Source organism: Marmota flaviventris, chromosome 2 (genome assembly GCF_047511675.1).
Source record: "Marmota flaviventris isolate mMarFla1 chromosome 2, mMarFla1.hap1, whole genome shotgun sequence".
In the NCBI taxonomy this organism is placed as follows: Eukaryota; Metazoa; Chordata; class Mammalia; order Rodentia; family Sciuridae; genus Marmota; species Marmota flaviventris.
This window is the reverse complement of record NC_092499.1, coordinates 187,902,638-187,968,440: the sequence shown is the minus strand read 5'-3', so window position 1 is coordinate 187,968,440 and position 65,803 is coordinate 187,902,638. Positions and strand designations below refer to the sequence as shown.

Sequence of the window (65,803 nt, the reverse complement as noted above, 5' to 3'; positions counted from 1 at the left end):
GGCATATGTGACTAGGCCCAGGAAATGCTAGGTGGTGGCCAAAATGTGGGAAACAGGTGGGCTGAAGGGGGAAGGGCAGGATGGAGCAGCCCAGGACACATTAATTAACAACTTTTACAACTCAATGTAGGGAAGGGCAATTCCTGGGACAGGTTACCTTAGCAACAGGTAGGACCCGGGGCAAGTTATCTTGGTTGGGTGGAGGAAGGGCTCTGAAGACATTTCAATGCCTCAGGGGGCAGTCTCCAACTTTCAGGGGCTCACTCAAATTGGCCTCCTTGATCCGACCTGATTTGATTTACCTATCTATACTGCCTGCCTGTCTAATTATGGCTTCAATAACAACAGGCACCCAAGAACAACAGTTCTAAACGGGGTACACATTATTATTATTTAACAAGTACAAATTTCATCGCTGTCATCTTTACCCCCCAATCTTGCCACAGAGATCATTTTTATGGACTTATTACAAATTAAGAACTCTTAGCTCTTTTATGAATTTTTTGCCTTTTCTGACAGGCGGATTCTGGGTGCAGCTTCTGGTCCCATTCCAGCTGTTTTCAGGAAGGGAGGATTCCTGGGGGTGGCAGCCTGGGGTGGGAGAGCCGGAACTGGAGCAGAATGAATTCAGAATGAGATGGTGGGGTGTCAGCCTGGGTCTGGAGTGGTTCACTCTGTGATCAAGAAGACAAGCTCAAATCTCCTCCCCAGGACCTTTCTTGAGCGCTCTAGCCCTTGCTAATCTCTAACTCTATAAACCCCTCAGCCTCCATCTCTGAAAAAAATGTGGATCATCCCAGCTCCCAGGGAAGTCAGGGAAGGTCAGTGGAGATGATATGAGGAACTTCCACTGTGGGTCTTGGTTTGGAGTCATTGGGAAGCTGGCCCTGAAAGAAGACTCAAAGGCAAGAGATTTATTTGAGAGATGATCCCAGGAATTACTAGCAGGAGACAATATGGGAACCGGGAAAGGAAGAAAGTGCCACCCTAAGAAAAAACTCAACTCCAGAATACAAGAGTGTATTTGGGAAAGGCAGGGCATTGCAACGTGGGCTACAAGTGCTCCAGCTGACCCTGGGCGCTCCTGAGATGAGTGGGGCAAGGAGAAGCTTTTGAAGGCAAAGAGAAGCTCACGCATGCTGTTTGGTTACCAGTTCTTGTTGTAGGGGTTGGTGTTAGCTACTGGTAGACGCAGCCATGTGCCCAGGGTGAATGTCCTGTGCAAGTGTCTTGTGTGGAATACTGCAGGTGTTTTTTTTTTTGTTGTTGTTCCTTTTTTTGCAATACTAGGGATTGAACCCTTGGCCTTGCACATGGTAGGTAAGCACTCTGAAAAACCAGCCTCTACCTCAGAGCAAAGCCTGTCCTTGGAAAGACCCACAGAGCACTCCTAGGCACATTCCCACCCTGCTAAGTGGTTCATCTACAAATAACAGGAGAGATCTGCTGCGCCAGGTGTCCCTGATTCAGTCAGGCTAGGTGGGGATCCATAGCAACCCCCTAGCAGCCACCAATCAGCATGAGACAGGGAAATACCTGGGATGCCAGATGACCCTCCCAGTAGTTTATGGTGTTGGGAAACCATGTAGTTCAGCACGTACACCCTCTTGGCTTAAACCAATCAGTTCAAATGAATACCCGTTTTGTACTGACCAATCACCCCTACCCAACTTGTTCCCGCCAGTGAATGTGCTAATCATGTTTTAGAGTTGTTATTTGATTTTCCCGCGGTGTGTGATGATTTGCTAAGAGATGCTATGATGAATGTGGGGGTCCCTGCCTTCTCCAAAGAAATGTATAAAACTGGGCTGGGGATGTGGCCCAAGCGGTAGCGCGCTCGACTGGCATGGTATGTGGTTCAATCCTCAGCCCCGCATACAAACAAAGATGTTGTGTCCGCCGAAAACTAAAAAATAAATATTAAAAAAAATTCTCTCTCTCTCTCTCTGTCTGTCTGTCTCTCACTCTCTCTTTAAAAAAAAAATATTAAAAAAAAAAGAAATGTATAAAACTGCTGCAAACCCTGGGCTCAGGACCTCTCAGCGTCATCTGTTGCTGTGTGTGTGCGCGCAGAGGACCGAGCTAGCTCGCAATAAACGCCTCTTTGCTGCTTACATCGATCTTGGGTCTCTGGTGGTCTTTTGGGGGTCCCGAATTCCAGCATAACAACTCCACCACTAAACTAACCCTCTGTCCTGGGATGTGTGCTTTTGAGAAGCTCCTTGCATTATTTTCATCATTGGCATGTGTACATGAATTTATTTACTTGCTACAGGGTGGGCATGAAGTCTTCTTCATGGCCTCCTGGTTCCGTTTTGCTAGGGATTGACTTAAGTGACTCCATTTTGGTGTTGATATCTTCCACAGAAGTCAGTAAGTGCATTATTGGTATGATAATGTTACCGCTGTTGACTGGTGACGAGTCCTTGCTTCCCCAATGTTGAAGAATAACACCAGAGAAGCACGCCAAGGCAAGGTCAGAGTGGAAAATTAGAAGTTTATTAAAGGACAGCAGAAAAGACTTCTTCTTGGGAAGAAGGGGACCCAAGAGATGGAATCTGTTGAAGGGCGAATGTGTTCCCCTTTTTATAGTTTTTGGTGATGGAATGTAGGTGGGAAGGCCCCCCCCCCCCCAAGGGTTGGGACACAGGTGGGCCAAAAAAGTAATCTGGGCACTTCCGAGTCAAGTTTGCTGTTCATTAACATTTCTTTGGGATGGACTATCTTCAAATTGTTGGGGGCTGTTTCCTGGACTTCATTAACATTTCGAGAGTTGCTCAACTTTTCTGGAAATTCATTCTCAACATGGCCTCCATTTTAGATTTCACTCGATATTAGACCCGATTTACCTAACTACACTGACTACTAATTTTAAATCTGGCTTCAATAACAACCTTGGGTAAGTGGAGCTTAATGTCCCTGGGAACTCTGGGAGATGGTGCAGAACACAGCTCAGATGCAAGAAGAGAATGGTCTTTTCCCAATCAAGAGAGAGGAAGCCTGGGTCTTTACACATCTCCTTCCCAGCTATCAGGGGTGGAAGGCTGCTTCCAGGAGCATTGCCTCCGACACTTGCAGCCTGCTGGAGAGGCAGAATGTTCTCCCACAGCCAGAACTCTAACCCCTGGGCAGAGAGGCAGGTGTTCCCAGCAGGCTGACTCTGGCTGGTGGCGGTTGAATGCTGGGAGGACAGAATGGCACCGACAGCATCTGCCACAAGCAGGTCAGCTTGATTCCCCTTGCAATTTCATTTTCATGGCATTTGCCATCCCCCCCCCCATATATTAATGTAGCTTCTTGTGAATTGGCCTGGGCCACTTTTGTCGTGCAACACACTCCAGCTGGTCCCCTCTGTCATTTTCCCTGCCTCTGCCAGATCTTCCTTGGCATGCCAGCTTGCATGGCTGTCAAAGTGCCCTTCTCACAGAGGTTTAATAACAAAACCAATAAAGACAAGTACAGCAGCCTCGGGTTGTGGAGAACACGTGGATGCCTGTCTACCCCGGGAAGGGTCTGAAGATGCCTTTGGGAGAAGGTCACCCAGGCAGGGTGGGACCAGACCAGGTTCTGCTCTGAGACCAACTAGGCAGAGGTCAGGTGGCAGGAGAGTGAGCACTCGGGGATAGCCCAGTGCCCCACTTCTGTTCAGGGGTGGGGAGTGTCCAGTTGGATTGTTCAGTGGTCTACTTCTGATGGGGTCCAAGGGCCCAAGGGGATGGCCGCCTGTCCAGCTTTCTGTGCTTTGGTTATGATATGCGTGTTTCCCCAAAATTCATCCTGATTAAAGAACTGGTTCCCAGGGGGCGCTGTTGGGAGGCGGTGGAAACTTTGGGAGGCGGGACAAGTGGGATGGCCTGTGGAGCAGTGGGGTAGTTTGCATGTGACCCCTTGAGTTCTCCAGGGAGGACTATTATAATAGAAGTAAGTTTGGCCCTACCAAGCATGGGGCCTGGTGCATAGTAGGTGGTCCGGAAGTATTTACTGAAAGGAAAAAAAACCAACCCCAAACCCAGCATAGGACACAGGCAAGAGAATGACCTTTGGAATCCAATTCATTTATTCTGTATGTGGCCTAAGTTCAGACCTTTCCCCCCCTGAGCCTCTTTATCTATAATGTGAGCATAATAAGAACCCCACTTATACACATTTGTTGTGAGTATGGAAAAGTTCATGAACAGGAAAGCATGAATGCCAAAAAATATGTTCTAGGGCTGGGGTTGTGGCTCAGTGGTGGGGTGCTTGCCTAGCATGCATGGGGCACTGGGTTCGATTCTCAGCACCACATACAAATAAATAAATAAATAAATAAATAAATAAATAAATAAATAAAGGTCCATTGACAACTAAAAATATTTTAAACAAATATGTTCTAAATGAAAAGCATGGGGCTGGGGTTGTGGCTCAAGGGGCAGAGCGCTTGCCTTGCATGTGTGAGGCACTGATTTCGATCCTCAGCACCACATAAAAATGAATCAATGAAATAAAGATGTTTTGTCCATTTACAACTAAAAAAAATTTTTTTAAAAATGAAGAAGAAGAAAAGCATGAATGCATGCAGCTTCTACCTCCCACATTTTTAACCTCTGGCCCTTAACCCTTATTCTTCTGGACTGAGGACCATTTCTTGTTTGCTCCAGTCTGCCTTCATCTGCCTTCTCTTCAATAGCCTTCTCTGGTCCCTCTCAGGCTCTGGGAGGAGGTAGGGGGAAGGCACCAGAAGAGGAGTCCTTAAAGAGGGTCGGGGGAAGAGAGCTCCCTGTTGTGAATTCAGGGCCAGGCTGGCAGTAACAGCAGACAATCAGTTTTTGCCCCAAGGGCTCAGAATTGGCTATAAAGAATTAATGGCCAGGAAAGGTGTCTGCCAATTATTTTTCCACTCAAGGTGCAGAGATTACAGAAACACAGCCCATTTCAGATCCAGGCCTCCCGGCGCTGGCTGCAATCACACCTACAGACTTCCTTCCCGGGAGAGGGCTGGGAGTTGGGGGGTCTCCTCTTTGAGGGTATGCCCAGATTTCCAAGCGTATGCAGAACATTTTGTGTTTCCACAGGGAAAAGGAATAGGAAAGGAAGGACACACGTGTGTGTGTGTGTGTGTGTGTGTGTGTGTGTGTGTGTGTGTCTTGGTTTGGGTTGTCCTACAAGTCAATCTTGAGGCAAGTATGTGCAGTAGATTTAGGAGACTCCCCAAGAAGCATCACGTGAGATGGGGAAGGGACCCAGCATACGGGTACCTTGCCAGTTATACTGTGGGCAACTGAAGCTTAATCTCACCTGGGGACTTTGGGAAATGAGTCTTGAAATTACATCTCACAATTGTCCCATCCTAGGAATGAGAGAGTTGAGGGTTGCTCCAGGCTGTTCATTACCCAGCACTTCTCATCTATCTCATTTGGTAGCCAAGAAAGTCCTCAGGCAGGAAATGCAGCTATTGACAGTGGGGGGTGCCTTGAAATGGGAAGGCCTAGGGGATGAATCAGGTACCCGAAGAGTCTGCTACAACAGGGACCAGAGGTCTACTCTGGCTCAAGAACTTAACACATATGTTCTCATTTAATCCTCATGTGTATCCAAGACTCAATTTTGGTTGACTTCCTTTCCTCAGACCTCCTCCTTCTGGGATTAGGTGAGGTGAGTGAAGCCCTCATCTCAGGTACAAAATTTAAGGGGTCATCAAAACCTCAGTGATTAAATGTTGACTTAGTGCAATATTAAAAAGAAAATAAATAAATGCAAAAAAATCCATGATGAACAAAATATCAAAAGTTTTAATCAACACAGGATCAGTAACTTAGCTGAGCCAACCATGTTGAAGCCCGAGGCAAAAGGAAAAATCATAGTACTGATCTTTTTCATCATGGATTTTTTTTTGCATTCATTTTGATTTGAAAAAATTATTGCATTAAAATGAACAGCTGGGATTACAGGCGTGCACCAAGGCACCTCACTGAACCATTCTTGATTTTTCAGATCTGCCACCTGAAAGGAAATTGAGAAAGCAAGAGATGGGAGAGCAAGAACGGAGACCAGGCAGAGAGCCACACGAAACTTTATTTGTCAAAGCTGACAAATAAAGGCCCTCTCTCTATAGACAGGAGAGAGAGGCCCCCAGATGTTTGGGTGTTCAGCTTTTGTGGGATAGGGGTTTGGAGTTGTAGCTGTGGCGCTGTGGGATAGGCTCAGGGGTGCTTGCATCAGAGCTAGGCAGGTGTCCTTCTGGGATTGGTTTAGGATTATGGTACCCTGGGGTAGGTCACTAATGGGGTGGGGGAAGTTTGGGTAAGAGGAAGTAGAGGAAAGTGAAACTTATTGAAGGACTTCAAGGCCCCAGGCCCAACATTAGGAAATCTAACCCCTGGGCCCTGAAGCTGCAAGATGCTCCCTTATACAACCCCCATGTCAAGACCCCTCCAGCAGCACGTAGCATTTCAAGTCCTGCACAATGCTACCACAAGATGTTCCATATAGATAACCCTAACGGTCAAACTTGAGGATGCAGGTTTAAAAACAGGAACTAAAAGGATAGGATGCAGGTTTAAAATAGGAATTAAAAAGACAGGATGCCATTCTATGGTTTTCCCAAGAACAATAAGTTGAAAAACAAGTTTACCCCCTAGGTGACCCACTGACTGGATTCAGAAGGTCCAACAGGAAGACTGTCGCTGTGCTATGCTAAGAACTAACCCACTTATTCCCTATAAAAGATCTGTGCCCCAAAGCCCGGTGTGCCAGTTCACCGAAGCTCCGGCTGAGGTTTCACTGAGCACCCGCAGGCGCCTGTGTATCAATAAATCGCCTCTTGCTTTTGCAGCCAGTGCCTCGTGCGTCTTTCTTGGACAGGGAATCGGCGGGTCTTTCATTTGGCGAGCCAGCCAGGAGAACTCCTGTAACCCCATCCGGATCCCTGCCCGAGGAACTCCCGACATCACTGGGAGGTAAGCTGGCCAGCTCAAACTTTCTGTCTTGTTGTCCTGTTGGCTATCTGTTCTTTGTTCCGCGCAGCGTCTGTAAGACTATATGATCCTAGGCATAGTCATTTAGTATTCTGAGGCAGTTCTGTAGTCGATTTGTATTCTGAGGCAGTTTGAGAAGGAGTTGACGAACTCGGACTTCTCCCCTGCCACCCTGGGAGACGTCCCAGGGATCAGAGGGGTCCATTTCTTTGGGGCCCCCGGTGTTTCCGAGGATTACACCATCTTTGTAGGCGACGGAGAAGTACAAACTTCTCCCAGGCCATCTGATTTTTTCGGTTTCCACCGAAGCCGCGCAGCGATCTCACTGTTTGGTTTCGTTTTTGTGTCGTTGTGTCTGTCTCTCTATTTCCTCTCTGAGAATAACATGGGACAATCACTAACAACCCCTTTGAGCCTCACTCTAGATCATTGGCAAGACATTCAAGAGCGGGCAAACAACTTGTCCGTGGCAGTTAAGAAGAAAAAAATTGGTAACACTCTGTACCACGGAGTGGCCAATATTGGCCCACCCTCGGAGTTGAATGGCCCCCAGGAGAGTCCCTCCATCTCTCTCTCTAATCTGCAAAGTCAGAGATTGTCTTTCAGCCGGGGCCGCATGGCCATCCAGATCATGGCTTTTAACCTTTCAGGACCTCTGCGAATCTCCTCCTGCATGGGTGGGGTCCGCGCAGTCTGCCGGGAGGATTCCACCCGGCGGTATGGCGGATCTGTCCCGTCCCTGTTCCTCCCGGCCCCTCCACCCCAGGAAGCGAACGGGTCTTCCTGGAGTCAGGCTGCTTGGAAATGCAGCCCAAGGCGGATGATAAATTCCATCTAAGGCTGAATACTGAGACTAGGGAAGCAATGTTTTCTTCCCCCCCCCATAACCGGCTTGAGTGCAAATAGAGATGCCTGCTGGGGATTTAACAACTTTGACATCTCGCTTTGACTTTTCTCAAAGCCCTGTCCTCATTATTAAATTAGTGTTAATTGGCTTTAGAAATGGGAACCAAATTTTCAGTCACAAATTTTGACACTCTCAAGGGGACTTTTAAGGAGTTCCCACTCTGCTTTCTTGGGGAAGCCTAGCACTCGAAACAACTGCAAGCAGAGGATGGACTTTTTGGGAGCTGGCTACTAAAAAGTTAGGAAAAAAAAAAAATGTCTAATGCCTAAGGTCAAACCAAACTGGAGGAACTGATCCTATGGGTGAAAGATAAGATTAAGGGACTCCCAGCAGCTGCCAGAGCCATTTAGCTCTGGGGAGTTCCCTGGGTCCTTATCTACATCTTAAGGATTACGCCACCTCTGTTTACTTAAAAAGAAGGGACACTGAATGCAGTAAAGCCAGTCACGCTGAGACCCTTGATTTTACACCTACAGTTGCCCCTACGTGAAAACATCTGGTCCACTCATGGGAAAGTCTATGGTGCCACTGATAGGAGTCATAATTAAATGAAAGTTCAAAACCTGGAGAGATATTTTCTTATCTGGTTGTCTGATTGTTTCTTAAAGATAATCTAGGTTAAATGTGTGTCTAAAAAAAAAAAAAAAAATAATAATAATAATAATAATTTTTTATTGTAACAATCTGGTATCTGAATGGGTTTCTAAAGCATTGCACTATCTTGCAGTTAAAAGTTGGGTTTAAGCAATTGTTTAGTTTGATTTCAGATAGTTCATGCTAGAAAACTTAAATACTTGGGATAAAAAAAAAATTAATTAAAAATTTCAATTTTGAACTGGGTAGCCTGAAGAGCAATTAAAACGTTGGCCTGGCTCATAAAAATGACATTAGATAATTAAATAGCAATAGTCTTAGAAATTTTCAAAGCTTAATTTCAGATATATATGGTAGTGTGTGGGCAAATTTAATGTAACTCAATGCTACTTTAGAAACTTCAGAACAAGCAAAGTGGTTTAGAGGTACCAAAGAAATTTCTTCTGATGGTAGAGATCCTATTTCCAGTTTTATGTGAACAAGTTTTTCTAATGTAAAAAGATATAAAATTTTAAAAATTGCTTCTTAAATTTGTATCATAATTTTCAACATCTAAACCTGGAAATATAACTTAAGGTTAAAATGCCTTAGGCCTAAAGTGTCTGCTCAAAATAGCAGTTCCTGTCCTCAAAATTAAGCTTATAAGTTTCTCTAGGTGTTCAAAAAGGCCCTAATAAAATGTTAACTCTGCTTAAATTTAAAAGTTTACAAGTATTGTTTCAAAATGTGAACAAAAAGAGGTTTATATAATTATGGTGTTATTAATGTGTTCATATCTTCCAGGTATACAAGTCTGTAAGGTAGAAGCTTCGAAAGAACATTATATCAAGCTGGTGTTCTAAAGTTGTATGGTAATTTTAGGTTAAAAAAAAAAAAAAAGCATGTTAAAGATTCAATTATATCATTTGTGTTCTATAACTGAACTCGTTATCAATAAGATATGTACAGTTCCATGTTACTTTCTACTCTGAGATACAATTTATGTATTTTTAAGTTAATGAGAGCCTAATCTATGTAAAGGTTTTATTGCAAAACACAAAAGTACATTACTACTTTTCTATAAAAGGTTAAAAGCTTTCAGCCTCTAATTCATGTTTTAGGTATGATATTATGTTGTGTTAGCTAATGTTCATGTAAACTTGAACAACAATTTATGTAAACTTTGTAAAACGATCAGCTTCAGAACTATAGTACTTGAGATTTATAAAGAGCCCTGCCTTACTTGAGATAAGGCTCTGTCCCATCTCACTACATGTGAAAGTGGCTATAAAAAAGTAAGCAAGATTTCAGTACAGTTAAAGTTGTGTCCAAAAATAGGTTTGTGCCAAGATTACTAGGATCTCAAACAGAAAATTATGATGTATAACCCTGCTAGAATTCAAGGTAGCTATTATATAAGCTAAATATGTTTCTACCCTAGTTAGTTTTGTTTTGTAGTTTACTTATAGATGGTTTAAGGATTGCCTGTTAATGTTTTAAAGAGGTATTGCTTTAAGAACACAACCTGGGCCAACATAAGATAAGGAGTTATCACCTACAGGATAGAGAGATAAACATTAAAGCCCAGTGCTCTTAATATAAGGCTGTTAACTTATTTGCTGGATGTTTAAGATCAAGTTTTAAAATTAGTTAAATTAAAAGGGCCAAGAAAACCAATATTCGGCTCTTGCCCTCTGAGTCAGTCTGAATCAGGGAATAGGGGACTTCTCCAAAGGGCTCAGCAACTCTAGGCCACATAACCTCCTGAGCAGGGAGATTAATGAGACCAGTGGAGGACAGAAAGCCAATCGGTGCATTTGCTGTAAAGAGGAGGGTCATTAAAAAAGGGAGACGTCCCTGATGCTTCTGAGGGAAGCTACATGGTCAAGCAAGGCCTGGGCCCATCCTAGCGCAAATGGCACTAGCAGAACTGAAAAGCTGCTATGAAGTTCCCGAGGACTCCCAGGATAACTCAGCTGACTGTAAACAATAGGTAGAAACAAAAGTCAGTTTGACTTGCTTCATCTTAAACACTTAGCAAAGACAGTCAAAGCCAAAGCACAGCTGTTCCTGGACATCTTAAATGATAATAATAGTTAAATGTAACTTCCATAAATAAGTAGACTGGAGGCTACAAGAGAGATTCTTAGACAGAAATGCCTGATAACTGTTAAAGGGACTGCTAGAGTAGTTTTAGTCTAAGGCTTTTATTTCTAGCCAACGCAGGTAGACTTGATGTTTGCTAATATGGTTATCCAGCCCTAAGTAGCAGAATTAAAGATTTCTCTATTAGACACAGAGGAGAAACAAAAGGTTCTCTTGGAAGCTCGCAAAAAAAAAAAAAAAAAAAAAAAAAAAAAAAAAAAAAATGCCAGGGGACGACGGGCGCCCCACCCAACTCACAAATTTGATTAAGGAAGCTTTTCCTTTAACCCGGCCAAACTGGGACTATGCGACTGAAGCAGGTAGGAACCACCTACGTCTCTATCGCCAGTTACTCATAGCGGGTCTCCATGGAGCAGGGCGACGGCCCACCAATTTGGCTCAGGTAAGACAGACTATCCAGGGGTCAGAGGAAACTCCGACAGCCTTCTTAAAGAGATTAAAAGAGGCTTATCGGAGGTTTACTCCCTTTGATCCTGATAGTGAGGACCAGAAAGGAAACATTTAATGGGCCTGCCTTCATCTCCCAGGTAAGTCAGGCGGTGGCCAATACATTGGGGATTAATTGGAAATTACACTGTGCTTATAGACCCCAAAGTTCAGGACAGGTAGAAAGGATGAATAGAACCATTAAGGAGACTTTAACTAAATTGACACTTGAAACTGGCACTAGAGACTGGGTACAACTCCTACCTTTAGCCTTGTATCGGGCCCGAAACACCCCAGGCCCACATGGACTAACCCCATTTGAAATCCTGTACGGTGCCCCACCTCCCGCTGTTAACTTTTATGAAACTGAAACCTATGCCTCCCTCACCCCATCTATGCAGACTCATTTGCATGCTTTGCAATTGGTCCAGAACGAGGTCTGGAAGCCTCTAGCAGCAGCATACAAAGAGGAACTTAAAACCCCCTTGCTGCCACATCCCTTCAAGGTCGGAGACACCGTCTGGGTACGCAGGCACCAGAGCAAGAACCTCGAACCGCGGTGGAAAGGACCCTACACCATTCTGCTGACCACTCCCACTGCAATCAAAGTGGACGGCATCACCGCTTGGATCCACGCCTCCCACGTGAAAGCTGCACATCCACAGGAGCCCACAGACGCCACTCCAGAGCCTGAATGGAAATTGCAACGCACCCAGAACCCGCTAAAGATAAGACTTACCCGCTGTTGATTTTTCTTGCTCTGTGCTCTATCTTCCCCATATCAGTTGCTAGGCACCAACTCTATGATCCCAATCGGCCTATACGCCAGACATGGCAAATACTATCGGGGGTGGGAGACATAATTTGGGAAAAAACATCCACAAAGTACCCCCTCTGGGCTTGGTGGCCTAACCTGGAGCCAGATCTTTGTCACATACTGGCCGGGTCAGAAGACTTTGATATTCCAACTACTGACCCAGCTAAACCGAGTGGGCCAGAAGTGTGCATCTCCAGCGGGGGCTGCCCTTGCTCACGCTATCCGGCAGGATGTAGGGACCCAAGGGCTCGGGCAGCTCTAAGAAAAAAAAAAAAAAAAAATCATTCTATGTATGCCCCAGGGACGGGAGAACTAAGTCGCAAGCACGTAAATGTGGGCAACATGAAAGTTATTATTGTAAGGCTTGGGGATGTGAAACTACGGGGGATGCATACTGGAACCCTAGCTCATCCAGGGATTTGATCCAAGTGAAAAGAGAAAAGCAAAATGAGCCCCCACTCTCTACAGACTATTGTAAAAGTACACCTGGGACAGTCAACACCTTATGGTATGGGGACGGGCCATGCACCATGTTTGCCTGCAACCCCTTAAACATTACCTTTACTAAGGCAGGCAGAACATCAAAAGATTGGTTACAAGGGAAGCTATGGGGACTACGGGTATATCATCAGACTGCATATGACCCGGGGGTCCTATTCAAAATCAGGTTAACTATAAAAGTTGACCCCCAGCCGATAGGCCCTAACAAGATACTCCAAGACCAAAAGGCTCCTCCTCCAAAAAAAAAAAATATAAACAGGCACCCTCAAGACCAACGTCCCCATCTAATACCATCCGTCCAACCCCCTCCACTCCTCCGACCATGGCAGTTGTCACTAATCCTACTTTACCAGGGTCAGGAGAAAGACTAATGGACCTAGTTGAAGGGGGATACCAAGCCCTCAATTCCACCCAGCCCAATCTCACTGAGTCCTGCTGGATTTGCCTCCAGGCAAGCCCCCCCTACTATGAAGGAGTAGCTATTAATGGGAATTTCACCTATGGCACCTCCACCAGCTGCAACTGGGAAACAAGACACAGGTTGACACTGCCTGAAGTAACCGGTTCAGGAACATGCATAGGAGGCTCCTCTATATTAAAAGAGCTCTGTGCACGTACTGCAACCGTGTCATCCTCTGACACATCCAGCTACTTAGTGCCTCCAACAGGACTCTACTGGGCATGTAACACTGGGATTACACCCTGTGTTGCGATAGCCAATTTCAACCAGTCTAAAGATTTTTGTGTGTTAGTCCAGATCTATCCACGGCTACTCTATTATTCCACAGAAGAATTTGAGGGACATTTCATGAGCAGGACTTGATTCACCCGAGAGCCTATCAGCATTACCCTGGCAGTCTTGTTAGGAGCAGGAGTATTGGCAGGGGTTGGGACTGGGGCTGCAGCTCTGATTGAGGGCCCTCGACAGCTAGGGATTCTGGAGACTGCAATCCAACAAGACCTAAGAGCAATATAAACCTCTGTAACTGCTTTAGAAAAATCCCTAACCTCCTTATCAGAGGTTGTTTTGCAGAATAGACGAGGTCTGGACCTATTATTCTTGAAGGAAGGAGGACTTTGTGCGGCCTTAAAGGAAAACTGTTGCTTTTACACAGATCACACAGGGGTAGTAAGGGAGTCCATGACAAAGCTTAGAGAAAGACTGGATGCAAGGGAAAAATCCCTGTGAGGCTCCCAAAGTTGGTTTGAAAGCTGGTATAATAAATCCCCTTGGCTAACTACTATATTATCTACTGTAGCTGGCCCCTTGATTATATTACTGTTAATTTTAACATTTGGACCCTGCATATTTAACAAATTAATGCAATTTATGAAAGAAAGACTGTCCGTAATCCAAACTATGGTCCTCGCACAGCAATATCAAGTACTCCAACAACACGCTGAGCCATCAACTGAGCAAATGCTGAATTCTGAGCAGATAGATCAATGGATATAGGATTATATCCGGGATAAAGAAAAGGGGGGAATGAAGGACTTCAAGGCCCCAGGCCCAACATTAGGAAATCTAACCCCTGGGCCCTGAAGCTGCAAGATGCTCCCTTATACAACCCCCATGTCAAGACCCCTCCAGCAGCACGTAGCATTTCAAGTCCTGCACAATGCTACCACAAGATGTTCCATATAGATAACCCTAACGGTCAAACTTGAGGATGCAGGTTTAAAAACAGGAACTAAAAGGATAGGATGCAGGTTTAAAATAGGAATTAAAAAGACAGGATGCCATTCTATGGTTTTCCCAAGAACAATAAGTTGAAAAACAAGTTTACCCCCTAGGTGACCCACTGACTGGATTCAGAAGGTCCAACAGGAAGACTGTCGCTGTGCTATGCTAAGAACTAACCCACTTATTCCCTATAAAAGATCTGTGCCCCAAAGCCCGGTGTGCCAGTTCACCGAAGCTCCGGCTGAGGTTTCACTGAGCACCCGCAGGCGCCTGTGTATCAATAAATCGCCTCTTGCTTTTGCAGCCAGTGCCTCGTGCGTCTTTCTTGGACAGGGAATCGGCGGGTCTTTCATTATAAGATGGTGGTTAACCTTTAAGATGGCTGCTCAGATGTTAAATCAATACCCTGTACCGCCAAACGTCCCTTAAACCTGTCTTCTCTTTTTCATCTCCAATGCTATAAGTCCTCTATGAGGCCACCATTCATGGTCTTCCAGTGGCAGACAGAAATGGCTTCTTGGGGTTTTCCCATAAGCTCTGACGTCATTGCTTCCTGCAGACACATCATGGCTGTTTCTGTGGCCTTCTTTCCTTCCTGTTCTCCCACATCGGTGGCATTTTTGCGGCAACGTGAACTCTCTTATTCTTACAGTACTCCAAGAGGCTTTTAAAAAATGAAACCGCAATGGATACCCCAACCCTGCCACCGTTTCTCTGCACCACGGGTGCTCTCAGGGTACCCTGAAGCAGTCTGAGAGTTTCAGAGGAGCAAAGCGCCTTCTGATCTTTCCTTACCCTTTACCTACTGGCATTTCTGTTTTCTTACCTTCCCATGTTGGCATCAGGGCCGAGGGAGGTGTCCCTGAGGCACTCAGGCAGTGTCTTTCTCCTGGGTACATCTTCTCTGTATCTCCTTGGGTCCACCTTCAGGTTTAGAAGAGATCACTTTCTTGTGGGGCAGACACACTCCTGAGCGCTCTGAATCCCATGTCACCATTGCTTATGAGAAACTCCAAGCTCAGACACTCCAAGCCCTGTTCTTGATATGGAAGAGGAAGATTTTGGAATTAAGATCCTCTTTCTACCCTCTATCCTGCCGAGTTATTGTATTATTTCGTTTAGTACTGGGATTGAACCCAGAGGCATTCTACCACTGAGCAGCATCCCTAGCTATTTTAATTTTTTTTTTCTTTTTGAGAAAAGATCTCTCTAAGTTGCCCAGGCTAGCAAGCCTCCTCCCTCAGCCATTGAGTGTCTGGGATTATAGGTGTGTGCCACTGTGCCTGGCCAGACCAGTTTTAAGATGACTGTCTCCTTACAGATTAAGCTAAGCTATTGCCTCTTTATTTCAAGTGGTGACTGCCCTCCTCCAAAAGTAATAAATGCCCTTAATTTAATGGGATGAGGGTGGGTGGGGAGAAGGGACACAGAATATCATGACTTATAGGGGTGGAAAATGATGGGTCTGTTTTATAGTTTGTAAAACATTATTGCCTTAACATGGTGAAATGGGTCTCCAAGTTCTCAATACCTTTGCTCCCCTCTTAGGTATTTGTTATTTCTGGAGAGTTCTGGCAAGTTCTTTTCTGCCTCTCCTTCCTATACCAGGGCTATCTTTTCTCTCCTCTCAGAAGCCATATTTGTCTTGGGCAAGGTATGGCTCCTCGACCCACTTATTTAAGTTCTGAGTGAATGAAGAAACTTCTCCAGTCACTGGCGGTGAAATCCAAGCTTTGGGTGAACATTTCAGTGAGCAAAAGAAAGACCTGGAGTCCTGTCCTTAACCTGAAGGAGTCTAATGAGGTCCCTGAGTAGAAAATTGGAGAACAGAACCTCTAAGTGGGTGTTTGGCAGGATTAGACAAGCTCATGTGGGAACAGTGAAGCTTCACAGGGACACTAACCCAGACCAAGTACTTGCCGTGTTTTCGTCCCTCCTTCTCTGCCTCCCAGTCTCCCGCCATCCTCTGTTCTCTGAGCTGAGCTGCCCTGATCTAGAATTCTGGGCTTCCCTGGCAGAGCTTGCTTTGTTGGATTAAATGCAGAGTTAATCCAGCTCTGTGATTGGCATAGGTGGGCAGCTGACTGAATGACAAGTTTTAGAGTGGCTTTCTCAGGACACAGCTGACCTGGGAACTAAGAATTTCCATGTGACCCCTGAATATTTTAGCATGATTATCATTGTACATATACATATACCAATAGACACACACATTTTGGGTCCTGGCTCTTAGCATCTGGGAATCTTGAGTCAGCAGAAGGTGTTGGGTTCAGGGAAGTGGACGGGGGAGCAGGGGAGAGTCCAGAAGTCCCTCTGGGTGCCTAAGCTACCCTCCTTCCCCCCAGCACTCCTTGTCTATCCCTCATAGCTTGGGGCTTACCTGTTTTGTGTCATAACTGTTCTGAGTTTTTGCACCCATGGGTGGGTGGGACATAGTCCTACAGAGCTTCATGTGGAATGGCCCCAGCTGATTGACCTCTTCCCTCTTTGGGGCTGATCTGCCCCTCCAGTCCAGCCTCTGTCCTAGCCACAGTGGTCTCCTTTCCATGGCTAGACCCAACCAACCTCTTTTGTTATGCTCAAATTTGGGACCCCCAAAAGACCACCAGAGACCCAAGATCGATGTAAACAGCAAAGAGGTGTTTATTGAGAGCTAGCTCGGTCCTCCGCACACACACAGCAACTGGTGATGCTGAGAGGCCCCGAGCCCAGGGTTTGCAGCAGTTTTATACATTCTTTGGAGAAGGCAGGGCCTTCACATACATCATAGCATCTCTTAGCAAATCATCACACACCACGGGAAAATCAAATAACAACTCTAAAACATGATTAGCACATTCACTGGCGGGAACAAGTTGGGTAGGGGTGATTGGTTACTACAAGAGGGGGATTCATTTGAACTGTTTGGCTTAAGCCAAGAGGGGTGTTCGTGCTGAACTACATGGTTTCCCAACACGTTATCAACCACCATAAACTACTGGGAGGGTCATCTGGCATCCCAGGTATTTCCCTGTCTCATGCTGATTGGTGGCTGCTAGGGGGTTGCTATGGATCTCCACCTAGCCTGACTGAGTCAGGGACACCTGGCGCAGCAGATCTCTCCTGTTATTTGTAGATAAACAACTTAGCAGGGTGGGAATGTGCCTAGGAGTGCTCTGTGGGTCTTTCCAAGGACAAAGGTGATGTCCCTTCCTTGGACAGGTTTTGCTCTGAGGTAGAGGCTGGTTTTTCACTTTCCCTCTGCAGGGCCTCCCCACCCGCTATGCCAGACCCTCTGAGTTGTCCCCTTTCCTCTCTCTTCCCCTGGCTGGTTTCCCATTCATGAGGTGTGAGCTCCTGGGAGAAGCCTTCCCTGACCACCCTGTCTCAACAGGATGCCCTGAAATTGTTTACCCCAGCACCTCACTTGCTGCTTCTTGGAACTGAGCACCAGTCTAGGCTTATTTTAACCCACGTTGTCACTCAACTCTCTGTCCTCTCCACCACACTGAACACTCCACAAGGGCAAGAGCCATTTTTGTTGTTTGCTACTCTATCCCAGCACCTGGAGTACAGTTGGTACATAACACACATTTAATAAATATTTGTGGAATATTTATTTATTCTTACAGTACTCCACTTCTCCTTTTCATTTTATTGTCTTTTTCTTTTTTTCTCTTTCTTTTGCTCTTTTCTCTCTTTCTTTTTTGCAATTCTGGGAATTGAACCCAGAGCCTCATACATGCGTGACCAGTGCTCTACTATTGAACTATAACTCTAGCTTTAAAAAAAAAAAAAGGTCTCACTAAATTGCTGAGTCTGGCTTCAAACTTGTGATCCTCCTGTCTCAGGCCCCCAAGTATCTGGGATTAAAGGCTTATACCTCTGTACCTGGCCATTTTATTGTCTTGAGTGAATTTCTCAGATAGCCCAGTGTTTCACCTGGTTGACCCCACTCTGGGGATAATCTCTGGGGCCATGTCTCCTTCTTACCCCTAGAAGGAGCTGAGGTTGGATCCTCCAACATGCAATGCCTGAGACTCCATGACATGAATCTTGGACTCGTGTTACTGAGGCTAAGCCCAAGCAGGTACCTTCTTTCTGCTAAGTAATTCCACTACAGCTGCTGGAGCAAAGCAGGGAGCTAGAAACCAGTCTTCACTCAGAACTTACTGTATGGAAAGTGTGAACTTGGGCAAAGGAATCTCTATGGGATGCATTTTTCCTGTCTTTAAAAAGGGAATATCGGGCTGGGGATGTGGCTCAAGCGGTAGCGCGCTCGCCTGGCATGCGTGCGGCCCGGGTTCGATACTCAGCACCACATACCAACAAAGATGTTGTGTCCGCCGAGAACTAAAAATAAATAAATAAATATTAAAAAAAAAAGGGAATATCAACAATATGGGATTTTTCAGTTTCAGCACTATTGACCATTTCATCTGGATAATTCGTCATTGGGTGGTGCTCGTGTCCTGTGCTAAACAGCATCCACCACTAGATGCCAGTAGCAAACTCAGTTCCGACAATCAAGAATGCCTTCAGACTTTGCAAAATGTTTCCAGGGGTCAAGACCACATCTTTCCTCCTCTCTGCCCCCACTCCTTGGAGATCAACTCCATTAATATCTGCCTTAGAGGATGATTGGTAGCTTAAATGAGATATAATATGTTAAGTGCCTGTGATTATGCCTAGAGTAAGGATTTAATATACATATGTGTTTTAAATCTATTATTGTTACTAGTATTACTACACTGAAGGCTGCAGAAATTTCGGGAAGTGAGGCACACATGGGCAGGTGTACAGACCCAGGAAAATCCACTGCTGTGCAATGGTGGGCTGGAGCTAGGTCAACTGTGCTTCCCAGGACACTGATCATTAAATTTTCAGGAAATTAGCAAACCAGTTGTTAAACACAGTAATCACTGAAATTGGCAATGGTAGGAATATTTACACCAAGGGAATTGGCAAATGTTGTATAGCAGAGCTCTATTTTCTAGGAGCCACAGCTTACCACAGTACTTCTTTATTAATGCATTAAATGACAAGATCCTGTAGGAGGTCTAACAACTACTGACATTCTGAAATAGTGATGAACATAAATGACATTTTGAGACATCAAGGACTACTGTAATATGATATTGAAGTCTGTGATTTATTTCTTCTTTCTTTCCATATCGGGGCTCTCTACCACTGAGCTATACCCCAACTCTTCCGGGGAAGGTGCTTTATAACATCTCCTCCAACCCCAGTGTCTGCAGAGATCTCTGGATTTGAGCAGCTAAGGCTAGTGACAGATCACACCCCAGATGGCGCTCCTGGCTTGTCTTCATTTTCAGTTTCTGTTTGGATGAAGTATTTGCAACATGTATACCAGGCAGAACAAATAGAATTATGAGGCACTTTTTGCAAATTGTGTCATGCGTTTCACATACTTTCATGGTTGATTTCCCACCGTGTCTTAAGATGTTGCAAAGTGTTTTCTTCCCCTTCCTTTGAGACATTGGGACATGTGTCCCAGTGGGGATGGGGCAATGTACCCCCTCCCCTTGCCTTCCCCACAGCACAGCAAGCGGGGACCACATTCTCTCGTTCCTCTGCCTGGAAGCTTCATTATTTCCAGGCACAGGATATTTTTCCAGCTCATTAGAATCTGGAGCTAAGATAAAGGAGGGCAGAGCCATTAGGTAGCAATTTATATGTAAATGTAGAGGTTACCAAAGAAAGAGATTTGGCTCTAGTTCTTTAGGAAGCAGTCAAGTTGAGACCTTCTGGAAAGCCTGCATCAGCATCTAGAGCCCCAAGTTCACACACAGGCTCTGAGCTCCCGCGGCCCTGCTGCCAGGGTCAAGGTGAGTTTCTGCCAGGGTCAAGGTGTTCTTCACCTACAGGGACACTAATGACCAAGGTCACACCGTGAGTAGTGTATAGGCCAGGACTTACATAAAGCCCATAGGTGGATACCACAGCCTGTGCTCTGCCACTTGGAGTGCCTCAGCAGGGAGGGATCCTCTGGCCAACCTGCAGTCTCACACTGTCCTTTCTCCTTACCTCAGGGTTTTTATCCTGTTCAGTCTGACGAAGGCTGTTTCCTTCCACCAGCACTTGTGTTGGGCTCCTCTGAACCCTTTGCTTGACCTTGGGCTTCCCTGTCTGACCTTGTAGAATCCAGTTTGTACAAGAATCCTGCTACATTAGTGTAGACAGGGTCTCAGACCCTGGGTGTCTTATCACCCTGGTCTGCCTTCAGCAAGAATTTTGTCAAATTGATGAACAGTTTTTGTCCCTAAACCTTTCTTTCTTTTTTTTTTTTTTAATATTTATTTATTTTTTTTTAGTTTTCGGCGGACACAACATCTTTGTTTGTATGTGGTGCTGAGGATCGAACCCTCGATCCTCACACATGCCAGGTGAGCGTGCTACCGCTTGAGCCACATCCCCAGCCCGTCCCCAAACCTTTCATCATGGCCCCCCCTTTTTTTTTAATATTTATTTTTTAGTTATCGGCAGACACAACATCTTTGTTTGTGTGTGGTGCTGAGGATCGAACCCGGGCCGCACGCATGCGGCCCCCCCTTTGAGTCAAGTTTGCTTCAATGCCTTAAACAAGTGTCATGAATAATTTTTTTTTTTTTTTTAAAGAAGACTTACTTTCTGGCTTGGGAGCTTAGAGATGAGCTTGGAGATGAGGGGAAAAGTATAATGTATACTCCATTAGTATAGATGAAATTAAACTGTACTTGTGCCTGGTACTATGAAAAGTATGTATGAGGGCCAGTTGTTAGCAAAAGAGCTGCCTGAGGTTGGTCCAAGGTCTGCTGTCGAGGTGTCAGGAATCAGATGCAGGCCTGGAAGGACACTTCTCTCTGAAGCTCCAGAACAGGGCTCTTCATCCCCACCGGAGGTTTGTGTGCTCTGTGGTTGGTAGCCTCCAACCCACCCATTGTGCCAACCTCTTGAAGGGACTAGTGAGTTGCCTTAGGGAGAGAAGCAGCCTCAGCCCTCTTCTTTGGCCACCTAGAGAGTAGATGTCCAAGAAGAGAAAGATATTCTCACTTGTGCCCTGTGTTCCAGTTCTTGAATTCATGCCATGCACTAGCTTAGTGCCTGGAACCTCCTGAGAAACGAGAAAAGACAGAAGCCTGGAATGGAGGGAATGTGTGCGGGGAATGCTGAGCCTATCCTTCCCACAATGTGGCTTAAGCATTGGGTGTGGTAAATGAAATAATATGGCATGTCTGCTATTTTAGCAAGGTTCTTTCAAGCTGAATAATGTTTTTGAGATTTATTGATACAAATACATATGAATATGTGCATATATATATATATATATATACATGCACATCTGCATCAATAAATATATATATTTATGTATAGATTTGGTGGTACTAGGGATTGAACCTATAGTGCTTAACCACTGAGCCACTTCCCCAGATCTTTTAAAATATTTTATTTGAAGACAGGGTCTTGATCAGGTGCTTAGGGCCTCGCTAAATTACTGAGGCTGGCTTTGAACTCGCAATCCTCCAGTCTCAACCTCTGGAGCCACTGGGATTAAAGATATATGTCACCACGCCTGGCTGAGATTTGTTGATATTGTTATTTTAATTGCTCAGTAGTAGTCTACTTATGGCTATACCATGGTATTTCTCACCATCCTTCTGAGATGTTTGTTGGCTTTTGATCATAATGGACAAAGGTGCTAGGAATATTTGTGTACAAGTCATTTTGTAGATATATATTTTCCTTTTCTCCTGAATAAATACCTAGGAGTAGGATTTTGGGCCATAGAGCAGGTGCCGGTTTAGTGTTATAAGACACTGATAGATCCCTGCTCCCCCCCCCCCCCAAGTGATTGTGCCATTTTACATCCTCCTTAATAACATGTGCATTCTGGCTACATTATATTTCTGACACTAATCATTGTTATTCTTCAAACATAGCCATTTGGTAAATATGTAGAATATCTCTGTTATTTTAATTTGCCTTTTCCTGATAATTAATGAATAATGTTGAGTACTTTTTCATGTGAATACAAGTCATTTACATATTCCTGTTGTGGAATGTTTGTTTAATCTTTTATCCATTTTACAATTGGCTGGTCTTTTAAAAGATTATTGAGTTGCAGGAGTTTTTTTAAAAATACGTTCTAAATACTGGCTATTTGCCAGATGCATATGTTTTGTGAAAAATCTTTTTCCCAGCCTGTGAATTGCATATTAATTTTCTTAAAGGTGTCTTTTGATGAGCAGACATTTCAAATTTGGATAAGTTAATTTACACTTTTTCTTTTGTGGTGATTGATTTTTTTGTTCTTTATAGACTACTTGAACCATTTATTCTTCCTTTCTTCAATATAATTCCCTACTTATGTTCCTCTAAATCTTTACATTCTCAGGCAAAGCTCTAAAATGTTTTGTTTTGTTTCTCTTTTAGTTACACATGACAGTAGAGTGTAATTTGACGTATGTAGACCAACATGGAGTTCAACTTATTCTTATTAGGATCTCAGTCTTGTGGCTGTACACGATGTAGAGATTCACTGTGATGTATTCATATATGTATACAGGAAATTTATGTCAGAAACATTCCAGGGTCTTTCCTATTCCTTTCCTCCCTCCCTTCTATGATTATTGGTTTTTAAGTAAAGCCTAAGGAGCCTAAGTCCCCAAGTTGAAAAATAGTTGGCTACATTTTCTTCTGAAAGTTTTGTTGCTTCAGCTTTTATGTTAGGTCCACGAGTCATCTTGGCTTAATTTGAGGGTGTGGTATGAGGAGGTGAGGGTTGACTATAATAGATTTTTTTTTTTTCTCTTTTTTTAGTTCAACAAGTATTTGTTGAACTACATCCCCACACTTTTTATTTTTATATTGAGACAGGGTCTCTCTAAGTTGTTGAGGGCCTTGTTAAGTTGCTGAGGCTGGCTTTGAACTTGCTATCCTCCTGCCTCAGCCTTCTGAGTTGCTGGGATTACAGGCATGTGCCATCATGCCAGGCAATTTTTTTTTTTTTTTAATGTGGTACTAGGGATAGAAATCAGGGGCCTTCACATGTTAGTCAAGCCATCTATCACTGAGCTACACTCCCAGACTTTTTCCTTTCTTTCTTTTTTTTTGAGACTGGTTCTTGCTATGTTGCCCAGGCTGGTCTTGAACTTCAGCTCTCCTGCCTCAGACTCTCAAGATGCTGGAGTACAGCTGTTTGTTACTACACCTGGCTACTCCCCCGCTATGTAGTACATATGAAGTTGTTCTAGAACCATTTACTAAAGACATTTCCTTTCTTTATTGAATTGCTTTGGTGTCTTTGTCCCAAAGCAAATCACCTGTGAAGGAGGATCTTCTTGGTTCTTGATTCTGTTCCTGAATCTAATTGTATTTCTTATGCCGGTGCCAGTATGCCATGATTACCGCAGCTCTGGGTAAGGTTTTAAGTCAGTTTGTGTTAGACCTCCAAATTGTCCTCTTTCAAGGTTGCTTTGGATATTCCTTTGTATTTTAATATCAATTTACCCAATTCTACAGAATGGTTGGATTGAATTATGGTCGGATGACTTTAACTGTATAGATCAACTTCGGGGATAATTGACATCTTAAAACATTGAATATTCTAATCAGTAAGTTTGGTATATCTCTTCACTTATTTAAGTCTTCTTTAATTTCTTTCAGTAATGTTTTGTGGTTTTTAATGTAGAGAATTTTTATATACAGGTAATATAATTTACTATATTTATGTCTAAGTATTTCATGTTTTCTGACAATACAGTAAATGAAATTGCTTTTCACATTTCATTTTCCAGTTTTTCTCTGCTGGAATACAAAATGCAATTGATTTTAGTAGATTGTCCTTGTATCTGCAGGTTTTCTCATTTACTTAAGATATTTTATAGATTTGCTCATTTACTCTAAAATATTTTATAGAATCCTTAAGATTTTCTGTGTAAACAACAATTTCATCTATGAATAGAGACAATCGTAATTCTTCCTTTACAAACTGTGTTTCATTTGCTTCTTTCTTGCTTACCTCACTGGATAGCATCTCAGGGACAACAGCAAAAAGAAGTGGGAATAATGGATATCCTTGCCTTATTCCCAGTAGGGAAGACATTCAATATTTAACTACTGTGTATAATGTTAACTTTAGTTTTTTTTTTTTTTTCTGAACCCAGGGCCTCACACATGCTAAGCAAGTGCTCTACCACCGAGCCACATCTCTAGCCCTGACCATATAGGCTTTTGAAAATGTCATTAATTAGACCAAGTACGTTCTCTTTTAATTGTGGTTTGCAGGAAGTTGTCTCCTGTTTTGTTTTTCTTGAGACAGGGTCTCACTATGTTGCCGAGGCTGGCCTCAAACTCCTGGGCTCAAGTGATCCTTCTGCCTCAGCCTCTTGAATAGCTGGGACTAGAGGGACAGGCAGGCCATGGAACCTGGCTTTTGTTTCATTTTAAAATGAATAGCTGTTGATTGTTTTCCAAGTGATTCTCCTGCTTTTATTTACATGAGCATATAATTGAAAAAAATTTAATAGAGTTTGTTCTATGATTTGGATTGTTCTCAAACCAACTTTGGATTCCCAGGGTACAACCAATTTGGTCATGATGCATTTCGATTTTTACATATTGCTGGATTCTATTTGATGATATTCTGTGGAGGATTTGTTGACACTGATTCGTGAAAGATATTAGTCTGGAATTTTTTTTTAAATTTTATTGTCAGATTTGTCATTGGGATTATATTAGTCTCATAAAATGAGTTGGGAAGTATTTGTCAGTTTTTGTGCTAATTCATCCTTAATGAAAGTCACTGGTGAAACCACATAGTTTTCTTTGTGGGGATGTGAAGAAAGTTTTAAATTATGATTTTTTGTTGTTTGTTTTAGTGCTTTGATTTTATTTTTATGTGTCATCTATTTAGAAACTTAGATTGCTTCGCCTTACACATTAGAACGTATATCCATAAACTGAGGCATTGTGACAATTCTAGGTCACTTCAGAATTAGAGCACAATGGGTCACTTACAGTAATTGGACTAGGACATTACACAGATAATTGTGTAACTTTAGAACTTATTTGCATAGTCAACACTGTATGATACTCTATAAAATATATGCCTAGATCTAAGTTTCCTGGGAACCACTGAGAAGCGTGCAACTTAAATAATTATTTAATGTTCTGTAGAAACTCAGATCAGGTATGTAGTGCAACCTGTCCTGCAATTAAACACTTTTTCAAATTGCTGTGTCAGCATAGTATACCAGGACTTGAGAATGCTGTTGGAGCAGCCAAGAAAAAGGCTGAAAAAAAGCCAAATTCTGTACCAGGTTTTGTATTATTGAGCTTTTAAAGTATGACAGTGATTGCATTTTGGGAAAGGTCCATGTCATTGTGTAGCACCCCGTCCCCCACTTGCAGAATCTTACATAGCTTTGGTTACACTGATCGTTTTTTTTTAGGGATGTTTACATCTTCCTTTGTTTAGAGAACACAGTAGTGTCCATCCTTCCTACCCCCAATCCACAAGGGATTATCACTAGTGACAGCTAGGGAAGGGGAACTAAATGGTTTAATATTCAGTTCTATAAAAATAAAATTCCAGGGGTTGGGGATGTGGCTCAGTGGTAGAGCACTAGCCTAGCATGTGTGAGGCACTGGGTTCGATTCTCAGCTCTGCATAAAAATAAGTTAAATAAAGGTATTGTGTTGATGTAAACCTAAAAAAATTAAATAATTATAATGATACTAGAATTCCACTCTATATTAATGTAACACTTTTTTTTTCCTAGGTCATGGATTTGTGACTGTTGTCATTGAGCCCCGCAACACCCAGGAAAGTGGGCAGAAGGGGGAAAAACAGCAAAGAGGGATAAAATGCTTTCTGGGGGCCCTAATGCATATGCACTAAAGTGGAATATTTGGTGCTGATTTATTTATTTATTTATGTTTTAACATTGTATTTTTTAGTTGCAGGTGGACACAAGACCTTTATTTTATTTTTATGTGGTGCTGAGGATCAAACCGAGTGCCTCACGCATGCTAGGCAAGTGTTCTTCCTCTGAGCCACAGACCCAGCCCTGCTGATTTATTTAAAACATTCTCATTTAAGAAACTTTTTTTAGTAGACACAATACCTTTATTTTATTTTTATGTGATGCTGAGGATCAAACCCAGTGTCTCATGCTAGGCAAGAGTTCTACCACTGAATCACAACCCCAGCCCCTAAAACATTCTAATCTTTATGCCAATAAAAGAGTTTTGAAATGAACTCTAAGCTTAAAATCTGCTAGTTGACTCATTTCATCATAAGCTACTCCTACCCTTGAAACTAATTACAGGGAGGGGAACTGCTCCTATTAAATTTTTTTTTTTTTAATTTCAGTGCTTTGGTTTTCTCTAAAAAATTGAGTAGAAATATTTAGCAACTTAATTTGAAATATTTTAATTTTCAGACTTAAACATTACTGTTTTTATGACCTTTCCTACTCTGTGGTGGGGTTTGTGGCCTGCCATAAGTAGTATAACAAAGTTATCTAATAACCAAAGAACTTTAGTGATAGGAAGCCCCAAATGATAAAATGGCAAAAGGCCTGATAATATTGGTGCAGGGGGGATATAGAATTGTCATTAATTGGCACAGGAACAGATAGAAGATAGCATGTCCCTACTTGGGGCAGACTTGGGTCTTTAGTCCATGCTCAGGGAAATTTAAAAAAATCATTTCATTTCTGACTTGATCTTAGTAAAACTACTGAAAACATGCTGAAACTTTATATTTTGATTTTTTTATGTAAGAGCCTAAGTTTAAAAAAAAAATATATATATATATTTAGTTGCAGATGGACACAATACCTTTATTTTTTATTTATTTATATGTGGTGCTGAGGATTGAACCCAGTGCCTCACACATGCCAGGCAAGTGCTCTACCACTGAGCCACAATCCCAGCCCCTAAACCTAAGTTATTGTAATACACTTTGGGTTGCCTGACAAACTGATCATAATGGAGAGTCAATGTCTTATTGTGCATATTCCTTTATAGAAATTTTGAGCTTCAAAAGAAAAATTGCTTCCTGCTTTTCCTATTTTGGGGATATCAGGTAACAATACTGAATGGCTTTGTATTTCCACCCCTCACCTAGAAAAAATAACCAGAATTTCAGCCAGGTAAAAGTAGCCAGGTTCACAGCAAACTGCGATCACCCTCACACATTCCGGGCACAGTGCTCTAGAGTACTTTCAGGGGGTCAGAAAAGAACTTCCAGTACCAGTGTCAAAATGCTAATTAATGTCGTCCAGAGAAGGGACTCCTCTTGCGATGCCTCCTCTGGAGCCTAAGCATGCTTCTGACCCACTTCTGCACCATCTGCGGAGTGAGTGGCCTCTCCAAATGGGTCCTGTTCGACAGTCCAGTTGAAATACACCTCCATCTCGAAGTCGCTCTCGTGGTGAGATGGGTGTCCATAGACTCCCCCCCCCCCCCCCCCCACGGGGCGCTGGAAGTGTGCTGGGATGAAGGCCACGTCCTGGCGCAGGTGGCTGGCTGCAGCCCGTAGTCGTGGAGGCTGGGGTGGAGGGTGCTGTCCGACATGTGCAGGTCTGCACCGCTCGGAGCCTCTGCATCTTCAGGACCATCTTCCCCTCGTGGTGCAGCCTTAGGTCGCTGTAGTTTCCCGCCCTGAACCACGTGCTGCAGGAGCCACTCTTCCAGAACGTCATCAGCTTCCAAGCACTTCCTTAGGGCCGTGGCCTGGGAGGCCAGAAGCATCGGCAGGGCCCTCCTACAGGGAGCCGCTCTCCAGGGGGCAGCCACAGCTGGGGCACTCGGCCTGGGCTCTGCCTCACCTGCACCTGCTGCTCTGTCCCCCGGGCACGTGCGGTGCCAGCAGCATCCCGGAGCGCGGGCTTCACACCAGCGGTGGAAGAGAAGCAGCTCCCGGAAAACCGAAAGTTTTAAATTATGAGTTCATTTTTTTTTATTAGATACATAGCTATTTAGATTTGTCTATTTTATTTTACATCAATTTTGGTAAGTTATGCTTTTCGAGGAATAGTCTAATTGATCCAGGTAGTCTAAATATTTTTTAGCATAGATTTATTTAAAATATTCTGTTATTCTTCTAATAACTGTAGGATTTATAAAGTTGTGTGTTGGTCTGCTTTTTGTCTCTATATTAAACTGAGACAAGTGACTTATGAAGAAAAAAGGTTGATGTAGGGGGGCAGAGTGAGCTGGGGCCGGGGTGGGCGGAGGTCTGTGCTTTTTTAACAGTCTTTTTTCAAGAAGCACCTCAGGCCCTCAGTGACTAAGAAGCTCCCATTTGGCTCCACCCCTTAAAGACTCCAGCAGCTAAAAGCACCCCCACCTCATGAACCACATGAATATTTCAGGGAACACAATTAAATTATTTCCAAACCACAGCAGGCTAGCTACTATTTTAGTTCTCTTATTGGTAATTTGTGTGTGTGTGTGTGTGTGTGTGTTTCCCTGGAGGTTTATTTATTTATTTATTTATTTTCGTACCAGGGATTGAACTTGGGCACTCAACCACTGAGCCACATCCCCAGCCCTTTTTTATATGTTATTTAGAGACAGGGTCTCACTGAGTTACTTAAGGCTGAATAACAACACTCCATTGTATATATAGATCACATTGTCTTTATCCAATTGTCCATTGATAGACACTTAGATTTGTGCCATAGTTTGGCTATAGTGAATTGTGCTGCTGTAAACATGAATGTGTCACTATAGTATGATGACATTAAATCTTTAGTTTAAATATGGGGCAGTGGGCTAGCTGGGTCATATGGTGGTTCCATGCCTAGTCTTCTGAGGGGCCTCCATGCTGATTTTCAGTGGTTATACTAATGTACAATCACCAACAGTGTAAAAGTGCTCTTTTCCTCCACATCCTCTCCAGCATTTATTATTGTTTGTATTCTTGATGACTGCCATTCTGACTGGTGTGAGATGAGATCTCAGTATAGTTTTGATTTGCATTTCCTTACTTGCTACTGATGTTAAACATTTTTTTTCATATATTTGTTGGCTATTTGTATTTCTGCTTTGGAGAAGTATTGTTTGCCCATTTATTAATTGGGTTATTTGGTATTTTGGTGTTAAATTTTTTGAATTCTTTGTATAGTCTAGATCTTAATCCTCTGTCAGAAGAGTAGTTAGCAAAGACTTCCTTCCATTCTCTTTTCACATTCCTAATTGTTTCCTTTGCCATACAGAAGCTTTTAAGTTTGTTAACTCTTGGCAGTATTACTTGCACTTTAGGGACCCTATTGAGAAAGTTGCTGCCTGGGCCTATATGCTAGAGTGTTGACCCTACATTTTCTTCTAGGAGTTGCATAGTTTCTAATTCCTAGGTCTTTGATCCGCTTTGAGTTGATTTTTGTGTGGGGTAAGAGATACGGGTTTAGTTTCATTCTTATAGATATGGATAACCAATTTTCCCAGCACAATCTGTTAAAAAGGCTGTTTTTTCTCCAATGCATGTTTTTGGCACCTTTGTCAAGGATCAGATGGCTGTAGATGTGTGGGTTTGTCTGTGTCTGTTTACCATTGGTCTATGTGTCTGTTTTAACGGCAGTATTATGCAGTGTTACTATCGTTCTGTGGTATAATTTGAAATCAGGTATTGTGATGCCTCCAACATTGCTTTTTTTAGACTTAGAATTGCTTTGGCTATTCTAGGTCTTTTATTCTTCCAAATGAATTTTAGGACTGTTTTTTTTTCTAGTTCTGTGAAGAATGTCATTGGTGTTTTGATGGGGATTGCATTGAATCTGTGTATGGCTTTGGATAGTATGGCCATTTTAACAATATTAATTCCGCCTAACTATGAACATGGGAGGTCTTTCTATCTTCTGAGGACTTCTTCAATTTCTTTCTTCAGTGTTCTGTAGTTTTCATTGTAGAGGTCTTTTGCCTTCTTGATTAGATTTATTCCTAGATATTTAATTAATTAATTTATTTTGAGGCTGTTGTGAATGGGTTAGCTTTCCTGATTTCATCCTCATCAGATTCATTGTTTGTATATAGGAAAGCTCTCAGTTTTTTTATGTTGATTTTGTAACCTGCTACTATGCTGAACTTACTAGCTCTCGCAGTCTTTAGGTGGAGATATTTTGGCTCTTCTACGTATTGGATCATATCATCTGCAAAGAAGGAGACTTTGACTTCTTCCTTTCCTATTTTATTTTTTTATTTCCTTCTCTTGCCTAATTGCTCTGGCTAGAATATCCAGCATTATATTATCAGAGAGAATGGACATTCTTTTATTTTCTTTCTTTCTTTTCTTCCTTCCTTCCTTGGGATTGAACCCAGGGCCTTGTGCATGCAAGGCAAGCACTCTACCAACTGAGCTATATCCCCAGCTCTGGACATACTTTTCTTATTCCGTATTTTAAAGGGAATGCTGTCAGTTTTCCCCACTTACTATGAGGTTGGCTTTGGGTTTTCCATGTGTAGCCTTTATGATGTTGAGGTAGATTCCTTCTATTCCTAGTTTCTTTAGTGTTTTTATTGTGACTAGGTGCTGAATTTTGTTGAAGGCATTCTCTGTATCTTTTGAGACGACTAACTGATTTTTGTTCTTATTTATATGTATGTGATAATTACATTTATTGATTTGTGTATGTTAAACCAAGCCATGGAGCAAACTAGGAATGCAGCCTTCCTCTAATCAGCCATCTTGAATCCTCCTTTTTCTAGTTTCTTGAGGTGGAAATTTAGCTCATTTATTTTCTAATATAAATACTTAAGAATGTAAAGTTCCCTTTCAACATTGCTTTAAATGCAGCCCACAAATTTTTATGTTGTGTTTTCATTGTTTGTATAGAATGTTTAAGATTTTTCCTTATGTGAATCTTTTTTCTTTTTTTGGGCACTGGGGATTGAACTCAGGGGCACTTGACCACTGAGCCACATCCCCAGCCTTATTTTGTATTTTATTTAGAGACAGGGACTCACTGAGTTGCTTAGCACCTCACTTTTTGCTGAGGCTGGCTTTGAACTCGCGATCCTCCTGCCTCAGCTTTCTGAGCCGCTGGGATTATAGGCGTGTGTCACTGCACCCGTCCCTTATGTGATTTTTTTCATTGACCCAATGATTATTTATGCATTTGTTGTTTAATATTCAAATATTTTTATGCCTATTCACTATTGATTTTAAATTTATTTCCATAGTGGTCAGAAAACATAGTTTGAATTATTTTAATTTAATTTATTGAGATGGGTTTTATGGCCCAGGATATGGTCTATCTTGATAAATATGCCATGAACTTGTGAAGAAAATTTGTGTTCTGCTACTGTTGAGTTTAGTGTTTTATAAGTATAAATTAGATCAAAGTGGTTTATGACATTATTTAAATCTTTTACATCTTTAATGATTTTTGTAAGTCTAGTTCTATCAATTGTTGGGAGAGGAGTTTTGGATTTTTGTCAGTTTTTGTTTTATGCATTTAAAAACTCTGTCATTATGAGGAAAAAAATGATTTGAAGGTGGATCCTTTTCATGTTGTGGATAACCTCATCAGTTTATTCTGTAAAAGACATATTCTATAAACATATACATTAAATTGGATTACAATCAAGATTAAAAAAAAAACACACAAAAAACTCTGTCATTAGGCATAATTACATATTTTATGTCTCCCTCATGAAAACAAACCATTTTACCATCATAGAATGTCCCCTTGAAGTTCACTTTATATGAAATTAACCTACTTCTCATTCTAGTCCTGATTGTGTGTTATATGATACACCTTTTCTCAACCATTTCCTTTCACCTATCTATATTGTTAAGGAATAGCTCTTATAGTCAAAGTACAGCCTTTCCCCACTAAAAGCCTGGTATGTTTTGGATCTGGAATGTCCCCTAACGGCTCATGTATTGAAAACTTGATCTCCAATGCAGCAATGTTCAGAGGTAGGGCTTTTGGGAAGTGATTGGGTCGTGAAGGACTCTGACTTTAGCAATGAATTAATCCACTGATGGGTTCATAGTTGAATGGACTTTTGAGAGATGGTGGAGGCTGCAGGAGGTGGGACATAGTTGGAGGAAGTAGGCCTCGGGGGCATTGCTCTGGAAAGATATATCTTATCTCTGGCCCCTTGCATGTGTGCACACACACCCTCTCTATCTTCTGCTTCTTGGATACCATGAGGTGAGCAGTTGTACTTCTCCACACCCTTCCACAATGATGTTCTGTCTTGTGAAGCCCATAGCAATGAAACTAGTCAATCATGAATTGATTCCTCTGAAACCAGGTACCAAAATAAAATTTTCCTTCTTGATGTTTTTCTCAGGCATTTTGTCATAGCAACAAAAAGCTGACTAGCACAAAACCTATTTCTACATTATCTCCCTTTTAATTGGATAACTAATATTACCTATTAACAGATAATGTAATTATGGACATTATATATGTATATAATGTGACATTAATTGGATTATGTTATCTATCAACAGATAATATAATTATGGACATTCTATCATTTTATTATTAGTTTGTCTTATGTGTATTTTTGTTTCTTCCTCCTTTCATGCTTTCTTTCAGGTTAAATAAAAGAGTTTTCAGAGTTCCATTTAAATTTATCAATGGCTTTTAGCTGTTCCTCTTTTCATTTATAAAAGTGGTTGTTTAATGACTACAATATTCATTCTTAATTTAGAGTCTACATTCTACTCCGGTTAATAACTGGCCACTTCACGTGATTTTAAGGGCCTCTCAATGACATAGCTGTATTTTCCCCTGGACTTTTATGCTATAGTTGTCATATATATATTACACCTGTATAATTGTAAACCCCATAATACAATGTTGTAATTTTTAACTTGAGGAGTCAGATACATTTATAAATTAAGAAGAATAGATCTAGTACCACAAAGGCAAGTATGGTAAAGAGAGACACCTTTTTAAAAAAATTTCAGACACTCAGATATTTCTGAACATGAGGGTGGAGCATGAACACTGACAAAATAACTTCTCGAAGCTTAGTCTCTATTCAGAACACCAGGATGCAGCCAAAGAACCTTGAGACCTGAACTAAAATGACCTGGAGAACCTGGCAGAACTAAATATCAAAGAATGTAATACTTCAGCATCTCATAGACAGAAAGGGCCAGATGAAAATAAGCTGGTCTTCAAAGGGCTATTGTCATCCCATCCTTTGATTCATTAGTGACCCTGAGATTTCAACACAGTAAACAGAATTTGGAAGTTGTAGGGATGTCCCTGAGGATTCTTTTAAGGAAAAATGGTGTAACTGAAGATTTGTATGCCAATAGAGTCTATCTAGAAAATAACAAAGCAGATAGTAAAGAAAAATTAAGAAATCAACTGCCCCATTTTCTACTCTCAACTAATATTAATAAATTATAAAATTTAGAATTCTGGAAAAAAAATTAAGAAGAATATTTTATACATACCTATTTCACATTTCTAGGAATTGTCATTTCTTGAAGATCTGAGCTTCTCTGTGCTGTTTCTCTTTGCGCAATGAATTTAATTTCGTGTCCTTTGTAGTGTAGCTCTGCTGGCAATGAATTCTCTTAGTTTTCATTCATTTGAAAATGTTTTTATTTCATCTTAATTATGGTGGATAGATCTTGAGTGATCCCCAGCGTTCCTCACCATCTGATATTCACATACTTGTATAATCTCCTCCCTTGAGTGTGAGTGGGACCCGTGACTTGCTTCTAACCAATAGAATATGGCAAAAATGATAGGATGCCATGCCCATGATTATGCTACCTTATTAAAGACTCTGTCTCACTAGGTAATTCTTTAGTCTCTTTTCCTTTCTCACTGTGATCAGGCAAGCTGCATGCAATAATTGGAGCCCATAGGACAAGAAATTCAGGCAACATCTAGTTGCTCAGTGTGGCTTCCATTTTATGGCATCTAAGAAATGAATCCTGCCACCAACCTGAGTGAACTTGGATAAGGATTCATGGTCAATCCAGCTTCCACATGAGAACTGAACACTAGATGTCAACTTGATTGCTGCTTTTCAAGGACTGAGATAAGTGGAGCTCTGACGTCTGAGAAAGAATCTTCACTGAAACTGTGAGATAATAATGGTGTTTTATTTTTAAATGCTTATTATTTTAAAGCCATCAAGTGTTAGTAACTGTTACACAGTATTATATATATATATATATATATTTTTTTTTTGTACTGGGGATTGAACTCAGGGGCAATCGATCACTGAGCCACATCCCCAGCCCTTTTTTTTATTTAGAGACAGGGTCCCATAGAGTTGCTTAACACATTGCTTTTGCTGAGGCTGGCTTTGAACTTTCAATCCTCCTGCCTCAGCCTCCCGAGTTGCTGGATTACAGGCATGTGCTGCTGTACCTGGCTAATGAATTTATTTTTGAGGGTAGTTTGATGGATACAGAATTCTGGGTTGATGATTCTTCCTTCATTACTCTGATTCTGTATTCTATTGTCTTTTGTCTTCCATAATTTCTAATGTGAAGTTAGAAGTCATTCAATCATTGTTCCCTGGTATGCAACATGCATCTTATCTGGTGCTTTCATAAAATTTTCTTTATCTTTGGTTTTCAGCAGTTTAGTCTAATGTATCTATGAGTGCAAAATGATGGACATAGACCTCGACAGATTCAGAGAAGCCGTTTATTCATTTGCAGACTTAAGCAATATAGGGGCTCATTTTCTGGATGCGAAAATGGCCATCAGTTACAGAGGAGATTTCAGTTTTACAGGGTTCAACTAGGGTGGTTTAATCATTGGAAACTGTGGATGTGCTGCCGCAGTCTGGCTGGGCACAAATCACGAGCCACTGAAGCAGGAACAAACTTTATTTCTGAACTCCACCAGCACGCTCCACACATGCTCCTGGGAATGCCTCCCTAAAGCCTCGCGGCTTCCAGGAACCAGCAGCCGGAAATATCCTCCAGAAATCCCTCCTCCTGCACTTCCCTAACCAATGGGAACTCTCCGGGAATCCCCGGGAATCCCCACGAGAACTCCAGAGTAGCGTGAGAACTGCAAAGTAGCGGCCGAGGCGGATAGTAATGCCTCGAATGACAATCAATACTATTGGCAAAATGTCAGGGGCCATTCCACCTCAGCTGTGGCTCTCAGCATCTCCCCCCTTCTGTTTAATTAAACAACAAGCAATGTGGCTTAGGGACCGTGCCTGTTAGGTTGTCCAATACAACATATGGTCCTTACCCATCATCAGATGAGCTGACCTCTAGGCATCAGCCTCCTGTCTTAGGTTGGTACCACTGCAATTGGATCATACCCGTCACTGACTACCAGTCCAGCATACAGCCATACTTGTGGATAGGCCTTTGCACCAGTGTGTGGGGGTGAGGTTCTTTGCCTCACCTCTGTTGGCCCCCAAATTTGGCCTTGGTGCCAGTGGGGGGGGTGAGGTTCTTTGCCTCACCTCTGATGGCTCCCAAATTTTAGACCATCACTAGCAGAAGGGAGGAGGATACAGAAATGCCACGACACTAAGCCAATTGACAGCTCCTTTGAAAAATTGTACCACCGGTGACACCACCAGCAAAGATACTCCAGCATTACCAAAATTCGCTGCACCAACAGATAGTTCCACAATATATACAAGTGATACATAGTCCAGGCAAGTTCTGCAAGCAGTTCAAAGCGGAGGAATCTATCAATATGTCCATTTCCTCCCAAAGGAAATCGACTCCTTGATTGAGCATTACTTGTTGAGTTATTATTCATTGATGCATCAGTTTATACAGTTTACTGTGATAGCTATCAAAGAAGCTGTAGTTTGGTTTTATCTTTGTCTTCACCGGCACTTGGATGAAGATAGGAATTCTGGCAATGATGCTAAAAAAAAATTATGTAACATTCCAACAGGTACTAAGAAAACAATTTTTCTGAACAATTTACATTATCCTGAACAGAATTATTAAATATAATGAAAAGGAAAGGTGAAAGTAAACAAACAGATCTGTTAACTCCTTATTTGTACACATATTAAAACAATCCTCAACAGCTGTTTACCCAATTTAAATTAAACCAGTAAAATCACGTGAATAAAAAAAAATTCGGATCCATTTTTTCATGAGCGCTCCTCATATAAGATATATGGACATACGCACATACAGACATACAACACAAAACACAAGTGTGCACACAAACGTACAACACATAAGACAATAGTAAAGGCCTTGTAGCTTTACACAGGTGAAATCTCCATTGCAATGTTTAAAAACTCCACAGTCAAAAAATAAAACTGATCAGAAAAACATTAACCTAGGTCTGTATGAGCTCAAAAATAAAATAGAACTTTATGATATTGAAAAAAGCATCCTGGTTAATCACTGTTGCAGATGTAAGAATAGCCAAGCTGGAGCTATGGATATCAGCTGTTATGGATTTGAGTCAAATCATCTTCTTTTTGGTCTGTAGAAATCGCTTTGGTTAGTCTCTCTGGAATCCAAATCGGCTGCTGTTCTCCCTGTGGAAACACACAAACAGAACCCTGACTCCAGACAATCACTGGGTCAGGACCTTTCCATTGTCCTATTAGAATATCCTTCCAAAGTACCTTAGGCTTATGTACATTTTTTGGACACATATGCCTTTCTGCAGCACTAAGCCCTGATGAATCCAAATTTTAAAAGTTTAGAGTAAAAAGGGTTATTTTAAGTTTATCTTTAGGGGATATATACCCCTTTCCAATTCCCTCTTTTTGCTTTAATAAGTACATTTTAATAGTTTGATGAGCTCTTTCAACTATGCCTTGTCCCTGTGGATTGTATGGGATTCCTGTTATGTGAGTAATGCCAAATGATGAGCAAAATTGTTTAAAAGAGGTAGAGGTATAGCCAGGACCATTATCTGTTTTTAACTGTTTTGGAACACCCACAGTGGCAAAATTTTGTAAGCAATGAGCTATAATATCTTTAGTTTTTTCTCCGGCATGAAGGGAGGCCATCAAAAATCCGGAAGAAGTATCAACTGTAACGTGCAAATATTTTAACTTTCCAAATTCTGGCAAGTGTGTGACGTCCATCTGCCAAATATGGTTAGGTATCAGTCCTCTAGGATTGACTCCAAGATTAACTTGTGGTAAAAAGCTCACACAATTTTGACATTGTTTTATTATTTGTCTAGCTTGTTCCTTAGTTATTTTAAAATGCTTTTGTAAAGTATTAGCATTGACATGGAACCTTTTATGAAAATTTGTAGCTTCCTCTAGTGTAGAGAAAATATGTATGTCATGTGTAGTTTTATCTGCTAAATCATTGCCCAAATTAAGGGCTCCAGGCAATCCTGTATGTGCTCTGATATGTCCTATAAAGAATGGATCTTTTCTGTCCCAGATTAGACTTTGTATAGTGGAAAACAAAGAGAAAACAGTAGAGGAAGGAGAAATCCTACCAGCATCTTCAAGGGATACTATAGCATTAACTATATACTGACTATCAGAAAGTAAATTAAATACAGAATCTTTAAACATCGCAAAAGCTTGTAATACTGCATTAAGCTCTACCTTTTGAGCTGATTGTTTGGGTACTAAAAATGTAAAAGTTTGATCAGGGGTAACTATAGCTGCTGTACCATTATTTGACCCATCAGTGATACATTTGGAGCATTTATGATAGGTGTTTTTCTTGTCATTTTTTGAAAAACTACAGGATGCAAAGACCAAAAAGACAATAAAGGATTAGATGGTAAGTGATTATCAAATGAAACATTAGATTTACACATGATTATTGCCCAAGTATTTAACTCATTAGCTAACTCATCAATTTGATCCACAGTATATGGAGTAATAATTTTATTGGGAGCAATTCCAAACACTCCCTTTGCTGCTTTTATTCCTTTGAGTATTAATTGTCCTACAGCCTCAGGATACCTAGTAAGAATAGTGTTAGGAGAATAAGATAAATGTATCCACAATAATGGACCTTCTTGCCAAAATACTCCTGTAGGAATATTTTTTGTTGGTAGTACAATAAATAATAAAGGCAAACTTATATCAATTCTATCCAAGTACATATTTTCCATATATGTTTCAATAATTAATGCCTTTCTTGCTTCAGGCATTAACATGCGGGGTGAATTTGGATCTGATGGACCTTTTAGGATATCAAATAAAGGTCCCAACTCTCCTGTTGGTATGCCTAGATAAGGCCTTATCCAATTTATGTCTCCTAATAACTTTTGAAAGTCGTTAAATGATTTGAGTTGATCTACTTGTATTTGAATTTTTGGTGGACGGACCATGGTTGAGGATAATAGAACTCCTAAATAATTAATTGGAAAACTTAATTATACTTTATCTATTGCTATCTCTAGATTATAATTTTTTAATAAATTTGTAAGTGTGGCATAACATTCTAGCAATGTGTTTTTATCTTTGTGTGCTAACAATACATCATCCATATAGTGAAATATTTGAAGTTCAGGATTTTGATTTCTAAGTGGCTGGATTGCTTTGTTAACATAAATTTGACACATAGTTGGGCTGTTAGCCATCCCTTGAGGGAGTACTTTCCATTCATATCTCTGATCAGGACCTTCATGATTCAGTGCAGGGATAGTAAATGCAAAACGTGGACTATCCTCAGGATGAATTGGAATTGAAAAAAAAAAAAAAAAAAAAAACAATCTTTAGTATCTATAGCTAAAACATACCAGGTTTTTGGCAAAGCAGACAATTGGGGAATCCCTGATTGAGCAGGTCCCATAATAACCATCTCATTATTAATGGCTCTTAAATCTTGCAATAATCTCCATTTACCAGATTTCTTTTTAATGACAAAAATGGGAATATTATAGGGAGATACGGAAGGTTGTATATGTCCCTCCGCTAATTGTTGTTTGACCAGGTCATGGGCTGCTTGTATCTTTTCTTTAGTCAGGGGCCACTGAGGAACCCATACTGGTGTTTCTGATTTCTAAGTAATTTTTATTGCCTCAGTGACCCCTTCTGAAAACCCAATCCATGTCTATTTATTCCTTGATCTATTTGAATTGGTGCTGCTATACCTTGTTCTTGTTCTCTTAATCTTTTTTCTTTCCTGAAACTTTGTCTAGCCCTAATAGTGGGCACATTTGGATTGATGTTATTTGTTAATGTCAAACCTAATTGATCTAGGACATCTCGTCCCCATAAATTTATAGGAAGATGATCCAATACATATGGCTGTATAGTTCCTTCACATCCTTCAGGATCCTTCCAATCTAATACCATTGCACTTCTATGGGGATTAGTTGCCACTCCTAGGCCTCGAAGCGTTTGAGTGGCTTGTTGTAACGGCCAATGTTTTGGCCATTCTTGATGAGATATGATGCTAAGGTCTGCATCTGTATCCAGTAGCCCATTAAATTCATGTCATTGAATATTTAGTTTTAGCATTGGGCAAGAATCTAAATTTAAAGACAGCATAGCCCAATCTACACCTGTGGAGCCTAATCCCCTGGAACCTCTTTCTATACTACTACTGGAAAATTTATCATGTAGGCTGGGTATTATTAATAACTGTGCTATTCTATCTCCTGGTGAAATTACTGATATACCCTTTGGAGAACTAGCTATAATTTTTATTTCACCTTCATAATCGGGATCATTTACCCCAGGACTTATCATAAGTCCTTTTAGAGTAGAAGAACTTTGTCCTAACAATAAGCCTACTGTTCCTTGGGGAAGAGGTCCTTTTTACTCCTGTGGGAATGATTTGAACTCCCATCTCTGGAGTTAGTACTGCTCTGGTGGAGGTGCAGATGTCCAACCCTGAGCTCCCTCTGGTTAGTCTGATGAGAGATCTGATGGATAATGTGTCCTGGGCACTACCCTGATGGTGTTTCTGGGTTCCTCCATGGTGTTTCTGGGTTCCTCTAGTGCCCTGTATATTTGTGGTTGTGGGCCCCAGAGCATTGGGCCCCCCTGTCCGTTTTTTGGCATTGGAGCCTGATGCCTTTCTCCACGATATCGTGGGTAAACACCTGGTCCTTGTCCATTTTTTGATAACGGAGTACCCTCTATGGTGGTTTGAGAATGGCATTCATTAGCCCAATGTCTCCCTCTACGGCATCGTGGTCAAATACCTGGTATTCTACTCCTTTGATACCTAGCTTTGTTAAACCCTCCTCCTATGGGGCAACTCCTTTTAAAATGTCCTGTTTTTTCACAATTGTAGCATGTTTTTGGCCTGGCATCTAAAGCCTGTTGTACTGCAGCTGCCAAGACTTGCCCTTGTTCATTAATGTCTCTACATAATTTAATATATGTGTTTAAATCTCCATGTTTCCATGGTCTAATGACCTCTCTGCACCAACGATTTGCTTGGTCATAAGGCAGTTGTTTAATTAATGGCATTGCTTGTTCTGTATCCCCCAAAACTCAGGTAGCTGTTTGAATAAGCCTATCTACAAATTCAGCGTAAGGTTCATTAGCTCCCTGTATTACCTTAGATAATTGACCTTGTAAATCTCCATGTCCTTGTAATGTCTTCCATGCCCTAACTGCATCTGCAGCAATTTGTGCATATATAGCAGGATCATATTCAATTTGTTGCCGTTGACCCTCATAAGGTCCTTTTCCTAATAACATATCTAGATTTCTTTGAAGGTAACCGGCTGCTGCATTTCGCCTAGCCGTCTCCATGCAAAATTCCTCATTGGCAACCTTCCATAACAAATATTGTCCTCCATTTAGCACAGATTTACACATGCTAGCCCAATCTGCTGGCGTCATGTCCAAGTTGGTAATGGATTCGACCATGCTTACAGTGAATGGTGCTTGAGGACCGTAGGTTGTTACAACCTCCTTTAATTGCTTCACTGTTTTGAAATCTAAAGCATGGTGAATTCGCTGCCCTCCTTCCTGCTCAAGTACAGGGCATGCTAATCTTTGAGGTCCTATCTCAGGATCCCATCTATCAACTACAGGGGTTGAGGGCCACTCAGCTGTCTCCATAGGTGGAGCTGTTGGTTGAATTACGCCCTCTGGTGATAGAACGGTGTTAGTAGCAGCCTCCTGTTGTAGCTTTTTCCCTAATAGCTGTTTCTCCTCTAAGCTTTCTTCCTTTAAATTTTCTTCCTCTATCTGACTAGCTCGAGAGACCTTCTCTTTTACTTGATCTAAAATGTCTTTCTCCATGGTCTGAACCTCTAACAATTTACTTACTCTTTCGGTTTGTTTTTGTTACTAATTTCTAATCTACTATAAAGATAACGCAACCCAATAAGATAACACAAAACAAAACCGAAACAGAATGAAACAAAAACGGAACAAAAAATCGTTGTATCAATTTTCCTATTTTCTTGACATGTGCATCTGTGGTCTATTTCTATCTCTTCCTCAGGGGCGAACAACTTCAAACCTTGAGCCAACCATTTTTCCCAGTTTGCCTGAGAAAGTTCTAGGGATAGGCAGCTTGAAACAAAAACAAAACAAATCAAAACAAGAACACATTGTTTTTTGAAATGGTCACCCATTCTCTTGCCTTCCCTTAGGGGCGAGCAATTTCACTTACCCCCGAGCTTCAGGCATTCCCCGCACGGGTCGCCAAATGCTGCAGTCTGGCTGGGCACAAATCACGAGCCACTGAAGCAGGAACAAACTTTATTTCTGAACTCCACCAGCACGCTCCACACATGCTCCTGGGAACTCCTCCCTAACCCCACGCAGCTTCCAGGAACCAGCAGCCGGAAATATCCTCCGGAAATCTCTCCTCCTGCACTTCCCCAACCAATGGGAACTCTCCGGGAATCCCCATGAGAACTCCAAAGTAGCGTGAGAACTGCAAAGTAGCGGCTGAGGCGGATAGTAATGCCTCGCCTGTCAATCAATACTATTGGCAAAATGCGAGGGGCCATTCCGACTCAGCTGTGGCTCTCAGCAATGTGCCATTTGGACAGTCCAGGGCTAGTTGTGCAGGTTAAAACTTTAACCCAGGAAGGCAGTTGTAAAGTGGTTGAAACTGGTTGTTACCTGGAGAGATGGGAGTCCAGATCCTAAGGGATGAGTATTCATATTTCATCCATTGCTTTTCTTTCTCTAGGATTCATTGTTTTCTAGTGTTTCCATATTTACTGTGCCTCCATTTAGATTAGTTTGCAGTGGGGGAAGGTCAAAGTCCAGAGCCCAGTATTCAGTATTCACCCCCTTCCTTCAGGGCCTACTGTTTTGGGGAAAGGATTTACTGGGAGAGGTTAATACTTGACTTATTTCCCTTCCTTCCTCCCAAGCTACACTGTGTTTTTGTCTTTCTTTAGGGGCTGTCTTGTAGGAATATTATTTTCCATTACTCTTCTGTATCTATATGTGCTTCTATACTATTTTTCTTTCTTGGGGTTTGTTGAAATTCTTGAACCTGTATACAACCCTTATTTTTTAAAAAAATTTTTTTCTCAATCTCTCCTGGCCTTCTAGAACTCCCATTATACAAATGTTAAATCTTTTGATAATATTTTTTTTTTATTCTTTTGCTTTCTGTTTTCAGATTATTTCTTCTTCTTCTTCTTCTTCTTCTTCTTCTTCTTCTTCTTCTTCTTCCTCTTCCTCTTCCTCTTCCTCTTCTTTTTCTCCTCCTCCTCCTTCTTCAGATAAGGGTCTCACTGTGTTGCCCAGGCTGGTCTGGAACTCAGTCTCTTTCTGCCTCAGCATCCTGAGTTGCTGGAATTATGGTACATGCCACGGTGCCTGCCTTAGATTGAATAATTTCTATTGACCTGTCTTTAAGTTGTTGGCCCTTCTGTTACCTCTAGTCTGCTGTTAAACGTATCCAGTGATCATAAAAAGATTATTTTAAAAGTCTTTCTTTTTTGTTCACAATGTTCATTGGTTCTTTTCTGTCATTTTTATTTATCTGTTGAAATCTACTCTTTGTTCACTTGTTTGAAGCATATTTTCTTTTGACTCTTTGACCATAGTTACAACATCTGCTTTAAAAGTGTTTTATACTGGTAAGAATTTTTGAGATGCAGATGCTGAGACAAAGTTTGAAATACCAAAAATTTATTATGGAGTGGTATCCGTGAAAAGAAATGGGAGAGTTGGGTGTGGAGGTACACATCTGAAATCCCAGCTACTCAAGAGGCTAAGGCAGGAAGACCCCAGTTCAAGGCCAGACTGGGCAACTTATGAGAACTTGTCTTGAAATATAAACTTTTAAAAAGCACTGGAGGTGTAGCTCAGTGGTAGAGCACTTGCCTAGTGTGTTTGAGGCCCTGGGTTCTATCCCCAGTACTACAAAAAGAAGGAGAAGGAAAGGAGGAAGAAGAGGAGGAGGAGGAGGAAGAAGAAATGGGGGGGTGGCAAGGTTTGGCAGGAGGTACCATTGTATCATGATATATTCCTCATCTCTCTCCCAGCTTGCCAGGGGAGCTCTGAGGCAAAGATTGCCCACTAATGGAATCCCTCATTAGACAGAAATGGACAAACCTTTGTGCTGCCGCCTTGATCAGTCTTTGACTGAAAGCCATCCGGAGAAAATGGGACTAAAAATAACTTCAGTTCTTTTATTCTTGGTATGGGTGGCTTTGAAATGTGTGAGCTTGGCTGGGCTGAACTACGTTTCACAAATGGCCTTACCCATAAGTTTCTGGTTGGAGTGACCACAAGAGAGGTTGTCGTGGGAGACTGGGGGACAGGGGTGAAGCAGAAACCACTTGGAGTTCACCCGTGCCGTCTCTTACCTGCAGGCTCACCTTTGAGCTCTTGCGGATCCTTGAATGTCTTTCTTCCATCCTGGCATGTGAACGAGTTTTTAGCTGGCAGTCCTTGGTCTCCCTGGACTGAACAAGCTATTTGAGTCTTTCCTTGGTTCAGGGAAAATTTCTCCTGGCGTGTGTTTAATTATTGCCTCTCCTACTCTCATTCTGTCTCCATCTGGAACTTCTGTTCTTTGCATGTTAGCGCTCCCGGATCTTTCCTCCAAATCTTTTATCTTTTCCCTTATGACTTTTATCTCTTTATCTTTCTTCTCGAAGCTCTAAGATAATTTTTTATACTTGATCTTCCAGGTTTCTGATTCAATGACATCCTCTCCTTTAATTTATCTATGTTTTTTTTTTTTTTAAAGCTCAAAGTTCTGGTTTTAAGTCTCAGAAGTTCTTTCTGTGATACGTTTGGATCTTCTTAAAGTCTTCTATCATTTTTTAAAAACTTTCAGGTATTAGGGGCTGGGGATATAGCTCAGTTGGTGGAGTGCTTGCCTAGCATTCACAAGGCCCTGGGTTCAATTCCCCAGCACCACCACCAAAAAATAAATAAATAAATAAAAATGAAAAAAACTCAGGTGTTAATTTGTCTCCTCAAGTTCTTATTCAGTGGACATGTGATCTTCTTGTTCTATCTCCTCCTCTTTTGGGACCCTCTGTTGAGATGTTGTCTTTTGCTATTGACTACTAAGGGTTTAGATTGTCACCTAATGGCCACCTTGCTATCTGCCAGTCACTAAAGTGAATGAGTTTTGCAAAAGACAAAGAATTTATTCATAAGGCAGTCAAAGTGAGGAGGTGGGAGACCCCAGTCTCAACTCTGCCTCTCTGAGGACAAGGTTTGGGAATATTTTGGGGACAAAGAAGCAGGGTGGCGTGAGGCATGGGGAAGGTGGCTGGAGGCGGGGAAAAGTGAAGCCATCAGGGTGTACTTTATGGCTCTTCTTAGGACACATGTTAGGAAAATGGCAGTGTTGGCATGGCCTGAGAGGGGCGTTTTGGGCCCTTTGACATCAAAGGGGTCACCCATGGGACACCAGCACTGGCCTGCGTGAAGGGTGGTTTTGTTAATGGAGGCCTGACTCCAGGGGCTCCAACAAACCAGCTTGGGCCACTTAGCCCACCAACCAAGCAGAAAAGGTAATGGAGAAAAGCAGGAAAGGACCTTTGATCCGCAGGGCCATGCTGGGAAGGCAGAGCTCCAGCACCCCAGCCCCGAGTCGGGGGTGCTAACATGAGCACTAAGTTTAAGCAGAGGAGGAACGGGGGCCGGGGGTGGGAGGTCTCCATGATTGAACAGTCTTGGTCAAACTGCGGCCTGGTTGATGATCATCTCAATTCTGGGTCCCCGATGTGGCTCTGGAGAGGGACTTATCATGGGAAGGGTGATTCCCACGTGCTTCCCAGGATGTTTACCTATCAGACCTGTGATCCTGGGAAGGGCGTTCTGGTTCCCATGCTCCTGTTGAGGGGGGGGCAGTGTGATCGTGGGGCGCTGTGCCTGCCAGACTGCACTCTTCCTGGAAGGTGCAGGGCCATGACTGCAGATTTCCGGGTCTGAAACAGGATGCTGTAAATGTCCCTGCAGAGCTTGTCTCAGTCTTGCTGGCTCAGATGGCTTAGGGAAATTTGGGGCTAATAGACCTGGTATTACCAGTTTTTAGGTGAACACTCCTTCCTTGATTGCCATGCTGAAATGCAGAGCTGAGCAGGTCACAAAATTTAAGGTAGTAACAGAGATGTACAAAGTGAAGGTGAAGATCCTGATTTTAGTTACCCATTGGGCATCTTCAGGTCTAAGAAGAGTCTTTGTTTTTAGCAAAGGTGGGCCCTAAGTCCCTGTAATAGTTTCAGCTGGTTGGAGCGAGGCAAGGCTACCTCCAAATTCCTGAAAATCAACCAACCAACCAACAACTTAAGCCATCATTTCCAAGGTGGCCTTGGGTCAGAGGGGCTATCTCCAGCAAAGCTAGGAGGGGGTCTGTCCCTTGCTTAGTGAAGCTGCTTCCAACATCAGTGACAGAAAGAAGGGACCGGATGCATGAGAAGCTAGAGGGTCTCTTCAGGCTTTCCCTGGGCTTCAAGATCTGTCTCCTAAGTGTTCCCAAAGAGGCAGAGACAGAGGATCTTGGACGCTGAGGAACTGTGGTTGTTGGGAGACGGTTAGCATCCTCTGTCGAGATGCCCAAAGGAGGCCTCTCTGCTGATTGGTCTCCCTGAACCATGGAGACTTGCAGGTGGGTGATTCAGCCCACATCAGCCACCTCCTGGCTTCTCCAGGTTAGGAAGGTTCAGTGGTGTCAGGCAGGGTCCTGGGATCCTAGAAGTCCATCTTTTTGCTGCCACAGCCTCTTCCCTCATTCCCTTTGCCTTCCTCTCCAGTCAACTGTTGAAGCATGGTGCCCCACAGCAGTGATTCTGCAAGAATCAGGTCTTGCCCAGAAAAGGCCATGTGCTGGAACCAGGATGGGATGGAAAGGGAGCCCATTGGGTTCCACTGTCCTCAGGAATCCCTTTGTCACATCAATCTCCTAAATGTTGAAAACTTCACTTCCCACAAAGGGAGCACAGGTCAGAGATTTAATTAACCCATTAGTGAGTGGACCAGCTAGATAGTTCAAACAAGCCCAGAAGAGTGAGAAATATATAGTCACTTGAAAGAAAAAATGTTGGAAGAAGATTGCCAAATTACATGCAAAAGACATCTGCAGGCTTTGGTTATAATCTTTTCATTTGCATCTGTGTGTGCAGGATGGCGTTCACTGGTCACTACTGCTCTTTCAGTTGCAAAATAACCTAATCAATAGTCAATAGCAAGTCAGGCCCAGGGGGATGAGCCCCAGTTTGAGTCACTTTTGTCATAATCGTTTTGTTTAACTCATTAATTATTCAGCATCGTGTAAATGTACGCTGCGGGTTGAACTGTGTGCCTAAAAAAGGATAATGTTGAAATCCCAACCCACGGTGCCTCAGAATGTGGCCTTATTTGCAGATGTGGTCAGTTAAGATGAGGTCATAAGGGGCTAGGTGGCCCTTCATCCATTGGGACCAGTGTTCTAACAAGAGCAGGAAGGCCTGGGATGACTGACAGATGCACAGGAACACTGAGGACTGATGGCCACCATCAGGAGCTAGGCAGAGGAAGGAAGGGTCCCTTCTAGGTTTCAGAGGGAGCACGGCCCTGCTGACACCTTGCTATTGCAACATTAGTCTCCGGAACTGTGAGACAAAACACTTCTGTTGACTTAGACCACTCAGCCTGTGATACTCTGTTATGGTAGCCCTGACAAACACGGCATGTGATATAAAGAATACTAAGGAGATATTTGAATTTTTTTTCTTTACTGAGTCTTTGAAATTCATTGTATTGTATATGGCACATTTCAATTCAGGGTGGCTGGAAGTCAAACTTGAGGCCTCAGGCATGCTATGAAAAGTTCTCTGCCATGGAACTGGGTCCCCAGACCTTGCACTAACCACATTTTAAATGGTCAGTAACTGTGTGTGGCTAGTGGCTATGTATTGGGTAGCCCAGTTCCTGCTGAATCAGATATTGGGCTTGGGGCTGGGGACATCTACCTGGCAACACCCATAAGGAAGGAACACATATCATAGCTTTTGTTGAATTTCCAAGGGTTGGTTAGTTTTTCTCACTGTGTCACCCTTGGCCTGAGAGGGCTCCAGAGCTGAAGGTAGAGTTAGTACAGACGCCAATAGAGAGGTAACTGAGTGATAAAAGCTTCCTGAAGAACATGGATAACTGAGGTTTTGAGCTTAGGAGGGAGGGTCTCCACTTATCTTTGATATTTTTGTTTAAATTTAAAAAAATGGGCCTCTGTAGGTAGATGGATGAATTAGAGGAAACACACCCATCTGGTCATGCCAAGATGCAAGATCTGGAAAGCAAAGCTGGGTTTGGTTTTAGTTTCTACTGGCATGTTGGTGAGGGGCCTTTGAGCAGTACACAGATTACACAACTGCACCAGCAGGCCCCATCAGGGATGACAACCTGTGAGAACAACCAGGACAATGGGACCCTCTCTACTCTGGCAGGGAGGGAGGGAGTGGGTGGAGGAGCAGGACAGGCTGAGAGGCATAGAAGGAGGTTGAGGGCCTTCTGATGACATTGTTTCCTCTGTGAAGGAGAGGTGGGCTAAGAGTGAGGGTCAGAAGTTTGGTGGGAGAGGCAGGAAGATCAACTAGGGAAAATCAGTGGGTTGCTGTGCATCATCAAGGCCCAGCTGACCCTTCTGGGGAGTGGGCAGGAGGCAGGAGTGGGTAAAAGTTAAAAAGTGAGCCGTGAGCTCACAGGGGATGGACCATCTGGAGGTGCAGGCTGGGAGGGATGGCAAGGGTGACCTCTGTGTGCAGGTGTAAGACAAGCCCCCGAGGCCCCCGAGGCTCTCTTTCTTTGCCAAGTACTTTGCAAATATGAGGTCGTGTTGTTCCTTTGTTGGGGATTGAACCCATGGGCTGTGCATGTAGGCAAGCACTCTGCCACTGAGCTACATTCCCAGTCCTTTGTACTTTTTATTTTGAGACAGGGTCTAAGTTGCCCTGGCTGGCCTTGAACTTGGGCTCCTCCTGTCACCTTCCCCAGTTGTGAGGATTACAGGTATGTACACTGTGTCCAACAGTCATTTAAAAAAATATATTTTTAGTTGTAGATGGACCCAATATCTTTATTTACTTATATGTGGTGCTGAGGATGGAACCCAGGGCCCCACACATGCTAGGCAGGTGCTCTGTCACTGAGCCCCAGCCCCAGCCCACACCATTAGTTTTTGATTGTTACTTCCACTTGGCAGACGAGAAAAGCAAAGCACAGAAAGGTCAAATGACTTGCTCAAGGTCACAGAGCTAGTAAATGGCAGAGCCAGGACCTGAACCTGGGCCATCTGGATCTCCAATCTATGTGGAAGGATGCTCTTCATCCTGACTTTACCCCCCTCCACCTGTGGGAGGCCTTGTCTTCCAAGTTTTTCTACCTGGGGTGTCTGTGAGGTCTTGGGATCAGGTTTAAGAATGGGGGACGGGGAAAGGTGATTAAAAAAAAAAGCAAGTCCAAGGGCAACTGTTTTGTTGGATTGAGTCTAAACATTCTTATGTACATGTGCCACCTGCCGCCAGTGGAGGACCTGGGAGTGTTGGGGTGGAGGTGGGGTCTTCTTTCTGTTCCAGGCTCAGAGGCAGCCCTGGGAGGCCTGGGGCTGGGAGTGGGCTTGGGGAGTGACACCCACCTTCACCTGTAGGTCTGAGTTTTAACTCTGATGCCCTGTCCACCATACACCTGGAGCCCTTCACCAGAGAGAAGTGGTTTTCTCATTTTCATGTTTTTTTAAAAAAATATGTATGAACACATGACCAAATCAGCTTTATAACAATCTCAGTCCTTCTTTTATAAAGCACAGTATTTCCCTAAAGCTACCAGCAAAATCACTTCTGTGGGCCACCAGCCTTGTAAAAGGAATGAATCCATAATCGCCCCTCTCTGGGAATGAGGTCAGTTTCAATGACTACTATCTAATAAAAGAATAAATTCAGCATTACAAACAAACAAACAAACAACAAAAAAAGCGAAAAACAACCCAGAATCCCTAGAAACCCTATAGACAAATGACCAAGGAAATTTTATCTATTGAGAAGTGAGATCTTTCTTTCTCTCTCTCTCTCTCTCTTTTTGAAGAGGCTTTCTTATTTTTTCCTCTTGTACACAAAACTTCACTTTAAAAGCCGTAGGTTGGTTTATCAACACCTCTCTATTTAAGGGATTGAATATGCAACTGATTATACAGATGGCAAAACCTCACCATGGCGACACATTTTGAGATGGTCTCATTTAGTGAGAGGTCTGAGTCCCTCTGGGGCCGTGGTTTGGTGACTCTGGAGAGACTTGATCACCTTCAACACAGAGGCAACCGAGAACTCCGTCCTTCACTCCGGTGTACAAAGGACTTCGCGACCACCGCTGATACGAGGGTTTGTAACTGTCAGATCAGTGGTGCAGCATGAATGCCCACACCCTGGCAGTCACACTGTGTGTGTGCGTCCCCATCTGCAGTCTGGGCCCTGGCAGTGTTTGTGCACCTGAGGGAGGAGTCCTACGCCCCCTTCCCCAGCATCATGGTCACTTGGAAACATACAGAGGTGGAGACGGAGGTTTAGGGAGAGGGGTGCCTTGGCCAAGGTTTCAAGGCTAAACTATGGCTGGAATAATCGATCTCGTGACTCCCAGCCCTGTTCTCCTGGGTTGTGTCAACCACTGAGTAGAGGATGATCACATTGTCAACAGAAGAAGACAATGTTAGAAAACACCTCGAGATAATTCCCCAGGGTCATGCCGATCACGGACTTGGCCTCTGTGTGTAATAATAACGACACGTGCACAGCAATTACTGTGGCCAGGTACTGTTCTAAACACAGCTCATCCTACCAACAACCTTGTGACAGCACAGGGAAACTGAGGCCCAGAAGTGAAAATTGCCTGGGGTCAAGACTCCTCTGCTCCTCCGTTCCTAACACCCTTACTATCTGAAGAAAATTTTCATAGTGACCTGAAGCCCAAATAAATACCTCGTGGTTTTGTTTATTAAGTAATTGGGCCCAAATAGCCTGTTGAGTATCGGAGTCCTAACAGCTCAGTCGTCATTTGAAAAGATAACTTGCATACATTGAAAGAAAAAAATACATTTCTGTTCCATCTCTAATAACCAGAATTACAGAGTAATGAGATGTAGGTGCCTGGGGGACCTGAGGGTCTCCTCAAAACTTAGAACTGGATTGGCACACCACCTTCCTCTCCTGTTACTTGTTGGTTTGCACAGGGAACTGGCTGTTTGTCAAGGTAGCCACGGACAACCCTGCACAGGAAGATGTGACGTCACCTAAAACAGATGTTGAAACGGTGACCTGCGTCAGTTCCTGGGTGTCCCACAGGGGTCGCTGTGTTTCTCTCTGGCATTTAAGATCATTGGTGGATCCCAAGTGCCACAGAGCGGCCCAGGATGGGCTAACGACTTGAACGGCCTTTCTTTAGGCTGTCTTAACAAAATACTGTAGACACGGTGGCTCCAGCAGTGGAAATCTTTTTTTTTTTCCTTGTGGTTCTGGAATCTAGAAGTTCTTGGTCAGGTGCCCGCGAGGCTGAGTTCTGGTGGGCCTCTCTTCCTGGCTTCCTTCCCACGGGGTCCTCTGCCAGGTGTTGGAGAGAGTAATCTCTTTCCCCACCTATTCTCACAAGGCCACAAATCCCATCAAGAGACCGCACCCTCATGACTTGACCCCAGTTGCCTCCCAACGGGCCCATCTCCAAAACCCATCACACTGAGGGTTAGGGCTTGAGTGCAGGGATGATTTGGTGTCTTGACACACAGTTTGGGAACCATGGGCCTCTGGGGAAGAGCTAGTGAGCAGGAACTGGAACCGGAGCAGTCTGTATCCTGAGCTGCTGTGCTTGGCCCTGGCTGGGCTGCTGGTCTGGAGTCTCCTCTGTAGAGTTTACTCATTCATTCGGCAGACATCTGAAGCACTGCCAGCCTGCGCCAGCTCTTGTGCTGGGCTGGGGTGGGGAAAGGAGAGGGGTGAATCCCCCTGTCAACTCAGCTACAAGAGGAGGATGTACAGAACCCAGCCTCACCCAGAGACAGGACACTAGGGTCGGGTAGGGACTACTGTGGGGCCATGAAAACTCATTTCAGTGACACGAACAGAAATTTGGCTCTGGGAATGAACCTCTTCCATTTGCCAAAGTCTTCCTCGATTATTATGTTCAGGCTGGAGAAGAGACAGACCAGGTGTCAGTAGGTGTCGTGTCACCTCTGAAGGCTGCAGTGGATGGAGCTGGAGACTTGGAAGAGAAAGGATGGAGAATCTCTTTGGGCTAAGTGCTGAGCACCCTGTCACTGCAGAAATGTCAGGAAGAGACCTGTTCAGGGAGACTGAGCCAGATGGGCCTTCAGGTCCCCTCCTCAACTTTGCAAGGGGATGATCTTAGGAAGCTGTTTTTCTTATTGAGTGTGATTGTCCCCCCTTGTCACTGACTTGAGTGTCCACCATGCCTGTCACTTCCCTTGAGACAACACTGCTGTTGTCTCAGACTGAAGCTATTTGGAAACGGATTCTTGGGTTTGTTGTAAATGCATCTGTTTTGGGGTCTCAGCTGCACCTGCTGTCTGGGTGAGAGGCAGGCCATGCGGACCCCTTGCTGGGGGGACAGGGGCCATCTTGTTCCCCTTACTTCAGCCAGAGGGACCTTTGCAGATGCCTATCTCACCTCGACCCTCTCCTGCATAGGTTCCTGCAGTGACTGCTTTAGAGAAAGCCCAGACCCCCACGCCTGGCAGTGAGGTCTCCAGTGGCAGGGCCCTTGTTCACTCCCTGGCCTTGTCTCTCTGCAGAGGCCCTCTGGTATGGTCATCTTGGGGACATGCACTTCTTGGAAAGCAGAGTCCTCTTTGCCTATGGCTTTGCTCAGGCTGCTCCCTTTCCCTGGCTTACTCTTCCTGCCTTGTCCACCTGTGAAATCCCACCCTCCTTCAGGGTCTGGCTCAGTCTTCTTGCTGTGGAGGACTTAAAACATCAACCATTTATTTAACTTACACTTGTAGAGTTTGGCTATTTGGTCTGGGCTCAGCCGGGTGGTTTTCTGGACCGGGCTGGGCTCACTTCTGGGATTGCTGCCTGTGGTTGGCTGGTTTCTGATGGCCTCATGGTCTGGGTCTCTCTTGATGGTCTCTCCACCCAGCAAGCTGGCCCGGATTCTACTCCAAAAGAGGACAAGCCCCACTGCCCAGAGAACTGTCCACCTTTTTGTTAGCATCTTATTGGTCAAGACAAGTCATCTGATCGAACTCACAGTCACAGAGGGTGGATACTCCAAGAACCTAACAGGAGGGTGCAGACCCAGGGAGTAGGGGGTGGAGGGGAGGGCATTGCATGCCATTTCTGCAGTCTTCCACAGCTGGATAGCCCTCAAAACAAGAGGGTCTATTTATGTGTGTGCCCCATTGGGCTATGAGCTTCCAGAGGCCTTGGTCTGCCATTCCTGGGTTTCCTCAGAGCCAGGCACAGAGCAGATAGATGCTCAGCAATTGTTAACTTCTGCCTCAGTGCCTGAGGAGCCACCTTGGACTTGTGACTCAAAGAAAAGAACAGAGGACCCAAGGTGCATCTGGGAGCAGGTCAGGGGAAGGAGGGGCAGGAGGGCCACCGACAATCCTTAAAGAATCTTTGCTCAGCAGCCCAGGGTTTGCAGTTTGCCTCGGGGAATGATCTGATCTGATTCAGCCACAGTCTGGTCTCCACCTTTAAATGTTGGAAACTGCATAAATCAGCACATTTTCCCCAAAGCGGAGTCTATATACAGCACCACCAGGCTGCTCGCCATAATTAGGCCTCCAGCAATGATTGTTTTTACTCCTCGGGTTTTATCACCAGCTTCACAGGGAAGGGGAGGGCATGACCAGGGTTAGGGTGCTGGCAAGCAGCCCCACAGTCTGAGAAGTCTGAGGCAAGCCTGCAGACAGAGGCTCTGGCCTGGGGCTCTCTGTCCTCTCTTCCTGTCCCCTGTGTTGTCTGCACCACAGGGTCTACTCCCCGGCCATGTCCTTCCACCCTGCCTTTCCAGGCCCTCTCCACCTCCTTCATCTGTCTGCAAATAACCTGCCTTTGGCCCTTTGAGCCTGTGGGTACATGCATGGGACAGCCTACCCTTGGGAGGCAGGACCCAAAGGAAGACCAATAAAGTCCCGGATGCAGGCTCAGGATTGTTGAAGCAGAGTGTTCTGGGATCCAGGGGAGCTGCTGCATAGGAAGGGGGAGCTGCTCCTTCAGTTTCCCCACCCTGAGGGAAGGGGCATGGCCATGGGAGGGCCCTCTAAAGCCCAAGTGCAGGGGAGGAAGGCCTGGTCTTGAGTCTAAGGGTGTTTCTCTGTCTGTGCAAGCAGGAGAGGCTTGGGGGTGAGTGTGGAAATCTCGCTCTGCCACTTGGCCCTGGCTGAAGGCCTGCAGATCGTAGGAAAGGAGTCGTACCCCAATGACCAGACCAGGAAGTGGAAGCTCACAGAGGTATGTCACCTCTGTGTGATGGGCCGGACTTGGGCCCTGAGGGGGAGCTCCCAGTGCTGTGCTCATGCTGCTGCCCCTGGAGCTGAATTTAAAACAGACCTTCACACTATCAGTCGATAACTCGTGCTGGACATTGTCTGAACACCCCCTGCCGGATGGAGATCTGCATGTGGGCAGGGTTTGGGGCTGTCCTGAACATCCTTGTACTGGCTGGGCAGTTCCCAGGTCTGGGATCAAATCCTACCTTTGCGGTGGACAGAATTACTGACCCTCATTGAGTCTCAGTTTCCTTTTACATATCACCTGTGTGAGGTGTTGAAGGAGTGGATGCGCAGACACCCAGGGTGGTGGTGGTGAGGACGGGATGATGAGGTCCCCTGGGCTACCTGACCGTCCTGTTCCCAGTTGGGTATTCCCGTTCACACACCAGGCTCCCCGTGAGTCTAACATGTCCTGGGGTCCCAACTAGAGCTGGCTGTTTTAGGCCCAGGTGAGCTCACCCAGGCCCTAGACTTTCCCCTGTCCACACTTGCCCTCTGCATGACTATGGCCTTAGATTCCAGTGATGTTTTGATGACTCCCAGGTTGGCATCTCTAGCTCTGCCTTTACACTGAGCTCGAGACTCATCTGATTCACTCTGTCTTTAAAACATCTTCCAAATATGACACAGGTCTCCATCTCGACCCGATTTCTCCGCCTCTGTTACTGTCAGTCCACGTTGTCCTCTTGCTCTTTTTCAACTTCTTTAGTGAATATATAGCTTGTTTGTATTTCTGGTTTCATGGTAAATGCTCCAGGTTTTGCTTTAGCTTCTCCTCAGCATTTTGGACATATAGTACTTACTTGCTTAGGTCTTATAATTTCCCTCATTAATCTAGAGGTTACTTAGTAGCATATTATTCAGTTTCCAAATATAAGAGGGCTTGTCAGTCATCCTTTATTGACTTTATTACATTATGATAAGAGAGTCTAATTGATGGTGATATTTAAAAATGTATTTTAATTTTCATATATATATGAAAATTAAATATATATATTTAATTATATATATATATATACTAATTTTGAGACAGGATCTTGTTAAAGTTGCCTAGTTGGCCTTGAACTTGCTACCCTCCTGCCTTGGCCTTCCCAGTCACTGGAATTACAGACACAGGCTACTGTGTTCAGCTAATGTTCCATTTTACAAATGTCTCATGCATTCTTTTTTTTCTTTGATGTGTGTGCATTATTTTAATTCAATTTTCCTATGAAGTTGAAAATGAATGTGTTTGTCAAGTGTACATATACTCACACCTATGCGTATCATAATTGTCGGGTTCGGTGTACTTTTTCTTATTTGTTCTAATCAGTTACACATGAAGTAGAATGTACTTTGATACATTATATATAAGTGGACTATAATTTCTCATTCTTCTGGTTGTACATGATGTAGAACCCCACTGGTCATACAGTTATATATGTATATAGGGTAATAATGTCTGATTCATTCTACTATCCTCCATATCCCCTTCCCCTCCCTTCACCCCTCTCTACCTAATCTAAAGTAACTATTCTTCCCTAGCCCCTGCGCCTGTCCCTCCGCTCCCACCTGTGGCATGCCCCCAACCTCCACCACCCTTGGTTGTGAATTAGCATCCAAATATCAGAGAAAACATTTGGCCTTACCTTTTTTGGGTTTGGCTTATTTCACTTAGCATGATATTTTTCAGCTCTATCCATTTACCAGCAAATGCCATGATTTCATTCTTCTTTAAGGCCAAGTAATATTCCATTATATATATGTGTGTATATGTTAAAAAATGGGTTAAAAATATGTGTGTGTGTGTGTGTATATAATATATATATCACATTTTTTTAATCGTTCATCTGTTGAAGGGCAACAAGGTTGGTTCCATAGTTTAGCTACTGTGAGTTGAACTGCAATAAAGATTGATGTGGCTGCATCACTGTAATATGCTGATTTTAAGTCCTTTGGGTATAAAGTGAGGAGTGGGATAACTGGGTCAAATGGTGGTTCCATTCCAAGTTTTCTGAGGAATCTTCATACCACTTTTCATATGGTTGCACCAATGAATTCCTATTAACAATGGATGAGTGTACCTTTTCCCCCACATTCTTGCCAACATTTATTGTTGTTTGTATTCTTGATAATTGCCAATCTGACTGGAGAGAGATGAAATCTTAGAGTGGTTTTGATTTTCATTTGTCTAATGCTAAAGATGGAAAGACCTACCATGTTCCTGGATAGCAGAATTGATATTGTCAAAATGGCCATACTACCAAAAGCGTTATATATAGATTTAACGCAATTCCTATTACAATCCCAACAATGTTCTCCATAGAACTAGAAAAAGCAATTGTGAAATTCATTTGGAAAAACAAAAGACCCAGAATAGCCAAAGCCATCCTTAGCAAGAAGAGTGAAGCAGGAGGCATCACAATACCAGACCTTAAACTATACCACAGAGCAATAGTTACAAAAATGGCATGGTATTGGCACCATGTACAGACATGTAGACCAATGGTACAGAGTAGAAGACACAGAGTCAAACCCACATAAATACTGTTATCTCATACTAGACAAAGGCACCAAAAACATTCACTGGAGAAAAGATTGCCTCTACAACAAATAGTTTTGGGAAAATTGGAAATCCACATGTAACAAAATGAAATTAAGCTCTATCTCTCACTCTGCATGAAATTCAACTCAAAGTGGATCAAAGACTTAGGCACTAGACCAGAGACCCTGTGCCTAATAGAAGAAGGAAAGTAGGCCCAAATCTTCACCATGTTGGTCTAGGATCTGTCTTCCTTACAAGACTCCTAAAGAGCAAAAGTAAAATCAAGAATCAACAAATGGGATGCATTCAAACTAAAAAAGCTTCTTCTCAGCAAAGGAAACAATAATGTGAAGAAAGAGCCCTCGAATGGGAGAAAATCTTTACCACATGCATCCCAGAGAGCACACTTATCTCCAGGATACATAAAGAACTCACAAAACTTAACACCAAAAAACCAAATACCCCAGGGGGCTAAGGAAATGAACACACACTTCACAGAAGAAGAAATACAATTGATCAACAAATGTATGAAAAAACATTCAACATTCTCATGCATTCTTTTTTTTTTTTTTTTCCTTTGGTTCTGGGGATTGAACTCAGGGGCACTCCACCACTGAGCCACATCCCCAGCCCTATTTTGTATTTTATTTAGAGACAGGATCTCACTGAGTTGCTTAGCGCCCCGCTTTTCCTGAGGCTGGCTTTGAATTCAAGATCATTCTACCTCTGCCTCTTGAGCTGTTGGGATAACAGGTGGGTGCCACTGTGCCCAGCCTCATGCATTCTTGAAAAGAATAGTGCTTATTGTAGGTGCAGAGTTTGGGATCTATGTATTAGCATTTTTTTTTGGTATTGGGGATTTTAACCTTTTTATTAATTATTTTGAGACAGGGTCTCACTAAGTGGCTTAGGGCCTCCCTTAATTGCTGAGGCTGGCTTTGAACTTGTGATCCTCTTGCCTCAGCCTCCTGAGCTGCTGGGATTACAGGCATGCACCACCACACCCAGCTTGTATTAGCTTTCTTGTTGAAAATTTTGTTTGTCTCCTTGATCGGTTTCTAAGAGAGATGAATTAAATTCTTCAAATACAATTGTTAGTTTGCTTATTTCTTTATGCAATTCTGTGATTTGGCGCTTTATGTATTTTGAAACTGTGTTTTTTAGTGAAAACATATACTTACGGGTGTCTATTTTAAAATTTACAGTTCTTTCCCATGATCCTGTTGTTGGCATTAACCAATATTTTGTGAGACATTAAGAGGATCCCCCCAGCCTTCATTTGGTTCATATCAGCCTGATTCATGCTTTTTAATCCTTTTCAATCTCTGCATCCTTTTACTTTAGGTGTTCTCTTGTAAGTAGCACAGGGCAGGACCTTTTTGTGTGTGTGTATAGCTTTTACATTTTTTTTATTAGCTACACATGACATTACAATGATTTGGCAATTCATATATTTGAATCAATTAGGGTATAATTTCTCATTTTTCTGATGTACAGATTGCAGAATCACACTGGTCATACAGTCACCTATATACATATAGCAATCACAATGTCTATTCTATTCTGCTACAGGGCAGGATCTTAATTTGCTCATCCAATCTAAGACTCAGCTGTCCTTTGATGACTGTACCTTAGACTTGGCTATCTTTTGGTTGATGACCATAACCTGTTTATCTTTATTGTAAATGCTGTTTTGTTATGCCTCCCTTGTGCCATATTATTTCATATTTTCCATCTTCTCTAGTTTCTTTTTGTTTCTCTTTTTCTCCTTTAAATTTTTTTTTAATTATAGATGGACACAATACCTTTATTTATTTATTTTTATGTGGTGCTGCGGATCTAACCCAGTGCCTCCCCACACAGGTCAGGCAAACTCTCTACCACTGATCTACAATCCCAGCTCCATCTTTTTCTCCTTTCTTGATTTTAAAATTTCTACTGTCTACTTGATGAAGGAAGCCAAAGTAAAAAATGTAGAAAAAAACAATAAAAAACAGTAAAAAAGAAAAAAAAATAAACCAAATGGCACATCCATACAATGGAATACTATTTAATAACAAAAGGAACAAATAACTGCTAAATGCAACAGAGACAACTCTTACAAGCACTACACTAAGTGAAAGAAGCTGGACTCAGTAGTAGACCATATGCCTCTTGTTTCCATTTATATGAAGTTTTGGAAGAACCAAAACTATAGGGATAGAAAATAGATAAGTGGTTGTTGGAGACTGGGAGGTGAGACGGGAGCCGACTAGGAAGGGGCAAGAGGAATCTTTAGGGTTGAACGAAATATTCGGTCTCTTGATTGTGGTGGTGGTTTAGGGACTATACATTTGTCAAAATTCTTACAACTAGGTAGTGAAAAAGGGTGAATTTTACCATAGGTAAATTATATCTCTATTTATTTATTTATTTTTTAAAGAGAGAGAGAGAAGAGAGAGAAAGAGATAATTTTTTTAATATTTATTTTTCAGTTTTGGGTGGACACAACATCTTTATTTTATTTTTATGTGGTGCTGAGGATGGAACCCAGCGCCCCATGCATGCCAGGCGAGCGCGTTACCGCTTGAGCCACATCCCCAGCCCCTATATCTCACTTTAAGAAAGCAAAACAAAATGCTCTTGGATCTTACATTGGTCTGCATGATCTGTCTCCGTCCCCCAAGATCTTTCCAGAACTCACCCAGATAGGCACAGAGTGTGCTGCTTTTCTCTTTTGGATTCCTGATTGAAGATCTCCTCATCAGAGGGTTTTCCTTAACCAGCCTGCAACATGTTATCACCCCCTGATGTTCTAGCGATCTGTGATGATATATCTCTACCTTCTAGAATCCAAGTTCCACAAGGGCAGGGGCTTTGTTTTGTTCACAGCTGTATGTGTCCCCTGGACAGTGCACCCATGGTGGTGCTCAGTAATCATTGGAACAATTAATGAAATCGAGACTGAATCCTAGATCAACAGTATCCAACAGAAATGGAATGTGAACCACATATGTGATAAATATTTCCTAGTAGTCACATTCAAAACATAAAAACAGGTAAACTTAATTCTAATCACATAGTTCCTTAACTCGGCATATTAAAGATATCATTTTAGCATGCAAACAATATAAAAGTTATACAGGAGATATTTTCTTAATTTCACAGCACATCTCAAATTTGGGCTAGCCCCTTTGTCAGTATTCAGTAGCCACATGTAGGTGGTGGCTACCTCAGTGGTCAGTACAGCTTTAGAAAGGAGAAGTCTTGTCCCCGGGTCAAGTCCTAGAAGGGATTTTTGTCCCTGGTGCCATCTTGGTTGTGGGAAGTGGTTCTGAATCAACAGTGAATTGCTGATTGAAAAGCAAACAGACAACAATGAAATTAGAACAGCATCATTCTACCATTCCCGGTGAAATAATGGCTTTCAATAAGGGTTGGTGGTTGCTCATATCACATAAGGAGAGGTAGGTAGATGTCACCTGCTTCCTGACAGAACACAACAGCTCCTGAGCTAGACTTGACAGAAGACCGAACCTGAATCTGAGAAACCTACAGATTCAACTTCAACTGACAAAATTTACAACTCAGGAAATCCAACAAACATGTGAAATTATACTGCAGAAATGCAACCCACAAAATTCAGACTGTGGGATACATCAGGACTAATGACTTTCAACAAATGAATTGCAATAAAAAAGAAAAAGAAAAAAAAGAAGGGAAACATAGATTAAAAAAGACTCCAAAGACACTGAACCAGTCTTGATGTGTAGACTTCATTAGGATTCTGATTAATAAACTAGAAACACATGAATTTATGAGACAATTGGATATTGGAAGATATTGTGAGATAATGTATCGTGCTTATCTTGTTAAAAATACTTATTTCAGAGATACATACTGAAACATTTATGGGTGAAATGATAATGATAGCTGGGATGTGATTTGATTTGAAATAAATTGGGAGGGGAAAGTGTGTGTGTGTGAGTAAGGAAGCCAGATTGGCTGTAAACTCATAATTGGTGAAGTGGAATAATGGGTATCTTGGAGTTCAGGACTACATTTCTCACTACTTTTGTATCTATTTCAAGTTTTTCATAATAATATGTTAAAAAGAAAAAGGAAAAAAAAAAAAAAAAAAAAAAAAGAAAAAGGAGGCAGGATGCACTTCCCTAAATCGCCAGAAGGTGGTGCTGCTGCATCTCTGCTGCCACCAACCCCCACCCCCCGCCAAGCAGGACACCAGGTCACCAGGGTTTCTGCTCTTCTGCACAACACTGATGTGGGGAGGGAACGCCTGTGGGTCAGCATGGATTTGCCTTTTCAGCATGTGCCCCAGTCCTCTCACGACCTCCATCTTTTAGGGCTTGGCCACTCCTGATCCACTATCTAGGTCTATCTCACTGTACCTATCGTAGGTTTCTGATCTTCACCTTGATCTTGGGGTCTCCATTCCTTCTCCTGTGCCCTCCCTGAACACCTGGAGGCCTGGCTCCTTATCTCACTCAGGTCAACAGGAGCTAGACTAGATGACCCCACCCACCCCAGCCTCCAGGGACGAGGCCCTCGTGGAGCCAGAGGCACATGGTTGGGTAGTCTGGCTGTGAGCCCCGACTGGAGCCAGTAACCCGGGGTGGCTGGAGCAGGCAGCGTCCACCTACTTTACTGTAGCACAGAGTGGAACACCGTGGAGCAGGTCTTCTAGCTTTCTAAAGAAAGGGAGGCTCCATTTCTAGAACCCCAAAGGAAACCCACAAGAGTGGAGCATCCTGGACCCACCTGGGGGTGATGCTGTCACTTGGGCTTCTTCTGGCCCCTATGCCCACCCTAAAGCAAAATATGCTGGACTTCCCCGACTCTGGGCTCCTTACATTTCTGGCTGGCTGTCAGCCCAAGAGTTCTTACAAGCTTCTCTGAGACTCTAGTAATTCTCCTTGGCATTCATTCAATCCTGGAACTCATTTATTCACTCATTCGGCAATCACTTGTCCCATGTACTGAATTCCCAGGGGGACAATCTGACCATCGTGGGGACTCTGTCCTGCAGGAGCCCACAGCCGGGTGGGTACAAACACACTCTGCGATGTGCATACAGACAGGGGGTCCCCAAATCAGGAGACATGGAGGAGAGGATGGCTGCCGCTGGGGGGCCAGGGAAGGCTCCTCGGGGGTGGTGACCTTGGGACCTCGAGGAAAGCCAGGTGGAGAAGGAGCTGGGGAGCCCTGGAAGACAGTGAGACGCTTGCTTTCTCCATGCAGTCATTTGGAGAGGACTCCTGCAAACGACAGAAGGTACAAGGGTTTCAGACTGTGGTTCGGGTGGGGATCATGTGCTCTCCTCCATAGCCCGGCTGGCACTTTGCAGGAACATTTCTCTGTCAGACGCCTACAGAGACGGGGTGGCGAGCCACCACTGCTCCTGAAGTGCCACTCTAGACGTCTGGAAGGAAATCCACTTCCCTCCCAGGGTGGAATTGCCAATAATCGGTGCCGCCGAGAACACGAATAGCTTCGTGGGCCCCAAATGAGAGACTGAATCCCAAGGGTTCCTTCCAAGTGCTGGGGGTGCGTTGGTAATAAGGCGCCAAGATTTTAAAGCCCCCCTTCTTGGGCAGAATGCCTCTCTCTCCACAAATAGAAACTTGCTGGGAATCTAATTAAGAGCAGTGTACATAAAACTCACTGTTCCTAGGTAAACAAACACTAAGCAAGATGCTCGGCTTGCCTGTGCCCTTCAGGGAGGGTGGGTGTGAGGATATTGAGGGGAAAGGAGAGGACCATTCAGGGCAGGGAGGGAGGAGAGAAGGCGAAAGGCAGAGAGGCAGAGGGAAAGTTCTAGCTTCTCTTTTGTCCACAGCATTCTTTTGTCTCAGATCCTCCGTTTCTTGCCTGGTTTTCATCCGGTTCTGGTGTTTGTGAGTTGAGACAAACTGTTCTCTGCACACCTGGTTTTCCCCTGGGCTTTGCAGTGGATGCCACTGAGGACTCACCTCATGGAGGTGACTCACCTGCATGGTAGTGACTCACCCTCACTGCAGGCACCTGCCGCTCTGCACCCAAGGTTTCTGCTCAGCCTGGCTGCTTAGCGGGAAGGAAATACTGGGGAATGAATGGCCCTGGTGGCAGGCAATGGCAGAGGGAAGGTGGAGGATGAAGACCCTCCTCCCCTTCCCTGTAAGCAAGTTGATGCAGAAGTTTGATCTCTCAGTGCACGCGGAGGCAACCGGACTGGTGACTCCCTATTCATCGGCTTCCATCCTTTTTCTCTCTTTTCCTCTTTCCTGACACTCCCTCCGGGTTTACCTTGCACACCTACTACTTGCATTCAATCTTAGTCTCCGGGAAGCCAACTCTAAGAAAGGCTTTATCTACTAAAAATTGAGCCAGGCGCAGTGGCACATGCCTGGAATCCCAGCTGTGTCGGAGGCTGAGACAAGAGAATCGAAAGTTTGAGGCTGGCCAGGGCAATTTAGTGAGATGCTGTCTCAACATAAAATAAGAAGGGCTGTGGGTGGAGCTCAGTGGTAGAGCATCCCTGAGTTCAATCCCCAGAACTGAAAGAAAAAAAAAAAAATTGGAAGGTGGGTGAGCGCACACCCTTGCAATCCCCACCCTGGGGAGGTAGAGGCAGGAGGATCACTTGAGCCCAGTGAGATTGAGCCAGCCTGGTCAACATGGCCAGCTCTTGTCTAAAAAAAAAAAGCGAGCGAACAAAAATTTACTTTGGGAACTTAGAGTTAATAGTCAGTTTACTAGAAAAATGTGATGTTTCTAGGCAGGACGGTTTCCAAATCTTAAAATTAAATCTGGACTCAACTCTTGGTTGCCTGGAAAGAGAGTGCATAGAAATAAGGAGGTAAGTGTTCAGTGATATGATTACTCATTTATTCTTTCCTTCATGAAAAAAGTTTTTATTGGGCAAGCATGACACGGGCCAGGCATCCCGGCTCCTTGAAGTTGCTCTCTTGGGCAACTTGAAGTTGAATTTCTTTCTTTTTCTTTTTTTTTAGTAGTACTAGGGATGGAACCCAGGGGTCATTTACCACTGAGCTACATCCTCAGTCTTTTTTATTCTTTATTTTGAGACAGGGTCTTGCTGAGTGGCTGAGGCTGGCCTTGAATTGGTGATCCTCCTGCCTCAGTCTCCCGAGTTCGCTGCGTCTGGTGACTTGAAGTTGAGGTGTCAGTTTACTTGGTTATTCATTCACAACAGACTGGTTGTGTACCTGGCACTGTGCTGGATCCCAGGTATAAGGAAATGGATAAAGCCTGGCCTTTCAGAAAGCTGAGATGACATATAAATTATAGGAACATTTCCTGTGATAGGTTCACCTCCAGAGCCAATGGGGCCCGAGGGAGAGATGAGTTAACTTTACCCCATGGGATGGGAGGGTTGGCAGGGCTTCGTGGAGGAGGAGGAGGTCATAAACAAAGCCGGGGGTGCGGGGGATGTGAGCAGGGGTGTGGCAGGGCTGGCAGGATGTGCACCGCCGCAGGTGTGGTGTGGTGGCAGCCAGAGCGTGAGTGCCAGGCTGGCGTGCCCGGCTGGGTGCTCAGGCAGAAGAGTCTTTGGCTTCAAGATCTGGGATGTGCTGGGAGGCACTTTGGAGGTCTGCTCACCATTGCTCCGGGGCCAGCTAACCGGCTCCGCGTGCCTCAGTTTCCTCCTTGTGCTGTACTGGAGACTGACCACCTCCTGCAGCAGGTGGTTGTGAAGGTTAAATGGAGGGAGCCCATGCAGCCCCTAGGACCCAGCGAAGGCCCCACCAGAGACGATCATTTGCCAGCGATTTTCACCAAGACGTGCAGGTTGGGTTCAGAGTGCTTGGTCTGTGGAATGCGGGCGCCTCCGCTGGTTATATTTGCATCTGGGGCTGCAGAATGTCTTTGTGAAAGAGACTGGGCTGTGCCCTGCCCTGGGCAGTAAGGGTCAGAAAGTAGACTAAAATGACCCTCGAGGCGGCCCGTGTGTCCCCATGGCCTGGGGCGTGACATCATTTCCAGTACCACCGTCCTCCCTGCGCTTCCTGGAATTCATCCTTTGACACTGGGGTGCCATGGAGGTGCCATGCTGTGGTGGCACCTTCCTCCAAGCCCCGTGGGGGGTTCTCAGCCGGGTGGGGGGGGGATAGTGTGTGTCTGGTGAGCGTGGGGACAGGACCGAGTGGCAGCGCTCCAGACTTCTCACTCGCCTTAAGGCCCACGTCTCACCCTTTTCCGAAGCATCTGCAGTGATGTTCTCGGAGAAGCTGGAACCCTCCCAACTGCCCACCCATCCTGGTGTCGCTCTGCACACAGGACTGGCAGATGGGCGCTGAGCCCCGCTCTGGAGAGGGCCTGAACATGACTCTCTTTGAACAGTCTGGGGACACCCCAACCCCACGAGACTTGGGAGATGGAAAAACCCCAGAGAGAAGAAGAGCTAGGACAGCCCTGGATTTGTGTAGATGGGGAAACCGAGGCCCAGAGAGGCAAAGGGAGTGGCTCGGAGTCACACAGCAGTCAGTTTCCCGGCAGGCTTTCATTTCCCTGGTCAGTAGAAGCCCTCAACTCTCGCCTCAACGGGGTGCGTTTAATTCTGCCTTTAGGGAATTGCATTGCTCTCACTGAGCATTCATCCATCTGTTTGTCTGTTTATCCATCCATCCATCCAACAAAAAGCACTGATGCTCTCTCCACCCCAGGCACTTTTCATGGTTGGGGATACAGAGCTGAGTATTGTGTGGGGGATGATTGTGGCCTCGTGCTGAGGGGGGTTACTGCTGTTCCAAGTTGTCTTCTCTCTTTTCTCAAAACTCCTGCATCTCTTTGTCCATTGAGTCAGCTTTGAGTCACGTGAAACCCCCTTCCTCACAGTACTTCCCTGTCTTCCCTCCCTTGTGGGATTTTGCCACCTGTCCAAGGTGTTGCTGGCTTGATGGGGACATCCAGGTGATGACTTCAGGGACCCAGGGGCTCAGCACAGCTCTGGGTTTTCAGGGAAGAGTAGGACCATCTTTGGAGGCTGGGGACGATGGAGGAGATGGGAGGACGTCTCGGGACAAACCTTTCTGCATCGAGGGTGAAGACGGCGGTGGTGCATTTTCCCCTTGTAGGAAATATCATCCTTACCCTCGGGTAGTTGGGGAGCAAAAAGGACTTTTTCTTATTCAAGTCAAGTCTCTTTTGTAGTGAGAGAAACTTACATGGCAGCCAATGTCTCTAGAATTTGAAATCTCACAGTTTCAGCTCTCACAGGGAGGGACTCAAGTCTCACTTTGTCCAATGTTCAACCTCCCAGGGAAGGCAGTCACTGGGTCAGCTGGGGTTAAGTGTTCACTCTAAGGCAACCAGATAAGGCCAGGGCATCGAGGCCATGGCATGAAAAATGGTGGCTTCTCTGGTAACCACGGGAATGGTGGGAAGGGGCCTCAGGAAAGCTCTCCAGGAAAGAGGGTAGTTGGGTAGGTAACATCTTGTTTCTGTAGAGGTGCATTCCACACGCTCATCTTG

The 65,803-nt window shown here is 43.6% G+C and overlaps 1 long non-coding RNA gene and 1 pseudogene across 1 annotated transcript; one reads left to right on the top strand and one right to left on the bottom strand.

Annotated features, from left to right (window-relative positions):
* Window positions 1–6,310: 6,310 nt before the first annotated feature.
* On the top strand, window positions 6,311–14,330 carry LOC139704776 (uncharacterized). The gene is made up of 2 exons (XR_011706770.1): window positions 6,311–6,935; window positions 9,238–14,330. It is a non-coding gene; the product is annotated as an uncharacterized lncRNA (long non-coding RNA).
* Window positions 14,331–27,246: 12,916 nt separating this feature from the next.
* LOC114100436 (UPF0669 protein C6orf120 homolog) lies at window positions 27,247–27,891 on the bottom strand (annotated as a pseudogene).
* Window positions 27,892–65,803: the final 37,912 nt, after the last annotated feature.